Source organism: Henckelia pumila, unplaced genomic scaffold (genome assembly GCF_033568475.1).
Source record: "Henckelia pumila isolate YLH828 unplaced genomic scaffold, ASM3356847v2 CTG_461:::fragment_3, whole genome shotgun sequence".
Taxonomy (NCBI): domain Eukaryota; kingdom Viridiplantae; phylum Streptophyta; class Magnoliopsida; order Lamiales; family Gesneriaceae; genus Henckelia; species Henckelia pumila.
In genome coordinates, this window is record NW_027331831.1 from 12,819,592 (window position 1) to 12,891,680 (window position 72,089).

The window sequence follows — 72,089 nt, forward strand, 5'->3', positions numbered from 1 at the left end:
GTGACCTCGATTGGATGACGTATTGAGGGGAGACCCGGACCATGTGAATAATGGTGGGTCTTTGTTTGGGGGGGGGGGGGGGGGGGGGGGGGGGGGGGGGGGGGGGGGGGGGGGGGGGGCAAATATATTGGAAGATCAAGGGAATGATAATGAGTTAATATGTAGATGATAGGTATGACCCATTTTAGATGAATTCCAAAAGAAAATTTATGAGAATTAGACCTAAAATGGACAATATCATACTATTGTGAGATATCTGAATTCCATTACTTAACACAAACAAATCAAGACAATGCATCTTCATTAAATTGACTATATTTTGTATAAAAATAATCTATTTCTACAATAAAAGTATGAATGATGGGCAAAGTTTTTGCATTGTGTATTTAATACATTGCCCAAAAATTATGAATTATATGTATTAATTACATGTGCATTGTGTGAAAAAATGGTATAAAATTAGGGTCAAATTTGGGATATTCAATTTTTTGAGAATCAATGTGTTGTTTATTCATTAAATTGGTGCATTTATTTTTTGAATCATTCAATACAATATTTTAATTGATTTTCATCATATTCTCATAGTCATTTTAAAGAAAACATAAGAAGAAAATTATAGATATAAAATATTTCTATCATCTATTTATATATATATATATATATCATTTAATTTTTGCATTATATTTTGACTCATTGAATACAACATTTTAATTTATTTTAATCATATTCCTAAATTTATTCAAAAACAAATATGAGAAAAAAATTATAGATATAAAATATTTCTACCATCTATTTTCTTTATAAATCATTTTATTTATTTTTTGACTCATTAAATACTTCAGCATTTTAATTGATTTTCATCATATTCCTAAAGTCATTCTAAAGAAAATACGAGAGGAAAATTATTGATATAAAATATTTCTACCATATATTTTTTTATAAATCATTTAAGTTTTGTATTTATTTTTTAACTAATTAAATATTTCAGCATTTTAATTGATTTTCATCGTATTCCTAAAGTCATTCTAAAGAAAACATGAGAATAAAATTATAGATATAAAATATTTCTACCATCTATTTTTTTATAAATCATTTAATTTGTGTATTTGTTTTTTGACTCATTAAATATTGCAGCATTTTAATTGATTTTCATCATATTTCTAAAGTTATTCTAAAGAAAACACAAGAAGAAAATTATAGATATAAAATATTTCTACACCTATTTTTTAAAAAAATTAGTGTTGAATTTTCTAAGTGAATCATTCTTATTTTAATAGTTACTAGGTGATGGGAAAAATTAGCATTTCGGTCCTGTATATTGGCTTCTTTTTGGTTTTGGTCTTGTATGTTGGCTTGTTTTGGAAAAGATCCTGTAACTCGGTTTTTTTGGAGTTAGTCATATATGTTGGCTTATTTTGGTTTTGGTCTTGTAAGTTGGTTTGTTTTTTGGTTTTTGTCCTGTATGTTATTATGTTTTGAAATTTAGAAGTTGATCTCTAATTATTTTTATAATAAATATTTTTTATTCTTTCATGTTTTATCTGCTTATTGGTTTGAGATAATTACAACTAACTAATAAAAAAATATTTTTTTACGCTTAAACTTTTTTTAATCTAAATAATTTAATAAAATCTAAAATATGTTAATTTAATGTATTAAATGTAACATACTTTTGTTCTTTTAAAAATTAACAAACAAACATTCATTTATATCGTTCTCAACTGTAACTTCGATTTTTTTATTTATTTGACACTAAGTGTCGCCCACTTAGCACCTATTACTGATCATATGGAATAAATAAGTTTCAACCTAAATTAACAAAATTAGCTAAAAAACTAAAAATATATTTAAAGCATACTTTTGTTCTTTTAAAAAGTAACACACTAATATTTTTTTTATCGTTTTCAATTATGGTTGACTGTTTTTGTTCTGCTTTTCTCGAAAGCAGAGCTTTTTAGGTATGTTTCACGTTTATCACGCTTAATCGTCACTTAAGCGTGCTTTTTAGAACACTGCAAATAAGAAAAATCTTGCTGCTCCCTCCAGTTTTGGCGACGGAGGAAAAATACAAAAAAAAAAAAAAAAAAAAAAACCAAGTTATTTTACCTTTTAGAACAAAATTATTATTTTAAAAAATAATTAGAAGGTCAACATCTAAATTTTAAATCTAATTTATTTATTTATAAAATCATAAAAAAATATTTATTATAAAAGCTTAAGCGGTGAAGTTGAAAAGTCAACATCTAAATTTTAAATTTAATTTATTATTTTAAAATAAAAAACATAGACGCTTCTTCTATCTTAACCGAGCTTAATTTGCTCAAAACCGTATCTTTTTCATGACCAAAATAAAAAAAAAAAAACAAAAAAAAAAACAAGTCAACTAATAGGACCAAATCCAAAAAAAATCCAAATTAATGTACTTTTTTCCAAAACATGACTTTGTATAGGACCAAAACCAAAGAGTAAGCCAACTTATAGGACCAAAACCAAAACAATCAACATGTAGGCCTAAATCCAAAAAAAAAAACAGAGTTACGGGATCTTTTCCAAAAGAAGTCAATATACAGGACCAAAACCAAAAAAAAGCCAACATACAGGACTAAAATGCTAATTTTCCCCTAGGTGATGTGCACACAGAGTTTGTGTGCAAGATAATAAATTAATATTATGTAGTAATGTCATGAAATTACAGTATAATTAGTTAGTTATCACAATGTCGAATTTTCGATTAGAATATTTATTAGATTTCTAGCTAAAACTAAAAATTAAATTAAATTGAGCACAAAATTTTACCTCTACCATAAAAAAAATGGTGGATTTAAGAAGATGGTTGCGGTTAAAATAATGGGTTAAAAATTGCCTCGACGTGGTGTGTGCAAGATAATAAATTAATATCATGTAGTAATGTTTTGAAATTACAGTATAATTAGTTAGTTTTCACAATGTCGACATATTTTCCGTATTTTTTATTAGAATATTTGTTATATTTCCAAAACTAAAAAATAAAATAAAATTGAAGACAAAATTTTACCCTTACCATAAAAAAAGGGTGGATTGAAGAAGATGGTTGCAGTTAAAAAGAATGGGTTGAAAACTGCCTCAATAAATAAGATGAAAGAATGAGTGAAATTATAGTATAATTTGTTAATTTTCTCTCCTCTTTCATTATTTTAAAGGTTATTTCTGGAATTTCACATAGTAATACCAAAAGTATTTTTATACACTTCTCTTGCTTTATTAAATATTTTAGGCGAGTATTATCGGTGATATTTTTTTTATCTTGAAATATCTAGAAGTTTGAGGTAAATTAAGAGGCAAAAATAACTCCTGTGATTATGTTTTTGGTTTTATATACATCATATTGCATTTATAAAGTTAAACATATATAATATTGTAATATAAGTGCAATCAATGAATAAACTATTTTGATATATTTTATTTATTATTAATGAAATTATTAACGTCATTTCGCACTATCACAATAAAAATAACTCATCATTTAAATTTTTTTAACAATATTTACACTTTTACAAAATTTTTATTCAATATAATATATGGATAAAAAACATCATCATATATGTTATTAAAAATAAGTTTCATAATTAATATCCTAATAAAAACACATTTATTAGAGTGAAAATAAAAATAATATGTTATTTTTTTATCTCATTAAAGATAAAATTTTATTTGATTTCAAAACATCATATTACATCGTAAAGTTAGCCTCATATACTATTGTAACATAAGTGCAATTAATAAATAAACTATTTTGATATATTTTTTTTACTATAAAAAATATAATGTGCCAATTCACTGCCTCTTAGTTTATTACACTAATTTACTTTCAATGACTTGATGGATTTAGCGTATTTCCTATGAATTTAAGACAACAAAATAAAAAATGTGAGAAGTAAAGTAGTTAGAAGAATAATATTTGGTTACAATATACTTATAAAAAAAATTGAAAACAATGATACGTCAAAACTGAATAGATATTTGATAATAAAAATACATTAGAGCATTTTGCTGAAATATAATTCTTAGTAATCTAAAAATAATAAACAGAAAAAATGATTAGATGTTTTATAATAAAAATATATTCTCACTAATTAAAAGCGTTAAAAGAGAATATATATATATATATATATGTATGTATGTATGTATGTATGTATATTACTTCAATATATATATATATATATATATATATATATATATATAATTTATTATACCTATAAAAATGTGAATAAAATAACAAAAACTAAAAGCGAATAAAATAACAAAAATTTGTGTTGTGGATTTTGTACTTTGTCCTTAAATTATATATAGTTTTGATCAATTTCATGGACATCGTCTTTATGATTCTTAGAAAATCTTTTAAAAAATGATATATAAAAGTGAATATATGTTTGACAAGCAAAAAAGTTTTTTTCATTGAAATTATGAAGAAAAAAAATGTGTATTTAATCTATTCTATCTATAAAAATGTGGATAGAAGTAAAAAATTTCATTAGAAAATATTTAAGATTCAAGCATAAGACATTTAACAGCTATTAGAAACTTAATACATCTAATCTAAAAAAATAAAACAAATACATTATTTGAAATTTTAATTATTGCTAATTTTATTTTTATTATAAAATGTGAATAAATTTAAATTTATTTTATATTATATCTAATAAACTAATACGTTGTTCACGTGCGAGCTAGGCATGTGCTTCTTACTAATATCATATAAATGGTCTTAATTGTATTGAAAAAATAATGGTGAATGAATAAGAAACAACATAGTTATAAGTGCATAAGCAATTAGTTTATAAATTTATTTCTCCAACTAAAAACATAAGACAAACCCAATTTTTTTTAAGAGATTTCCAATAAAAACAACTAAAATATGAATTTCAAACAAACTATAAATCTAAATCCTTCAATCAATGTATAGTGAGAAAGATGCCTCACTGCACACTTTCCACTCCAGGAAGCAATGCATGACTGAATCCCACACCCCGAGAGTTCGCTTCGATCCATGTACTCTGTTCTATACACCAAAAAATTTTGCTCGTGACTTATTAAATCAAACATGAGATGAGAAATTACTTGTAAATTGTAAATATAAAATCACATACGATAGAGGCATAAATATATCGACTAGAAAGAAGCAAGAGATGGAATAATAAGAGTGCACGTGGATTAAGAAGATAGAAGAGAAAAATGTGCTTTTACAAAAAAAAAAAAACAAAAAAAAAAAACAAAAAAAGTACTTTTAAAAACCAACTTAGATAATAGAGGGGGTGCAATTTTGATATAATAATAAAATTATATCAGATAATAGATGAGGTGCAGTTTTGATATCGACAATTTGTCATTTATCAATATCAATGACTGAGTATTTTTTAAGGCTGAAATTGTAATTTGACATTGGTGTCATATTGATGGATAAAGTTGGTTAGTATAGATATTTCATGCTTTATATATAGTATGAAGTATATAGTATCTACATATTATTTTTTGGCAAGATTTATTATAACAACGTAAAATATTCGCTTATGTTTTTTGTTTTTTTGTTTTAGCAAAACAACATGTTTTTTTAAGAGAGCAAAAGAACTTGTAACATCCAAAAATATCAATTGTCTTGCTTCAAAAAAAAATCAAAATTAAAATCAATTGTCTTGAAGGAAATTGGAAGAAATCTACTCTAACTTGAACAAATAAAGAGAGAACGTGACAATAGCCGAAGAGGTGTGTTGCCGTTCTTGATTTTAGAATTAAAATGAACCATCATCATTATATTAACGTCCCTAGTTAATTTGTATTTGTGAATTTATGAACTCGAATGGGGGCACCCATTGTTCAAAATCTAGTGAAAAGGAGAGTTTACAGACAAGAAGAGGTTGAATCAAAGATTCATGAGACAAAAATAATTTACCAGATTTTGCCGTTACAAAACTTTTTGAGGTTAGTCTCACTAAATTGTCGCGTGGGTAATTTAATTGGGTTTATCAAGTTATAAAGTGCAATTTTCTGGAAAAAAATAATAAACGGAACTCCATTATTGATTACCAAATAGGCAAATGATGACATTGCCATAACCTACAAACTAATGATCATATAGGAGCTTGAGTTGAAAGAGGAGCAAACCAAGAAGGTTCAAAAACCTCCTATGCAATAACCAAAAAGTTGAAGAGAACCACAAAATCAAAATGCAGAAGCAATCCCATTCAGTCTTTCGGTTTCATTCCGCAGTCTGTTTGTTCTCTGGAAGTGCTTGCAGAGCTGGCCTCGTTGTCGCCTGTATCATCCGATGACTCAACCATGTCAAGGCAAGTTTCGATTTCAAATCTACATCACAACAAGAAATAATAATGCATAATAACACGGGGTGGGGTGGGGGGGTTGCGATCACACACCTTATTGCCATTTTCATCTTCGCTCGATTTATTTGTGATCTGTAGTCTCTCTTTCAACATCTTGGTCAGCTTTCTCATACTGAAATCATTCAAATCCATGCTCTTCTCTGCAATGTCTTTAGCTATTTTTACTCTCTCTTTTTTAAGAACCAATTTACTTCTCATACTGAAATCATTCAAATCCATGCTCTTCTCTGCAATGTCTTTAGCTATTTTTACTCTCTCTTTTTTAAGAACCAGTTTACTACCGCAACTGCCAATGTTTTCTTTGTTATCCGAAACATCAGCAATCTTTTTCTTTGTAGCAGATGGCTTGCTTGCAGATTTCTTGGTTGGTGTCAAAGACTTTAGTGGCATGGAACTGCCTAGTTCAAATTCTATGCCAGAGGTATTGATTTCTTTTAGGAAATCAGCAGCATTCAGTACAGGAGAATGAACTGTTGCAGCACCCTCTAAACCACCAAAATGTTTGATTGGGGAATTCTTTATGTCAACTGCATCTGAAGAAGGTGAGTCAGCTTTTTCACTTGCTTCAGGTAGTAGATTTTCAAATTCATGGCATAAAATTTGTCCGCATTCTGTTTCTTCAATCGGGTTCGACTCCTTTTCATCTCCTGTATCATCCTGCCTTTCCTCGACTGCAAATTTGTAAGATATGTAAAACAACTTGTGTCGCCACAAAATGCAACATTATAATACCCCGCATGTCCAATCCTAATATATAAATCACAATCTCATGTTCAAAAACAAGTAAAGTATACCGTTGATTTCATGGAAGTCAGCATTCAGACGAAGAGGAGAATCAACAGCTGCACTCTTCGAGCAATTGAGCTGACAGTTTATGCTGGCAAGTACACTCTCAGATACCTCCTCCTCAGCAGCTATTTTGTCTCTCACCAGCTCTTCTTCACTGGCTTGTTGCACTTCATTATCCACTTCACTAGTCGGGTTCGTTTCATTTTCTTTTCCTACCTCATCTTGCTTCACATCATCTGCAAATTCTTCAGACATGAAATTGTATGTAGTGACACATATGAAGTTGAACTACTCAATTGCAAAATTATAAATATATATATTTTTAGCTAGTAATATTCGAGGAATGGCATACCATCGCCATCTTCAAAGTCATTGTTCTCATTCAGTGTCGTTGCCACATTTACACCGATAGAAGGTTCTGTTTCATTGGCTCTCTCCGCATTCAGCGCTGATCCTGTCTCATATAGGGCGCTTGATTGTTCAACTCCAGCATCAATACACAGATCAATCTCAGGGTTAGGTTCATCAGTTTCAGATTGCTGGCTTAGTATCTCTTCCACATTGCTCTCGTTAAGTGTCATAGAAGGTTCTGTTTCATCGGTTCTCTCCCCATTCAGTTCCAATCCTGTCTCATACAGGACGTTCGACTGTTCAACTCCAGCATCTATACACAGATCCATCTCAGGGTTAGGTTCATCAGTTTCAGATTGCTGGCTCAGTGTCTCTTCCACATTGCTCTCATCCAGTGTCATTGCGACATTTCCACCATTAGAAGTTTCTGTTTCATCGGCTCTGTCCCCATCCAGCTCTGATCCTGTCTCACAATGGACGCTTAGTTGTTCATCTCCTGCATCAATACACTGATCCATCTCCAGGTTATGATCATCAAGTTCAGAGTTCTGGCTCAGTTTCTCTTCTACATTGCTTTCTAGTTTGCTTTCATCATTTTCATCTGGTATATCTTGTTTTCCACCTGAAGAAACTTCTGTACCATCCATTTTCTTAAAATTCTCCTCCAAGGATGTTTCTACTTCGACCCCTGCAAGATTAACACATTATTGTCAGTTGTCACTAAACTCGAGGTACTCATTAAAAAAAAGAGAGAACTTGAGAAACCAGAAAGATCCAAAAATACCAGTAATTTCTGAGACTTCATGCACACCAATTGAGACCTCTTTCACGTTCATCTCCACGTTTTTATCTTCTTCTTTAATAAACAAATCACTCCTCAAAATCTCAGGCTTTTCATTCTTCACCTCACTCGATATCTCCACATTCTTCTCTGCCAACCTTGCTGATCGACGAGTGCTGTTATAAACTCGCCTAGCCTCGCTCTCCTTATTCAATCCCCTTCTCCGACTGGTAACTTCCAATGCTACTGGAGTCAATGGAACACCCTTCTTTTCGTCCTCTTCTGCGCATTCCTTAAACTGTGACTCCATTTTCCTTAAAGCGGAGGTAACTGGAACCCTCCTTCTCGAAGGTTGGGCCGCCACTGCTGGAGTTTCGGTTGCGTCCGCTCTTGATTCCTCCTTGTTTTTGGCATGAGTTTTTCTAGCTGTTCCCCGTGTCCTAGTCATTGGTCCCAAAGTTTGGGGCTCTTCTTTTGCAATAGTTCTCTGGCGTGTAGTCCTCCCACCAGTTGGAGGAACATATGGAGATGTTACCTCTGATTTTGCAGGGGATTCAATTGATGATTGAGCTGATTCGGATTCATTGGGTTGTGACATCTCCTCAATCCCTTCAACCTTTTCAGAAAACGGATTTAATCCAAGAATAAACAGCTAGGAACATGAAATAAACTGGACCGACACTGACAAGTTTCGGTGAATCACACGTTCTCTCAATTCTCCACCACATATACATTTTATTCATTGATATGATAAATGCGAGATAACAGATTATTACTCCCAGCTGAAATGATTTTTATATCTTATTTCAACAGCAATTACTAATAATTACATGATAATAGAAACGAACACAGATGTAATCTTCGATCTTACATCCAACAACATATAGAAAGGAAAAAAAAAACAGAACAAAAGACAAGCCCTACGTGAATCTGGAGGATAATTTAAGCTGTTACATACCAAAAAATGAATGAATCAAACAACAAAACTTACAAACTTCAGAGATTTGAGAGCGTCTGCCATAGCTACATTGGTGATGTTGGCAGGAATGTTATTCCTCTTGCACAGAGATTGCAACTCCCTCCTCGTAAGACTCTGAAATTCCATTGCTTGAAAATGACGATTTCTCGCAGATCTTGAAAGCTGATGGGGTGAATTTTTTGGGGCCTTCTCTGACAAGGTGCGAGACTTAAGGATCGTATTTATAGCCTGCGCGCTGGTGAAGCAGACCTAGAAAATATGGCCGTTGAAGCTCAGATTTCAAATTTGAATTTAATGGACCGGGCCATATTGAAATGGGCCCAAATTGGGCCCAAGAAGCTACAAAATTGTTCTCGACTTCTTCTGGCGTGTTTTGCACGGTTTAATAGAATAAACTTAAATATAATAAACTTAAATAGTGAGTAATCAATCATGATTTTTTCAAGAAAGTGTCTGGTAATTATTTTGGCTCTTCATCTAATTCAATCTTAAAATATTGTTCGCAAAAATTTTCCATTGAATCTGTGTTGGCTTGCAAGAATATGTTTTTGACACCCTCGATAACAGATTCTAGTTTTTTGTACTAGTTCAATATTGCTTTTTCGAGATTGAAATAAATTAGCGTAGATTCTTCAACTTTTAGAAATTGTTGATTTCAATTCTCACTGACTTGCCACTTGCCAGTCAAATTCCAATTAAATTGCATCTAAAACTAAAAAAAAAAAAAAAAAAATTAGAATCGACGACTGAATCAAATCTCGCAACATGATCTAGTATATCATAAACATGTTATATCTCGATCATCACGAACACATACCAAACTGCCAAAGTAAATAGATGAATAATGTCTTGTAATATCCATTCACACAAACATGGACTTTGCATCAAATTTTGATTTAAGTGAGGTTTCTAATTGTTTCCATCACATATACAAAATAATCTATTGCTCTTCAAATTTTTACCATCCATTCCCATCTTGTCTGTCATATTCAACTGCGGCCTGATGGTCATAAGGAATTTTAGCAGCAGCTTTGTTATCCTGCAACTTGCAAGCCAACCAGGCCAACCCCTCATTCAACCCCTCTCCCTTCACAGCACAAGTCGCCTGTATATGCCATTTTCTGTCTTTGACTTCATAGAGACCTAACCCCTCGCAAACTTCAGTCGGCGTCATCGCTCCTTCCTGAACCCAAAAAATAAATGGGAAATTACATTTCGTCATCATTTTTGATGCCACATAGCATTCCGATGGTAAATCATGACTTACTATGTCTTGCTTGTTTGCAAAGACCAATATAACAGCATTAACCATGTATGGATGTGAGATGATGGCCTGAGAATTAAATCAATATTGAAACAAGCTAGTCATGAGAAGAGATCAGATGTTGAGAAAAGAATACAAATGCTAAATGTCAAAAAATATTTAACCTGAAACCTTTCCTTTGCCCACCCAATTCTCTCCCTATCAGCAGAGTCTACAACATATATCTGACATAAAACAACAAACAAACAACCAATCACTTCAAAAACAAATCAATGTACACACCAAATAATAAAAATATTGGCCTTATTAATTAATTTACCAGGGCCACAGTGTTGATAAAGAAGTGTCTCCAAATCGACCTTGTTCTGTCAGCTCCACCCATATCCCATATCGTGAACGTTATATCCCGATATCGTACCTCCTCCACGTTGAAACCAACTGTAGGAATGTCCGGCGGAGCCACTCCGGTGTGAAGCTTATACAGAACAGTTGTCTTGCCACCACAAGCCAGCCCATGCATCACGATCTATATATATTCCCCCAACCATTTTGAAAACATCAATCCAACAAATTAAGTTGACCAAAATGTATTCACAAAATGAATCAGTAATATATATATCCATCGATATATACAGAGTTCTTGATTCGAAACAAACACTTTCATATATATATATATAACTCAACCTGAAACAATTCAATGGGGATAGCTAGCTAGTTTTAAAAATTACCCGAATCTGAGATTCGCCAAAGAGATTATCATAGAACTTGCCAAAGGCTTGTCCCATTATAATATTCCAGCTGAATGATCAATTCATTATTTCAATAAACAAAGTTTGGAAGGAATTAAAAAGAAGCTGCAGAAGTTGATTTGGCTAGCAAATAGAAATACTTAAGCAGGAAGAAATCTGAATTAATTTTGAAATACATTTGGGTCCACTACTATCACTCACTGCGCTCTATTCCCATACAAATGGAATAATCAACATACAAAATAAATAAATAAATACAAAGGTCCAGTTTTTTATGCCTCAGGAAAAATTGATCCGATAGTATATGATCCATATGTAATAACCCAACTGTACCATCTACCTCATTAACCAGTAAAAAAGATAAAACTGAAAAAAATTAATTACCATTGATTTCTTTTACATTTATTATAGTAATATATCCACATCTCTTATTTCTTACAAAATTTGAAAAATATTAGACCGAATATGGATTCATCACTAATTATTCGTGGGCTGATTGCATCTTTCCAGACCTTGCACGTCTAAAAATCAGGTAAATGTGTCAGCGTTAGTATGCTATTGGTTTTGCTAACCGAATGAAAAATAGATATAAAAAAAACTTATCTTATAATCCAACTAGTTGATTTCGAAAGGACCTCATTCCACATGAGTCAGAAGCCCATTGTTTTATGTGGAGGTTAAATCGAGGGATGTGCGACTATAAAGTTAATGTCATCTTGATAAATTAAAAAAACATCTAATGGCTAAAAAAATAAAGATAAGGTCATATGAAATGACTAATTTGCCTAATAATTTTTTGATTTGTTGTGAATTAAGTTAGGATATAATTTTATCTCAAACTTCATCAATTAATTGAAAGTTAATTAATTAAAGGGTTTTTATTATAATAAAATAGTAATATATTATAAGGTTGAAGTTCTTAGTGGTCCGACCCGATTACACCAAATAATTTTTACAAAATACATATGTATACTTAAAATTAATAATATTTTATTTAATAAAAAAACTTAAATTTATAATTTACACATAATTATCATATATCATCTACTTTCGAAATTTCACGTATTGTTTGAACAAATTGAAAGTTAAAAAATACACATGTTATCTTTGCAAATTACATATTTAATATAATTCCATGATTGCTATCTAAATGATAATTAAAAACTATATAAAATACTCATTCTTTTTTGTTTTAATGAAACACATGCATCCAGTACTAATAAATAATTTTAGAACTTGACTAGAGAACGTGGCACCAAGAGATTGGTAAAAATGTGTTATCCCCACGTATTATTATTTATTTTAAAAAAATAACAAAAAAATAATGCATTGGCATTAACGTTTTTTTTAGGGATGGAGCTGATTGGAGCACATAGTCAACCAAGAGAGGTTTTTTACTTGCATGTATACTTTTGTTTTATAGTATATTATTCACCAGATAATTGTATCTTTCCAATTAATTCATTCATCCACTCAAAATGTTAAGTCTTGTTAATTATGATATTATTAAATAATAATTGTCGGGATCTAACACCAGCTCTTATCTCGTTTACTCTTTCTGTCTTACTCAAATGATTTGTATTTATTTTCGCACAAATTAAAAAAGCGTTTGAAAATGTAAACTTTATAAATCAATATATCTTTGGCTCTTATTCAATAAAAATTTTATAAAGGTAAAAAAAAATTGTATAATTTATTAATAATATTAATATAATTGGGATAAACTGGTAAAATAGTTTGAAAGAGAACACTGAATATAAAAATTGAACTAACAGGGTGAATGAAATGCAACCTAAAGTGACGGAATTAAGGGAATATTGTTTAAAAAAATTTTATTGATTCCAGACTTTCATTAAATGGAAAAAAAAAAAAAAGAAAAAAAAAGAACACAATAAATTAATTGATATCGCTACGTTTCTTTTATTTTTATTTTTTTTCACATTTTTTTCTTTTTCTCTGTCTTCTTCTTTCAATAGCTATTAGCAGATTCAGTGTAACCCAGTAAAGTCAAATCTTACAAACGAAGCATTTCATATTCTCATATATCTAAATAATCTAATCTAATTATATCTAATATTTTATATAAAAGTGAATAAAACTCTCAATAATATATTTATTTTTGTGTCTTTGACATTTTTAATTCATGATACTTCTCATTGATGATTGGACTTTCGCTCTTGGGTATTCTGGATAACTTCAAATTAACCAACATATTATACTCTTAGACTACGTTTACTTGGAGTGATTATCATGTGATAAGACTATTAATAATAATTCATCTCATGTTTACTTAAAAATTAACAAAAATTTCTAAACTTAAGGCCCGTTAATAATTAGATTTGAGCATGATTTGTAATCCTCAATTTCATTAAGGATTAATAATCTATGGCTTATATAAATGGAAAAAAAATTAGAAAACTCCAAATATACCCTTTTTATAATCTTTTCTATCATATTTAAAAGGCAAAATTGTGAATTTTTGTTTAATCACAATTGTAATCAATCACAGTAAATAAATTATTATTTATCCATAACACTCTATATCATATCTAATTAGTTTACTAATCATCTTATAAATTATATCTTCACAATCCTATCAACATAAGTAAACGCAACCTTAATATCCAATGTATCGTTTGGTTTGAGTAATAAGATAAATAATATATAGATAAATAATATAATATTTCAAGTACCAATCGGTACTTGAAATATAATTTAATAAATTTTTAATAAATTAATTGATAGGAAGTACATTGTCGAGAAGTATTCCAACCACTGTTCTAAAAAAGGAGCCTAGGCGCTAGACGATGGCTCATCGTCCCGATTTTTAGACAATTGATGCCTCGAGTTGATTTTTCATTAATCGGCCACTTAGACCGCCTAGTTGCTGCTTAGGCGGCTCAAAATCCGCCTAGGTGACCGCCTAGATTAATATATAATATATAATTTTTATTTTTTAAAATTTAAATTTAAAAAGAAATATTATTTGACAGATTTTTCGATGAATTTGTATCAGATGTAGATGCGGAATATGCTATCAATTTTGAGTTTGAATTCAATAAAAATGAAAAATTAGAGAAATATTAAGATAAATAAAAAGAATAGATATTTAGGCTACGAAGAAAAAACCGTCTAGAACGAATTAGATATTTAGGCTAAAAATCATCTATGCAAATTAGATATTTAGGCTAAAAATAAAAAATTGTCCCCCCTTTAGACGGTCGCCTAGGCGATGGATGACCGTCCATTTACCATCTACCACTTTTTAGAACATTGATTTTAAAATTAATTTCGATAATATCCATCCAAATATCAGTATTCAGTATATGTATTACTTTGTGACGGTTGATAATCCAACTTTTAATATCTATTAGCTAGCTAATTAACATTTATATTATAAAATTTAAGATAAGATAATTTTTTTATCATCATAAGATAAGATTTAAGATTAATATATTGGCCCAATATGTCGGCATAAATGTTTGGTTCCAAAATAAAAATTTTGAATTTTGTATCACATTCTAAGGCTACGTTTACTTATATTGATAGGATTGTGAAGATATAATTTATTAGGTGATTATTAAACTAATTAGATATGATATAAAGTGTTATGGATAAATAATAATTTGTTTACTATGAATTAATATTAATAGTCTTATCACATGATAATCACCCCAAGTAAACGCAACCTTATTGTATTGAGAAAATATAGATATCATTTGACAAATCAAATATCATACTCCACGTGCTAAGTACTATTACTTACTAGTATCTTACAAACACACACATATATGTATATATAAATTTCATGATTATTATCCAGTGTTTTAAAAACTCTCTTAAGTGACGATTAATCTCGCTTAAGCTTTAATATGCTTCAGCTCGATTAAGCGACCGTTTTTTAGAACGGAAGATTTTATTTGTTTTTAAAAATGAAAACATTTTTATAAATATGTATATTTATAGTTTAGAACTTGAATTATCTGTTAAATCATATCGGCAAGTGGAACTTAAACTTATTCTAAACTCGCTTAAGCTTGAAAAGCTTGAAACTTGATTTCCACGCTTCGACGCGCTTCATTCTTTTTAGAACCTTGTTATTATCGGCAAGTGGAAACATGTAAAATGGATGTAGCATATGATATTTTCGATAGAGTTCAACCTATCTCTAAGATATTATTTTAATTGTAAATCTAATAACTTGTGATTTATCATATCAGCATTATAACATAAATTATATTTCTATGTTGAAATATTGACCTATGAATTGAGAAATAACCCTAGAGATAAGATCTAAACAATTAAAGAATTTATTATTAATTACCTTTGAGAATGAAAAATCTCATTCGAGCATAAACTAAAATGTAAAGGCTAATTGCATTAATCTCCCTTGTGAAAAGTCTAAAATGCATAAATTCCTTAAAAAATATTAATAGGTTGATGCATCCTTGAGTTATAAAAAACGTAGCACATTTTACTCCTATATTATACAAATTTGGGTACATTTATACCCTCTGATAAGGGTTTTTATGCTAAATTTTTCAAAGCATAAGGTCTAACATGTTATTAATTTTACAAAAGATACTTTTTGCTTTTTTTTAATATTCACATTGGATGTTGATGCAAATAACCTTAAAATTTATGCTCATGTCGCTGAAAAAAAAAATATTATAGAGCTTGCGAAAGGCTTGTCCCATCAATACTCGCTCTTAATTGTTTCTATGAATAAACAAAAGTCTGAAGGAAAAAGCAGCAGAAAGTCTCCTGTTACTTTGGCTAGATAGAAATACTTTAAGGTTATGCTTGGATTAAGGTATTTGGATTTGATAGAAAATTTCAAATAAATGTATTTGAAAATCTGTTGATTTGAATCATTTTCTTATTAAATTTCTTGCTTGGATGAACATAAAATTTAAAAATGGATTCATCCTTGTGCTGATCGAACACAGCAGATACAGAAACTTCATCCAACAATCAGTCATGTCATATCCCCAACACATGTGACTCATATGTCTTCTGCACCAATAATCGGTACAAAAGAGATTTTGGGCAAAACCATCGGTACAAAAGGGATTTTGGTCATGGTTTTGCCCTCGAACATACTGTTCAACAACCCGAAAACCATGAAGAAGAAAAGGGCCACGGCCACGCCCGATTTGAACTTGAACAAGGACAAGTCGCGACTTGATTCCTTCAACGACGTCTCAACCTGATCGATTTTCTTAGTTTTGGACGACTTTTTGACGATATTGGAGGAGACCGTAGTGGCGTTGGATGTCTTCATGGTCGAGTTCTTGGAAGCTTTGTTGATCGTGGATGAGGGATTTGTAGGAGGAAGTACGGTAGATAAATAGCCACGAGATGGCTTCGCAAACGAGTACGGTGCAGGCGGAGATCCCACCACCGTGAGGCTGTCAGAGTATCTTAAGCTTGAAGAAAGCAACGCCCAGAAAATTTCAAATCACCCGTTGTGACCAAGGATTTAAATCTGTTGAAAATTAGGGTATAAATCTATGACCCAAATCCATAGATTTGAGATTTCAAATCTATTGGGTCAACCAAACAATTGGAGTGGGCCTAAGAAACATTCAGTAGATAGTTTGAAAACTTGAAATAAGTAAATATTTTTTTGAAGTATTTGGAGATGCAATGTAACCTAATCAAGTCACATACACCCGACAAGAATAATAGTATCCAGACCGACATGAAAACCTACATTTTATCACTCTGAAGTGTAACATATGACACCAAAAAAAACGCTAATAAATCGAATGAATGGCATACGTAAAATGGCTTCAACAATAGGATATCGAATAACACTTGTCGTGTGCGACATTCAAATTTTCATTTAACAAGACAATAGGCTACTAGATGTTTGTAGGAACAAAATGGAAAAATTCAAATATTCCACAAAAGGCCAATATGAAACATCACTAGAAAAAATAAACCTCCCAAATCCAAATACAGAAATTGTTCTACAAATAAACTAAAAAGGGATTTCTGCGCACACCCACCAATGTTGTATATATTAGTTCTATCCTGAAACGCCAGTAGTCTCGCCCGGGGCAAATTTGGAATTACATTGCCACAAACAGATCCTTGACAAACTGTAGTTCTACATTAGAATCTAAAAATACTCTACAACCAGAAGCATATAGTTTCTTCGGTAGCAAAGCCAGTGTGCCCTCTCATGGCTACACACCACTTCGCACGAGAAAGTAAAAAAGTTCTGATAAAATTGAGGGAAAATTACACATGGGGATTTCATCGAAAGAATAACTGTAGACTCCAGGGGATGAAAGCTAAATTTCAGAGTTCAAAATCCACAAAATTAGCGTAATAAGCGAAATCTTGCCAGCACCTTATGAGTCCACCATCTCATCTTGTATCTCGTTGGGTGCTATCAGCCCTGGAATTGATAGCATTCTTTGTCGGTCCCTTTCTTTCTGTGCAGCAGCTTCCTCCGCATAAAGATCCTTGTTGTCCTGCATTATAAAAAAGGATCGAGTACAGGGTTATATAAAACTGGATTGAGATCGAGATGGGCATTCAAGGCTAAGCATCTCACAAACGTCACTTTCAAACTTTTTACCACTAACAGTCACCTGTTTTCATCGAATGGACACTGTCGTTTTAAACATTTTAAAGTTTTAGATTTTAGATCACCGTATTTGGACAAGGGATCTGTATACACTGTAATAGTAGCTGTTGGCACCCAAGATTTCATCAAAAAGCCTAAATGGCATAGATATCTAAGTCCGTAATACGATAATCTCCAATGCCACCTCATAAAACAAACTGAAGTGCTCAGAGAAATGAACCAGAATTATTGACCTTCTCAATTTCAGACAATCTAAAAGAGCTAAGAGAAATTATAGAGAAAAATAGAAATTTGATGTAAACAGAAAATAAGACCTAAGCATACTCAAGCAAATCAAGATGTGGATATTGCATGAATCAACATGAATAACCAACACTTCACCTGAGCTGAAAATTCCTTTGACTGCACAAGGAAATCTCTTATGTGGTTCTTGAATGACGAAAGATCAGTTCTCGACTCGAAAAGACCATTTACAAATTGGGTTACCTGATAATAAGTATAAAAAAAGGTAGATTTGAAATGTGAAACAATAAATATGCTACAAACTTTGTCCACAGGTTTCTCTTCAGTACCTCAGTTGCTGTCATGTTAGGGAAGGATGAACTCAAAAGTTTAATTGTGTATTCACGAACGAACATGCCATTATTGGGATAAGGATAAGGAGCAGTAGCAACATCCCACAAAGGCTCAGTCAAGACACCAGATTCCACCTGCATTGACAAAAAAAATATTAGGGAAGCCCAAGTGATTGAAAAAATAAAGATAGAATACGAAGAAAGTCCAAGCAAACCGATCGCCAACCAACATCCAGCATCCTTAGCAAGGAAAGAGAAAATAATGAAACAAGGATAGGGAAATAAAGAAAACAGAATAAGATTACCAGGCTAAATAGGTGCTGCAGCACCAGCACATGCAATTTAAAACCAGGCTTGTGGAAGGTGTCAGTCAAAACAGCAAAGATTTCTTGCTCTATTGTAGAAAGATAAGTTCTATAGAACTGATTACAAAACTCAGAAGCCTGCCAATTAATGAAAACGAACGTAAGGCCTGGCATAGAATGAATTGTGTGTCACACACAAAAAAACAAACCAAAAAACACCTGAAAGTTTTTCAGCATTTCCAGTAATAGATTGAGTCCCGTTTCGGCGATATTTCGTTCAGTATGCCGGAAGGCCCAAATGATGGAATCCATGATAAGTTTTAGTTGCTAAACAAAAAACAAAAAACATCATATTCATTCAAAGATAGTGATAAAAGGTCCAATTTATTTAAAACATGTTACGTCCAAAGCCCCAGATATTTTAGAACATCTTCATATGTCATAGATCATCATCAACTAAGTGATTGGGAGTATTATGTATGTCAACATACCTCACTGGACAAGTGCATCAAAGCAAGAAAACAATGCGTAGCAATTGCCCGAAGTAATGAAAAAAACTTTAGTCTATGCTCAGGATAGTCTTCAAAATTCTTTGTAATCATCTGCAATGTAACCAATGAAGTCAAGCACATAAGATGATATGGTAGTTATTGTTGATCGTACACTTCCGTGAGTCATAAACAAAAACTGAAACATGGTGATTTAAATTAATTCGCAAGAAGTATTTCGTCAACCTCTAGAGTACACTGGAAAACAGCTTCAAATATGCGAGGAATATCCTCAATCATAGCCCCTTTGTACCTAAACAGTGAAAGAAACAATGAGCAAAGAGCAGCAGGCCCAGAAAATAAAACGAAAAACATCACAATTTTTCTTTTTTTAAGGCATACTTGTTTATTATTGTGGCAAAGAGAGAAAGAACTTCCGACTCTCTTGCATCAGGTAAATTCCGGGCATAGTCACCAAGTACGGGATCCATCATTGGAGGAACAAACTGTTTACCAATATGAGGTTGGTCTTCAGCTTTGTCAAGAAATGTCTCAATGAGCTTTAATGTTTCCCTCTTGACTGAGCTGTTAAAAATACAAGTGGTGAACATGAGCATCAAAATCCAACAAACATGCAAACAAAGCTTCAAATTTTGGATCTTACCGTAGAAGTTTTACAAAGGATGTCCTGGAAGCGTATGGCCCTCCTTGTTGGATACTGGTAGATATAAGCTCACTGTACATTCTGCAGCACACAAACTCTTAGTAAGATAAGAATTGCAGAGGTGAAAATCCTTGGACAAGATGTTTCAATAGAAATTCCAAAAACATTTTGCACAGACCTGTACACATTGAGCATGTCCAAAAAGATTAGCGAAATCTGTGACATGAAATATGTTCCAAGAGAACTGGCAGCACTAGTATTTGTCTGGGGAAACAATAGCACGCATTAGAGTACATAGTAACAATACATTTAGAAGAATCAAAACGAGTATTAGTATCCAGTAACAGAAATAAGTTAACGACACCATATTTATGCATGAGCTGTTCTCTCTTTTAAGAAAAATCACATATGACTAGCTCTCTACCATCTAAGAATAAACCAACATCTTCATTCACCATCAGACTTGTAGATACGAGAATGCACAGAGGATCATTTTTCAGTTAAAATACATGTACAACTCCATGCTTACTTTGAGGAAAACATACCTGCAATATGTTAAGCACTGCCCTTATCACATCTTGATCTTTCAGGAAATTCACACTCTGGCGTGCCTGCCCTATAATTTCACCCCATTTCTGAAAAAGACAATGTATAAGCCACAGGTCAAGCTCTGCAGGAGCTCCAGTTAATGCCAGTATATAGGTAATTATCACAAAGAGGAAAGGAGGAGAAGGAGGTTGAGACAAAGTAACAGGGATTTATTCTAACAGGTGAAATGAGAAGGAAATTACCTGATTAGGAAGCTCCATCAATCTCTGTAAATATTCGTCCCTCTTATGAGGATCCGATTCCGCTTGAATCATATGACCCACCTACAGTGACGAGGATACAGCACTTAAAACTTAAAACAAACATTGCCATAATTTACTTATAATACATGGTCTTAAATCAAGAATATCACAGTCGTTCCTTTCCTTGAATTAAAATGTGGCAAATAACAAGGTCTTACAGATTCATAAAAGGAATGGATCTGATGAGGCTCGAGATCTGCAATAGTTGTTGGAAGAGTGGTTAATAGTTCTGAAACAAACGGCTCATTTTCTCCAACCTGGAATAAAGAAATGACATGTATGGTTAAAAATTTCCTGGCTTCCAAAGATATTGTTTGCCTAATCCTATCATCAGGAAAATGATCGATAGAAGCCCGACCTGTACAATAACAAATTTCCGTTTGCATTTCTGCACGATTTTCAAGAACGTATCACATGCCATGTCCTGCACACAAGTAGACAGGAATACACTATTAAAACACAATTAAAAAAAAACTGAAAAGAATCAATAAACGAACGCGTCCGCATAAGTCCATGGATAAAAATGCAGGACATAGAAGGCAAACCAAAGTAGGAAAAACAGAAGAACCCCGCCCTACCAGCGGCTACCATATGTGTATTATTATTTGAAATAATAGAGCGAATATCAGATTCAACCTGAACTCCAGGATGGGTTTCGTGCATGAATTCAAACAACTTGTTCACAACAGTTTTCAAGAACTTCCAGTGAGCCCTTAAAAATCTCGGGTACTGCCCAACCACATACCTGCATCCACCAATGTGAGTCATAGAGCATATGTTTCAACCAAATTAGTCATGCAATGTCTCTTAAGTCGCCTAAATTTTACAGTCAGAAATAGTTCTCCTGCAGCACCATAACCAACAATTGTCACCGTCTAAGAAAGAGCATCTTTACATTATATTGCTGGCAATGACTGCTTTATTGTCCTTTCCTTTGGTAATTTCACAGAGGTTCAGCAAATCACGAATAACCATCACCAGAAACCTGTTTTCCTGTCAAAAGCAAAAGTTGCACAAATCCTTCAAATGTAGAACAGGGGTCGGAGACGATTCTTTCATGACAAAAAAAAGGACGCAACCATGATGATTAGAAATGGATTAACTTAATTATATATTAAGAATAGCTCTGAACAAGAGCAAATATAACTAACAAAACCTCTGTTTCAACTATTCGAAATGAAACCATAAAACTGGAATCACACTAGCACAATCATGTTCTCGGCCATGATTACACGATGAATAAAATCGAATCTAACAGGTTTTATCATAGTTGTCAAAAGCACAAGGCGCATTAAAGCGCTCAAGTGTCCTCGGGCTTTAAGCGCAAAGCGAGGCGCACGCTTTACTTTTACGGGAGTAAAGCGCAATAAAAAATCATTCTTAAAAAATATAAAAAAAATCCACCTTTTGAATATTGAAATCACCATAATCTTCATCTTTTGAATATCAAATATTAAAATGGAGAGGGCAAATGACGAGATGACACAAGGCCCAAGGGCAGAGGCGTTGGGAAGGAAAGACAATTTGATGTTGGGGTTTCTGTGCTTTTTTTAGGGTAAATAAAGGATAAATTGCACTTTAAAAGGCCATTTCACCTCTATCAAACATTTTTTTTTTTAAAAAAAGGCTGTTCTTCTCCGAAGTGCGCTTCTCACTTCTTCTATGTGAAGCGCAAAAAAGCGCACGCTTCATGGAAATTGTGCGCTTTGAAGCACACTGAAGCGCAGGCATTGCGCTTAAAGCGAGCACTTCTGCGCTTTTGACAACTATGTGTTTTATCACCTAATTCAGATGCTAAAGTGCCACCGAATGGATGGCCACAAGAATAAGGATAGATTATTTACAATTGCAGAAAGGGATACACAAAGAAGAAGAAGAAAGTTGAATGAAAATTTATGTCTGTGCAAGCTTTGACTTAACGATGACTCAAAGATATGCCTCCACTATATAGGCTCGGAATTTTCATAATTGCCAGCAAAATCATATTAAGACAATAAATGAACATACAAAGGAACTGAGATGACAAACATTATATCGTATGGAAAAACAAGAAAAACATGCATATACAATTTCCCATGCAAATTCAAAAGAGAAAAAAATTCCCTACCTGCTCCTCCACCATTGATCCAGAGATGGATCCAATTGCCCAACATAATGTATTGAGGTTGTTCCAGGTCCAATCCTCTCCACTCAGTTGTTTACTTAATTTCTTCAGCATCTGTGTTTGTGGCCAAAAATTAAATTCATAAACTGAATTGTGTCAAAGTCGAAAGCACATAAATCAAATACAAAGGCCGTCAGCATCTAGAAATACAACCAGAAGTTGGTGAATCATTCACAAACTGGCTATGTAGCATGGATACTGCAGATTTTTTTTTTGAAGTATCGGATACGGACACGATACGCAAATACGCGTGTCGGACACGGCAAAAAACGTGTCATTGACTTTTTTGACTTTGACTAGTCGGATACGGCTGCTAGGATACGGCGAGGACACGTTTCCGGATGCGTTTGGACTCAATTGCAAAAAATTTAAAATTTCTAGGGTTAAATTGAAAAGCAATAAGACTTCTGAGGACTATTTAATAAATTTATAATTGGGCCTAAAAAGCCCTAATCAGTAGTCTTTCTTCTCTGATTATTTCTCTGCCCAGTGCGTCTTTCTATCATCATCGTCCATCTATCATCAGTCGTCCCAAATTCCCAACACCAGTAGGCAGTCGCTGTCCCTCGCCGCGGCCCGCCGCTCCCCTCTGCTCGCCATCGCAGAAAGCTGCACTCCAGTTTCTGTTACATTTTCTTCTTATTTTCCTTCTGAAATCAGTGTCCACTGCCCAGATTATTTTTTGCTTTAGGGATGTATCTTCTTAATTGTTGTTTCTAGCAGAAAAGTATATTTTACAGCACAGTAGGCACTAGGTTGTACAATAGGCACTAAGCAGTATGGATGTTTGATTTGTTTACTTGTTTAAGATGGATTTGGTGTTTTATTATATTTTGTTATGTCTTATGTTTGTAATGGATATTATGATTGATGAAATATGGTTTTCTAATTTAGGATTTTTAATTTCTAATACTAAATTTATATATATTAAATAGTTTTATATTATTTAATATTCGACGTATCCTAGCCGTATAGTGTCGTGTCCGATACGATACTCGTACCCGTATCCATGCAACATAGCAAACTGGGTGTAGGAACTGAAGTGCTTCAGAGAGAACGAAACTAACTACTTAATTCTACTAAAAATAAATATTATTAATCGTGCTCAAATACAAAATAACAACAAATTAGAACACCAAATCAATCTTCAGCCACCACTGACACTAACAACAGTACCAGAGTCCAAACAGATAGTCATGACAATCTAAATGCTAGGGTTTCCCACTATAAAAAGTAGCTGCACGCATTGGAATCAACACATCTGAAAGAAACGACAGGTGTAAATTGACAAAGTCGCTAGCGTGCATTTATTCCTTTATTAGGGATTTCAACATCTTTCTTTTCAGACATGAATATGATATAAGCTTTATATTATTCGTGTGACTCGGAGGTAGCAATAAGAATTCAGTAATTAAGCGTAATGCTTAAATAATAGAAAAATATATCAAATAACAAAAATGAAAATCACACTTAGAATTCACTACAGCTGTCATGGGACATTCAGAAAAATATGATAAGCATTAGTTCTGGACTCTGGTCCCTGAATTACTTTAGTTTGTTCCAAAACATAATTGGGGAGAAGGAAACAAGTCATGTCTAAACTTGAAGGGCGTCTCATACACAGTGATAAAACGATATGTCAACTGTAATTGGTTTCACCCACTGATTGAATTTTACTGCAGCACAAACATCTGACCAAAGTAAATAGGACACACAAATCCTTTCCACAAGCTCACATAGGTGCAGAAATGAATACCTGCTTTTCCGTGTCTTCATGATCAAGATGAGCCAAGTAGATCAGAGTTTCCCTCATAATCTGCAAATTTTTTTATTATTATGCGTGTCAACATGAGGTAATATACGACGCACGAGATTCAAATTGAAAAACAAGGAAACATTAAGTGTTTTAGGAATTTAAGTTTTTAAGATCAAGGACCTTATACTGCACAAGCACATCATTGTCTTTCATGGTTTCACGAACAATATTTCCATTTTCATCCTCCACGATAAGCACCTCTTCTGGCTTTGCCATTCGGCAGATCATCAGCAGTCTCAACTTTGACATTGGTCCAGCATACAGCTGGCGTCGCTGCATGAGTTGTGAACCAAGTCCATCGACCATACCGGGAAGTGGATGCATTGGAGGCTAGTTATTCAATACAAAAATCAGGCAGCTATTGTATAAATAGATATTTATATAGAAGTAAAAGTGGTATAAAGAAAAAGTCTCTTTATTTAATAAAGATACAGAAAATGCTAAAAAAATCTATCGATTATTTAATCATTTAACTGTCTATTCATCTAAAGATAAGTAAAGATTTAGAATGTTTATCCATTAATCATCATACATCCATTCTCAGGGCCATTAAGTTCTCATTTTCAAAATAATAACACAAGTTGCAAACAACATGACCAACAATAGACCAGAAACATTTAACCTCCGAATGTTTAAATGGATAGGATATGTTAGCACATTTCAACTGATGCAAAAGGATCAAGTCGGACTACGTCGCTATGATACATCGATTCTTTTTTAAACAAAACTGATGCTGGAGTGGAAAGGCAATTGTATCAAAGATAATAGCGCTGCTGACTTCACTGTATATAATATACAGTAAACTTACGTCTAAGGCTAACCAGAAACAACATTAAATTGGATAAGTCATCTATTTTCTGATTTCTCAAAGATGAGGATCCATTTAACGCAGTCAACACAAAGAATCAACAATACTCAAGTCTACCCAGCTCACAAACATAATTCCAACTCGGAATGTTATCCACAATGTACCATGAAACTCAGACTTTAAATCAAAACGGATTTCACCATCCATTAAATGCATGCAACAAAAACGGACATATATTGTTGAACGTATCAAACACGTCCCAGAAAATTAAGAAGGAAAAAACAAAAGGGTGTTGCCCTTTTACCAACTGCAAGAGAAAGCAACATAAAAATAATCAGCCTTAACAAGGCATAACAATACACAGATTTCCATATCTTCTAGGTTCGAATCTGATATGATCATACGAGAAACATATATTCTATATCTCAACTCTATCAAGCGAACATAATTACATAAATATTGCCAAGATGCAAACAAATCAGCTAGATTATATAGTTTAAACTAACAGAAGACAGAGCAGAAGTAAAACATCATTACACCTGCAGTCCCATCATGTTTGCAATCACTGCGGGATTATCCAGATTATGGTGAGCTTCAAACAGCTCCAAAACTAAGGAATTCCAATAGTCCAAACAAACCTGCAAGCCAATAGACCTCAAAAATTAACTTGGTGGCTGCTAGTGTAGTGACAGCTTTACCGCCATGTATCATATCCTATTGATGCCAGACAGATCAAGACAAAAACTAGGAGCCCCCGGTAGTGTTGGAGCATAAAATAATATGATAATGTTATAAAGAAATTGAGGATGAAAAACTTCTACCTTAAAAACTTCAGTATCATCCACATATGAGATATTGATGAGATACTCAAGGCCAATTAGCAGCGCATTTATGTTCTCTTGCAATGATTCTAAAACTCGAATATGAGACTGCATCAGAGAACAAAAGGAAAGCCAGAGGATAGTTATTTCAGTGAAAGACGCAAATGGCCACAATCAATGTTCTAGCACTACTGGCCACAGAATAATTCAAGTGGGGTTTATATTTCAGAACGCTGCACAAGCATAGGAGGTCTTCCCTGGAAAATAAAAGAACTAAAGATGAAAAAACCAACTGTCCATGTAGTCATACGCATGGTATCCAGTAACATACTCTAGGGTAAAATCTCAACAACAAGAACTTTATATACCAACACATCAACTCGATGATATGCCAATCACTAATAAGTCCAACTGATGCAACATCCATTTTAAAACAACCTCATACATGATAATTGCAACTTGTTCACAAGCAACTTCCACATCATGTCACCCAGAAAACAAAAAATCGTTGGGTGGTCTTTTATCGCCTCTGTTCTAGTTCCTTGGAACAGATGACAAAGGGAGTTTACCTTGTAAAACGATGTGAAAAACAAAGCCAAATTCTGAATGAAGGCCTGGGGGCAAAACAAGTAGCGGAATATCAGCATTGACAAACAACGAACAAACTACAAACGTTGATGTTTGATATCATTCAAAAAATACCTGTTCTTCAGTGTTTCCATTCGCGTATGCCTCTAAAAAATTTGTGGTCGGCGGGAGGATGTTCTACAAGGCAACAAATGTTTTGGAGAATCATCCAAGAATCCCACTTTGTCCCTAACATGTAGTGAAATGAACATCGCAATATTGCATAAATATCAGAAATACCTGCAGTTGCACCAAGAATATTGTATACATTTTGACGTACTGCATGTTATAAAAATCCCCAAAACTAAGAGCAGCAACCTGCAAAACCCGGTTCATGCACAGCCATAATTATTTCTAGGAAAGAACGCAATTAGCATTCCAAAGATGACAGTGCAATATACCTCCGTCAAACACTGAAGCGTCAGATTGCGATATGCGGGCACAGGAAAAAACTTAAGAAGTGTTTCAAGCTGCCAAGAAAGGCCCAGGGGCAACAAATAAAATTTAGCATAGCACTAACAAATCTAACAAATAAAAGATTTGACAAATCAGAAGGTCGCAGATCCTCCCAGTTTAAGAAGAAATAACATGAAAGGAAGGAATGCACACCAGTGGAGACTCAAATATGTAACCCAGAGGGATCCACGAAAGAAATGCATGCAATGTAGCTAGGGTAGCCCTGATAAGTTCGGCCCTTTGAGATGCTGATAATACGTATAAGCACAATTCGTGAATGAGCTGGAACTCACTGTAAACAAACATAACCCCTCAACATTAGGAGAAAAGAAACAGCCTGATTGGAGGAAAAAAAAGTCAAAGCAGTTGCACATCAAGTTCATAGCAAAAAAAAATAATTCACATCAGAACAGTAGAACTAAAATGCAAGATTGAATATAAGCGTGGAAGGATGAATACAATATGAGTAAGTGAATTGCTTGTGGCAGGCATCCACGCAATTACAAATATAAAAAATTGAGTTAACCTGCAATGAAAATCTAAGTGACAACAATATAACTACTGAAGTAATCCATAACTAGACCAAGAATCAAATTGCTACCTGTTTAATGATTGTTTTAACTCTTTAATCTTTTGCTGAGTCATTTCACCCCTTGAGAAGTCAAAGACCTCTTCACTTAGAAGCTGACAAACATCATCTTTTCGTCAACTAAATTTAATTCATTATTAATAACCACAATAGAGGTATAAATGACTGACTTTTAGAATGGCCATGCAATTCTCGCAGATGGTTTCACTAGTTTTCGCAGCTGCGACCAAGTCAGGAATAAAACTGCGCCAACGGGCTGGCCACTCATGCTTCAAAATCTGAAAACCATACCAGAATCATTATCAAGTTTGAGAATTCTAATCAGAAGATTCCCTAGTTGAATGAGGAAATCCAAAGATAGAAACTATGAATATTCAAGAGGCAATCATATTAAGAATAGAACATAAATACCTGCACCAATATAATGTTGAGTTTGTTAACATATAACCTCTCTCGCCGAAAGGAGATCTCATCGCTTGAAAGCTACAAAGAACATTGAGTGAAACTCTTAAGCATATATAACCTCATAACTTAAACATAACATGAAAGATAATCACAACACTCGTCCCAGAAAGAATTGGTCATAGTCACCTTGACAATAACTTCGGAAATATAGTTTTTCATGCCGTCTCGTTGTTCGGCAGGCAAAGCATTCCATCTATACTTGATAACACCTTCTAGAACCTGTTCAGGAAGCAGTTCACTTAACAGCATCAAATAGCAACGTATAAATACAAACGAAGAGAATTACCAATAAGCAGAGAGCAGTTGATGGTAAAAACAAACATGGAAATCTTACTAAGATAAATATTAAACTTCATAACTACCATGAAATAGTTAATCACAGACCTGTAGGGCAAAAAACTTGGTGTTCAAGTTCTGAGTACTGGATAAAATGTGAACAACTTGCAGCCACATATCTGGATTATTTTGCAAGTCCCGCAAAATATGATCTGCTGCAGTCCTCTGCATCATGAAAGGGAAAACCAATTGGTTTTAATTCACATAATAAGCAAAAAAGGAAATTTCCAATTGCCATTCTGTGCACTTTATCATTCAATTTAAATATCTCCACTGTATTCTCAATAAAGCAGCTATAATATGCAGGAATTGGGAATCAAATAACTAGCAATGCCAACTAATAGAAACGACGACAAAAAACTAAAACTAATAACCAAAATTACAATGAAGATCCGCGAACAATGTTTGAAATTAAATAAAAAGAATTTTTACATGAGTAAATATATCCAGCATGAGATATGCATGGAGAGGTGTGAATAATCAAGTGAAAACCCACTCTTTCAACGTATGAGACTTAATCAATATTCATCCTCAAGAACATTGAGACAAGTTCCTTCCTCATCATTCACACTCTCGTAACATATTATTTGTAAACTTTAAATCATGAATTTTGAAAAAGATTTACCAAAATAATATCTACATGTTCGTCTGCCAGATCCATTAGCCATTCCTGCGATATTAAATATTATTTATGATACTTTTCTAGTTTTTATCCAATCAAACTGACAATATGGTTTCAATTTGTCCGTTCTGATATGGTCGCACAAAATGGGCATTAAATTTATTATTTTACAGTTAAATAAATGATGCTGGTAGAAATTGCGTATAAGTTATTGAACATTCCTCACTGGTTTAGTAATAGAGGTAGAAATTGCGCATAAGTTATTGAACATTCCTCACTGGTTTAGTAATAGAGGTATATTATGTAATACTTTTGAATCTGTGTGATAACAAATTGAAGGTCAAGGCTTTAAGCTGAGTTCAATTGAAGCCAAGTGAAAAGAATAAAAATATTTACTGATTACTCAGATTAGATTGTCCATATATATTATATTCACGAGATTGGATGTTAAAATTATTATATGCTTTAAGTAATTAATAGGAGTGTTTTATTGTGAACCGTAACAGTGTTCTATTGGAACCGAGATTTTGTTAGGTCGAAGTAAAGTGAAATCTGCTCGAATCACGCTATGCCTTAGGGAGTTTCGATATAACCAAGGTGGCTACAAGAGACACCGTATGAAATAACAAAGCAGATTACAAAAGACAAAATACACGTGTTGTTGCAAGAAATTAGATGATGCACTGTTCCAAACAAGGAATATTTTCCCTGTAAGTTACGACAAACCATTAACGACAATCGATTGCATAACTCCACACTGAATGCAAAGCAGCAAAATTAACAGTATCCATGTTAAAAAGTTAAAATTTAAGGAAGAGTATCCATAACATGCGCAAAAAGCACCAAAGATAACGTAATCTCCAACGACCACACAGAGTTCACGTGAATGGTAGGAGAGCCATAATTTGGAGTTATGAGAAGGTTCAGTAGTCCATAAGTTAAGAATGCAATCACTGCCGCCCTAGGAAAATAAAATGAAAGATAATAGCCTAGGGATAGGTGATCGTTGCAAATGTTGCAACTGTCTCTATATCGCCAGTGTTGAAAAGGTCGTAATAAATTAAACAAATGTTGAAAGAGCCTCATAAGTATATAATCGCTCTCAAAACAGAGCAGACAAGTCACATTGTTCCAGACCTCGCATTTTACTTTCATTCTAAAGGACATAGGGAATAAATAAACAAAACCAGCCAGAATCCTTGATAGATGCTAAGAACAATAATATTATGGACCTGAATAAATGCAATAAACATTTGTGGCCATATCATATACATGGAATGAGAAAGCTTGCGGTTTATTCACAATGTTAAATACACTTTCTAGGCTATTAACTTGAATCATGGGCAAATATTCACCGAGAAAATTCGTTGTAAATCACAAACAGTACTGAACTATTCACTCAACACTCTTGGGAAAATTTAATTCAAAAGTTTAAAAGGAAATGAAATGACACCTCCCCCACGGTTAATGGAATTCATCTACAGTCAAATTCAACGATGTTCAAAAAAAATTCTAGGCAGTGTCCATGGTAGATAATGCTGCTTACGATGCCACAAACATTTGTTCGAAAATCAAGAACAAATACGTCGGCTTTCTCCCATTCACCGTTAGCAATCACAAAACATAAGCCGTCAAACGACAACCGGAGAAACTCCCAAAAGACAAAAAAAAAAAGATTAAAAGAGTGCTTCAGACCTCCTCTTTAGATCCGGTTCCGTAGAAAGCAGCGACAGTGGCATCGAGCAGAGCAACATCCACCGGCTGGCTCAAATCCCGTAACTTCTCTGCCGCCATGGAGAAGATCACTGCTCCCCTACTGTGAATAAAAAAGCCCTAGCAGGGAAAACAACAGCCAGCTATCCGAAAACCCTAAGAACCAAACCCTAGTTCCGATGCTTGAATGGAAAGTAAAAGGGAATTGGGTAATTTAAAAAGACAGCTTCAAAATGAAGCAGAAGAAGTGAGGGATTTAGAGAGGGGCTTTGAAATTAGTTTGAGCCCTTCCCTCCGTTTATATAGTGAGAGAGATTTTGCTTATTTTCTGAATCTATGGTGTTTCTATTCTACTGTTTTCTTCTACCATATCATTACAAATTAAAATACTCGTCGACTATATGGGCTCGGCCCACTTTCAGAATTCTGGCCCATTTATACTTCTCAACGTCCAATTACTCCGATCAATAAGCTCGTCGAAATCAAGTCATTTCATCCAAACATACTCTACTTTGTTGTTTACTATTACTTTTCCGCAAATCACGTGTTTCTTCAAAAAATTACTTGGGCTTGTCTTGGATTTTGAAGATCGGCTGAGGATGACAATGTGGCGGCGAGTTTGGCCTGTCTCAAAATTCAATAGGTTCAAATTTCAATACGAGTTAGATTCGCTCAAATTATTTTTTTAGAAAATATTATTCATTACGCAATTAAAAAAACGTTTGATAAAAGAGAGCCGAGTTTGAACTTGTTTATTTCCATACCTACTCAATGCTGAATTACCTCGTGCACGACTCATGTACGCTAAATTAGTAATGGAGTACTGATGGTGCACTTTGCACTTCACATCGTCGATTCGTCATTGGGAGCATTGAGAAACCTTTCATCATATGAAAATAAAATGTGGTTCGATGATGTGTCGGTTGGTCCGATCAACGTACATATGACAAGGTTTTGCTGATGAGGTGGATGATTGGGGTCTTGGGGATGCATGAGATTCTGAAGATTGAGAGTCATTGGATAGTGGTTGGACACACTAGATTGAAGGGGTGTGATGGTTCCCAATCTGAACCTTTAGATTGCAGATGGAGAGATTGGATCGATCCAGAGAGGATGCATACAAATGGTTGTGCATCATCACGAGACATGTGATCTGGATTGCTAGAATGGCTTGAGTGGTTGCGATCATCTAGTGGAGCGTGATCTAAATTGTATATTGAGAGATTAAATCATTTGAATAAATCTCATGAAAAGTATACTCTACGATAGTTGTAACTCGTCGAATGAGAAGTGTCTACACCATTCAGGGGTGCTTACGATCAGTCCTATCTAGGTCAGTTCGTTCGCACTCGGGTACGTTTTGAAATTCGAAAACCCTTGAAACAATTTGTGTGTGTTGGGGTTGAAGATGGGGAGGGTGTCATCATTATCCTTACCTATGAGCGTCTACCGGACTTTTGTTATCGATGTGGTATTCTTGGTCATTCGTTACGAACTTGTGGTGAGCCGATCGAGGAGAACTGTGAGATGAGGTTTGACGTTTGGATGAGGGCTCAAACTCTAGGTAGAAAGGGTAGGAGTTGTTCACCTCTTGCAAAAACACCAAACCCTAGCTCTGATAAGTTGGTTGTGGTGATCCGAGAACCGCAGATGACTAGGATGAAGGGTAAAGAACGACAATTAGGTAATCTTGATCGAGTTGTCTCTCAAGCACCAATAGAAGGTCTTGGTTTGACAGTTGTTGGCAAAATTAGAGGTGCTGCAGTTGATTCGAGAGTGCATGGAGTTGGCAAGGGGGTAAATCACGGTATGGTGGATACAGAGGTGAGAATGAAAATCATATTATGGTAGATGCAGTAGTTCTCAAGTCCAAGCCGAGTCCGATGAAATGGAAACGCCTAGCTCAAGCCAAACCTGGTAAGAAGTGTGTTACTTTGCCAGAAAAGGTAATTCCCTCGGGCTTAAAATGAGCAGTTGTTGAGATCGTGGTTGACGAGTCCCGCGATAGTATCAGATTGGGAAAACGAAAGTTGGTGGATGACTCGATGGTTAATACTACAAGCCCATTAACGGTGGTGGTTGCTCAGTAGAGTTGACTGGCTAGCTATGTGGGATAAAAATACCAAATTATTTCACAGGAAGACGATTCTCACGAAGGCACATAATCATATCAGCGGTCTGATCTCCACGCACGGCGACTTTGTGCATGACCAGGGAGGTATGACAACCATTATTCTGAATTATTTTGACGTTCTATTTGCTTCCGCTGCTCCCTCACCTGATTTAATGCTCCCATACTTGATTGTGTTAAGCCATCAGTGACAAGCTCTATGAACACTATTCTATGTGCACCCTTCACGAGACTGGAGATTAAATCTGAATTATTTGATATGAGCCCAGATGGGATGTCAACTCAGCTCTACCAGAAATATTGCATATTAATGGAGAGGATGTTTCTTCTGTAATACTTGTCGTTCTTAATGATGGTGCCCCGATGGAAGACTATAACAAAACTATTATTACCCTTATTCCTTACGTACCAAATGAGATGCTAATGAAGGAGTTTCAACCTATAAGTCTTTGCAATGTATGCTATAAAATCATTGCTCGGGTGATGACTAATCGATTAAGACCGATGATGGCACATATAATTGATGATGATACTAAGAATGTGTTTGTTCTTGGCCGCATGATCTCGGATAACATTATTCTCAGTTTTGAGACGATGCACTGGTTTCAAAATCGTAAGAAAGACAAATTTTGGTATGCGGATCTGAAATTAGATATGAGTAGTGCTTATGATAGGATGGAATGGAAACTTCTTGAATCTATCGTGCTTAAGATGGGATTTTGCACATAATGGATTGGCAAGGTTATGGGATGTATTTGGAGTGTCAAATATTCCTTTTCATTGAATAATCAGGTGGTTGGTAACCTGAAACCGAGTAGGAGAATTCGCCAAGGAGACTTTCTGTCCCCTTATCTCTTTACTTTGTGTGCCCAAGGCTTATCTTCTATGTCAACAATGTTCGAGGCAAGGGGCGACTTCACGGGGTGCGTATTGCTTCTCATGGACTAGTATTAATGCACCTCGTCTTTGCAGAAGACATCCTCGTATTCTTAAAAGCTACGAAAGATGATTGTTCTAGTGTGGCTAATTGTCGGGGCACTTATGAAACAGCTTCAGGCCAAATGATAAATTTTGAGAAATCGGCACTATCATTTACTCCAAATATTGAACTTGCCATGGTCGACAAGACTAAATTTGTGTTCACAATCCTGGTTGTTCAAGGGCATGAAGTTTATCTTGGGCTCCCTAACTTCTCGTTACGGAGCAAGAAGATTCAGTTTGGTTACCTAGTCGAGAGAGTTTTTCACAGAATCAAGGGGTGGGGCAGCAAAATTTTTCTGTTGGCGGCAATGACATCCTGATTAAATCAGTGTTACAGGTAATACCAACTTATGCTATGTCCTGCTTCCGTCTTCCAGAGTTGACGTGTGCTTCCATTGAAAAAGAATGTGCAAATTTTTGGTGGGGAATAGAGAATGACAAACGGAAGATGCACTAGAAAACTTGGAACCTCCTATGCAAACCGAAATGTCTAAAGGGGACTGGGGCTCTAAAAATTAGAGATGTTTATTAAGGCTTTACTGGCAAAACAGATGTGGTGTATCATTCAGAATTCGACATCCTTAGTGGCAAGAGTTCTCAAAGCTCGCTACTTTAAGCACTTGGATCTCATGCACGTGTTTGCATATCGGTAACTCATGCCCAAAAACGCAGCGGAAGTTTAAAATTATATGTAAATCGAACACTTGTGTAGCATTATAAAAACATAAAAATCCATAGGGTGTTGAAGAAGTTTTTACCTATCAATCTTAAAAAATTGATTATGACTCCAACCAGATTGTAACAACTTGGCTCTTGAAAAGATATAGCTTCTCTACAAGCTTCGAAGATCACACATTCACACTTTGCTCAAATGAACTCAATCTTCCAAGAGCACACCTTACTCAAAATGGTCTCTCCTTCAAATTAGGTCCATGACTATTTAAACTAGATCCACCCTATATATGCAATAGAATATAGAGAATTTTTCATTGAGAATTCTTTGCTTCAACTACACAAGATGAAGGCAAAAATGAGGAGAATAGATGAAGGGAGTGGATGGCCATATGCATGAGAGAGAGGAGGGAGAATTTCTTCTTGGTTCTTGGTTCTTGGAAAAGTGTGTTACGACAAAAGTAAAAACATGTATTGCATATTGTGCATCTTGTCATGTAACTCTTTATCTCCTCTCTTACATGTATTGTATATGTTTTTGGTCAAACACATACATACAAGGCCCATGAACTTAATATTTAATTCATTGACAAACCTAAACCCATTTAAGTCCAATCAATAAATTAAATCATACTTGAACTCATTCAAGCCCACTACTAGAATAATTATTCAACACTACTTTTATTTGGACTCTACAAGACCCAATAGTGTTTAATTAAGGGTAAATTATAAATTCATACCCAAACCTATTTTCATCTTACATTTTAATACCTAACCCATTAAAAATTATTTTCTACTCCCTGGAGAGAGAAAATTTTGTTTAAAAATACCAATTCTACCCTTATCTATTAAAAATCCTAATAAATCACTAAAAAAAAGGTGAGAGAATGGATACTAAAAACAAAACAAATCCAAATAGTATTTATATAAAAATTCAAATTAAAATCAAAGAACATAAACCATATCATATACATGCTTATGTTGATACAGGAGCAAGTATGTGTCTAGCAAGTAAACACATACTCCCAACTCATTATTGGAAGAAATACGACAAATGATTAAAAGTTCGAATAGGAGATTGATCAATAATCATGCTTAATACAGTAGCAGAAAAATTAAAAATAGAAATAGAAGAAACAAAATTTGTAATACCCATTATATATCAAATAGAATCAGGAATGGACATTATAATAGGAAATAACTTTTTAAGAGAATATCTTCCCTTTACAAAATTTGAAAATCACATAACTTTAAACAAAGGATCATCAATGATTTATATTCCTAAAATACGAACAGCATTTCGTGTAGGAAATGAAGGATTTACAAAAAAATTTCATAAACGAAATGCAAATTCAATAGAACTAAAAATAGAAAATATTTTAACAATTAATCATGAAAAAGAAATCATGAAAAAATTTCATGATATTTGTTCTGAAAATCCTCAGGACAAAATTAAGAAAAGAAAACAATTCATTGCTTCAATAAAACTTAAAGACCCTAATATCACAATTCGTGAAGCACCAAGAAGATGCAGCATGGATGATGTAAAAATATTCGAAAAAGAGGTTCAAGAATTACTAAAACTTAAGATAATCATCCCAAGCAAGAGTCCACACTCTTCACCAGCCTTTTATGTCAGTAAGAAAGACACTGATAAGAAAAGAATGGTAATTGATTATCAAAAAATGAATAATGCAACAATTATGGATGGATATTACATCCCAAACAAGAATGATTTACTATCTTATATAGGAGGAATGAAATATTTCTCCAGTTTAGATTGTAAATCAGGATTCTGGCAAATTCAGCTAGAAACACAAACACAATTACTTACATCATTCAGTTGTCTAAAAGGACAGTATCAATGGACTGTATTACCTTTCGGACTTAAACAAGCACTAGGTATCTTTCAAAGATATATGGATGAATCTTTTAAATCATATGTAGATTTTTGTTGTGTTTATATAGATGACATATTAATTTATTCGAAAACACTAGATCAACATTATAAAGACCTCATGAAAGTATTAGATATTTGTCATAAAGATGGAATTATACTTTCTGAAAAGAAAGTACAATTGTTTAAAACAAAAATAAATTATTTAGGATTACAAATAGAAGATGAAAAACATTGTTTACAACAGCATATACTTGAGAAAATTCACGATTTTCCTAGTGAAATCAAGGATAAAGATCAATTAAGAAGATTTTTAGGATTATTAACTTATTCTGGAAATTACATTAAGAAACTTGCAGAAATCATAAAACCTCTTCAAGTAAAACTTAAACAAGACTACAAGTGGAAATGGTCTAAAGAAGATACTAATTATATAGACACTATTAAAAAGAAAATAATTAGTAATCTTCCTGAGTTATATTTTCCTTCCAATAAAGATATAATAATAATTGAAACAGACGCTTCAGATGAATACTGGGGAGCATGTTTAAAAGCTTATACTGGATAAATAAATTTAGAAGAACTTACTAAAACATCTACTAGAAATAATGAAGAATTATGCAATTATACATCAGGAATTTTTCAAGGTGCACAATTAAATTATCATTCAAATGAAAAAGAATTATTAGCTTTAATATTCACAATTAGAACTTATGAAATTTATCTTATTCCTAAACCATTTTTAGTAAGAACAGATAATATGAATTTAACATATTTCAAGACAATGAAAATATCAAGAAATGCAGGGAGAAATGCAGCAAGGATAATTAGATGGCAATTGGAATTGAACCATTATCAGTTCGAGATCCAACATGTCAAAGGAACGGATAATTCATTACCCGACGCATTAACCAGAGAACTTCATTCAAATTATACTATCCGTAGTAACGGAATAACAAAAGAGATCCTAAGTGATCCAGAAAATGACCACGAGTCATCCGAACATGCCTTAGAAAGCATGAGGAATATAAATTGATGAAATGAGATTTATATTCAGAGACATGAATTATTTTATAACTTTCAGTCATCCGGCCATGCCTCAGAAAACATGAGGAATATAAATTGATGAAAATGAGATTTATATTCAGAAACATGAATTACTCTATGAGTAAAGACAATCTAAAACAGAACGGAAGGATGCAGAGCATTATTTATGAACAAGATCTTGAACAATTGGACAAGTTACTTGACTTGTATAGAACATACTTCATAGAAAATGCAAAAATTAGACAAATAACTGGGAGCACACCGATTATGGCTTCTTCACAATACCAAATGGTGCTTAGTAGAAGTACCTACATCAAGATTTCAGGCCAACATGAGCAGATCCCAATTAATGACATTTACCAAGTTACACCTTTTGGACAACTCTCTGAATTTGCAGATGTCACAAGCAAACAGATCAGCTAAGTTTTCATTTATATTTTTTTTTGTTTCTGTTTACTTTTATTACGACAAATCTTGATAATTTAATTTTTATAAATTTGCTGTTTCCAGACTTAATTTGTGCTGTAATACACGTGTTCCCACCACGCTTCGTGTAAAGAACCAGAAGAAATTTGAAGGATTTCGTTGTTGTAAATGAAGAGTAAAACATTCTACCTTAAGAAAAATAATTAATTAATGTTGTTATAAGTTTCTTACGGTTTTATTGTATTTAAATTTTCATATTTACCAAATATGCAGGAGCAACTTATATTGCTTACTTTATGGGAAGAATTTATGCAAAATGAAGGACCTTACTTATCTGAAAATGTACACAAAATACCTGTCATTTTGGGGATGCGACTTTCGGTCAACAATTTTTATGGTAAAACAATTTCTTACTGTTTTCACATATGAAAGAAAATAATATTTACCACAAGATATTATACTTACTAAACAACTTTTACTCATTAAATTGTATTAACATAGGATTATCCGTTGGAACAGTACCAAACAGTACAGTTCTTTTTGACCCACCAATTCTACAGACCGAACACTTAAAACTATGGTAAGTCAAATCCTGTATTTAATGTTATTTCAAAGCTATTTGACATATCTTTGTTCTCTTCGAAATATTGTCTTATATGCATGGCTTAAAATTCAGTGCCTTCATTTACATTGTTAACAATGACTATTTTTATATACTTGCTGTTCAATTACACTTGATTTTTACTTTTATAATGTCACGTAACTAGAATAATATAACGTTGTTATTGTCTCATAATATAATTTTTTTTTCATAAACTATGGTACTTGTTTAGTACATTACTCACTATCAAAATATATCTACGAGGAACTAAATTATGTCATACTATTATCAAATGTAAATAGATTATACCAACTGATTTTATCAAACTTTAATTACATTTTACTTCAAATCATATTTTCTTCCCTTTTTAACTCTTCTTCTAATATTTTTCTACCCAAATTCAAATGTCAACTGAAAACATAAGATCTTTCAAATTCTAGCCGTAATAGATTAAACATTCATATATTTTCGTAGTATTAAAATTTTTTACGTTTGTTCATAATTCTTTTTCTTAGAAAAATTAATCTTCGCATCCTCTTAAATCTATTACATCTACATTTTCTAAAAATGCTTATGTGTCACACATGTATTCTTGTTTCTGTTTGTGTACATCCCAATATGGTAGATCTTGAATTAACTAATATGTAAACATATATCTAGGATCAAGGCCAACAAAGATTACATCGAATCTGTTGTGTCCGAAAAGTTGTATGAAAAATCACACCAAAACATAGACAACCCACGAAACATTCGAAAGATCAGTTAAATTCTCAGGTTGACTGAAACGGTAAAATTCATTGATAATATTGTTTCTGCTTATTTAAATCTCGATAACACATATTAACATAACTATTTCTACTTACAGGTTAAATCTTTTTGGATAAAAGCTACACTAAAAATTTCAGAGGCACAACAACATCTACACTTTTTAGCCTGTCCAGATTTTTTAAGAGCATGTGGAGCTCTATATGGATGTGAATTTACATGTCTTTATTGTGGTAATGACTTCCCAAGCCCAAAACCACTGTAAGTGATTTTAATAACTTGGAATGAATACTTTGTTCAAATATTCTTTATAAATCCTTGTAAGATTGAACTACTATTTAACATATGTACACAGGTTACGTTTTCAGGTAGATTTACTTGATGGAACAGGAAATATATTTGCCTATGTAGAAAACGAAGAAGCAGAGATGTTATTGGGTGCATCAGCTGAAAAAATAATTGAAGCAAAACATGAGGTATATTAGCTGAAAAATAAGTATTCATACCACAAAAATTTCCATAACTTCTAAATTTCATTTACCTTGTCTTCTCAAGAACAAGATTTGAACCCTCATACTATCAACGAGAAACTCAAAGATTTGCAGTTCCTCTTTCAAATCAGAACATCTAAGAGTGAAACCAAAGGAAAAACTTTTGTAAGAAATACAATCGTAACATGTATGCAACAACATGAATCGTCATCATCAACACATAGCTCTAAAGAACTAATTTCTCCTATACAACTTGGTAAAGATTTGGCGACAGACGTGCCGATGATTGAATCCCAGGAAAGTACTTCAAAGGTAGAAGAGGAGCACACCACCATAAATCCAACAACGGGAAAAAGAAGCTTGGACTCAAAAGAAATGATAGCACAAAAAAGCTTAAAACATCATAAAGAAGACTGATAGACATACTAGCACTTCAACTACTGTTTTAGTAAGTAATTTTTTTTAAAAAAAATTGGGTTTTAAATACAGCATAAATTCATAATTCAAATTCAAACTAACAAAAATATAAGAAACTTATAAAACTATATTGTGTCATTTTGCTTGAATAAAAGTACAAATATAGAAATAAGTTCGTTTACACTTGCACATAGTTTAGTTTATTCTTGCTAAAATTTCACTTCTTCAATTTTCTGAGTTACAAGTTTCTGTCTGTCCAAAGGTATGACATCAACAACTATATCATCCAAGAGTAAGTATTATCTCTATCAGTTTCAAAGAACTCCATGAGTATAGTAACTAAATAATATCAAGGTTTAACCAACTCTTCTGAACTTAGTTCCAACCTATGATATTTTAGTTTATGTTATTTGTTTTCTTCAGTTTAATGTTTTGTTGTTCTTTGCTATGAAGTTCTTAAACAAATGTTGAATAGGTAAAATAAAAATCTCCAATGCAATGTACGACCAACATCTGTAACTATCTCTCTCTCTTACTTGCTTATACATTTTGCATAAAAATTCAGTTTCCTGTTTTCCTATTCAATTTTGAAAAAAAACTTTACTTGCTGCTTTCCCTTATATCTGCTTTATGCTTCTTTTGTCATATATGATAGTACTGTTTTAACTACCATATTTCAAAATACACAACACATATCTTCTGTCATGGATGTTTTTGAGAAATTAATTTTATCATACAAATCAAAATATTAGACTTCACTATGAACAAATACCATTGACAATGGCAAATTTATTGGAATTTTAAGTCAAATTAAATAAAGAGCACAATCCTGAGTTTTATACATATGTTTTACGAATTGCTGTTTTGCTTTTATTATTTTCATTCGTAACAGATCACCAAAAAAGTTTAGGATCTGAATGATTGGCTTAATTTTGTTTTCAAAATCGTTTTCAAATAAAAGTTTGCTATTGTCATATGCACCCTCTTGACTTTCGACTAATTTTGAAAGTGACCAAGAATGATAGAAAAAATTAGGCAAATATTCAATTTCACTAATCCTAATAGGCCCATTTTCTTAGTGCTGATTCAATAGAAACCTCAATAATGTTTGTCTGTGTGTTTTCCTACTGATTGAAGCATATAATTTCATATCAACTTCATCATCAAAAAAGCTTGTATCAAGAAAACAAAAAACACGCAGGTATAAAAACTACACATTATAAACCATTTTACCTTTGACATCTCATTATTCATCAATACAATTTCCATCACCTCACCTATGCTTTAATTTTTATATACCAAATTTTTTTAAATATGGAAGCTCTCATTTCGACTATTATTCAACATAGAAGCCGAGTTTCACTTTTATAAATTTTTCATCTTAACTACTTCAATACTTGTTGTAACAAATGATACATGACCTATATCCATTGTTTGGATTTTTCCTATCAAATTAAGTATTTGATCTATCCTGATAAAGAACGGAGAAAAATACCCCGAACCATTTTTCTTTTTCCAATACAACGTTCGGTTGTCAGTGATGCATGCATTCCTATCTCCTACAGAAATACAAAGCTTACCGACTTGCTCTTCCACGGGCCCGACACCAAACAAAACAACAGCTAATATACTATACTGAAATTTTAATGTTTTTTGAACTTATGTTTTTTCAAGAATTCTCCTTTTCTAATTCGCTGAACTAAAATGATTTGGGATGAGATTAACTCTTTTTCCAAACCAAAATTTAAAAAATTTATTTGTATGAAAGATGATATCGTTCACCCTCAAAACAATAAAATTTTTACAATAGTTGAAACAATTTATATATTATAAACCCAAATTACGTATATTTATATGTTTTTTTAGTTAAAATATTATTAATGTTTTGCAAAGACAAATAATATGATAAACACATTTTTATTTTAAATTTAAAATAAAATAACAAACCAATGTTTGTCATATTGATGATGACTCATTCATTGATATGGAAACAAAAAAGATAAGTATGACATTTGTCACAAACAATATGATAAACCCAATTTTTATTTCAAATTTAAAATAAAATAACAACAATTGTCATATTGATGATGACTCATCCATTAATATGGAAACAGAAAAGATAGATATGACATTTGTCACAACTACTCGTTCACTAAGCTCATCTTCAGTATTATATAAACACACATATCAAATATACCTTTAATTTAAACATACTCAGTTTGCAAAGCATATCAAATGGAAAACGATCTTTACTGCACTTGTATAGACTGTACGCAATGTTATTATAATCACATATTTCAGAAAGAAGTGGATGAAATGTTTAAAAGATTTCATTCCAATCCAGTATGTACTATGATCTTACAAAAGTGTTGCAGATAGAACCAAAGCTTTCAGTTCTATTGGAAATTGATGCTATGCAAGGAGTCTGATGCTACATAAGCAACGAAGGGAGAAGACATGTGAGAATAATATAAACGATATATGAATAATTTTCCTACAAAATAAAAAATTCTATATTATAATATATATGTATATATATATATGTGTGTGTATATTTGTATGTTTGTTTCTATGTATATATCTACTCATCTTACATGTGGTGTATAAAATATGTAAGCTCTTCTGTTGTACAATTTGACTACCATTTATTATTTGTCTTTTTACAGTCCAAGAAACCACACAAATACACATAAATACAATATGATCCAAATAAAACCAATGAAAAAGGATATATGTAAACTGATGTGAACAATAAATTATTATTTAAAACATAATGTATTCTCCTTACCTTTTTTACCAACCTGGGTAGACACCTCAATATTTGAGGTGCCTTTACCTAGTATATAGAAAAACGATTAGTCTTTGATTATACAATTAACAAAAATAACTTGCCTTTTAAAATATATTAAATATTACTATCTTTATTTTATAACTTTTGATCTTGAATTTATGTCATTCACACACACACACACATATATATACTAGTATTTTCTCCGTGCGATGCACGAAAAATTAGTATTTAAAAAATCATACAAAACTATTGATATGATAAAATAAATATATTTAAAATTTAAATATTATTGTAAAAAATATTTTGGAGTGTAATAATTGTTCTTGCTGGTAGATCGATTGAACCATGATGCTTGGACAGGGGTGGAGCCACCCTTGGGTTTGGGTGGGCTCCAGCCCCACTTAATTTTTCAAAAAAAAATTTTTTTAGTAGTTTTAAATTAAAAATAAATAAATTCAGCCCCATGTAAAAAAATTAAAAATAGAACAATTCATTACATTTTTTGGTTGATTTATTGTCGTAGGTTTTTAAATTATGTGATTTGAGATAAATTCGACAACTCTAAATTTTTTCGAATATTTAGTTGTGATAATTTTGATTTATGATACATATGAATTTTCAAGTTTGGATTTTTACCCTAAAAACTATTGTTTTGAAATTTAGGAAAAATAATGTATTGGTTGAAAATTGAAATATTTGAGATCTTATTGACTTTACAATTATTATTGAGCTTGTATTGCGATTTTTATAGTTAAAAAAAAACTAAAAATTCAATAATTATGAGATTTTGAAAATGTCCGTTTGTTGTAAATTTTTGAAATGATTGAAATTTTCTAGTTAGATATTTCAGAAAATGAAGAAAAAAATTTTAAAAGTTATTTTTAAACCAAAAGAGCATATATATATCGACATATCAGGGGCAAACATCAATTATAGTCTAGATGAGCAGAAAATATCAATTTCAATCAGAATAACCTAACGAGTTGAGTTAATCTGAAAAATAGGTTCAGTTTATTCAGAATTTTGGTTTTATATTTTAAAAATATTAGTTAGGTCTCTTTGGTTTTGGCTTTAACGTGATAGTTTTGTTTACTGAACAAACCTAATATTTATATAAAAAATTAATCATGTTAAATTTTCTAATAAAATTTTATTGGGCAATAGAACTAGATTTGAAAATATATATTTTAATAAATAATTTAAATTTATATAATTCAATTTTTAACTATAATTTTTGAAGTAGAACTTGATTTTTTTTAAAAAAATTTTAAAAGATCAAGATCGTTTAATTTGATTACTAATCAAAGTAATAGATTTTTTAAATTTTTTTGGTGTTCATAGTAAAGTTCGATCAATTTGTTTTACTGAAAAAAATGTTAATTAATTTTATTTTAGAAAGTTCGGTTCGATTTTAAATGACTTTTCATAAATATATATATATATATATATAAATATTGTCTAACACGGGACGGAGCCAGTTAGCTAGCCCCAGGTACTTTACAATCCTGGCTCCGCCCCTGCGCTTGGGCTGCTGTGCAGTTTAAAAAAATTGAGTTGTTCTATACCACCAGCTATAACTTTTGATAAAGCGGCAAACGTTCGTCCTACAATTGGTATCAGAGTCAAGGTCATAGGTTCTATTATCATTGATTGCAAGGATTGCAATTATTGAGAGAGAGATTGTTGGAGTGCAATAATCGTCTCTTCTCGTAGAACGATCGAACTATGGTGCGCGTATATAAAAATTGTTTTATGTCAATTGAGATAATCTTGTAAAAATCTTTATATAAAAAAGGATAACATTCGATCAAATTTCAAATTTTAAACTGAAAATTTATGAATCATCATATATAGATATATAAATTGTTCACATTGATATGAAATCAAAAAAATAACTAAAATTAAAAATTAGTGATAACACCCTATCAAATTTCAAAGTTAAACCAAACATATGCAAATCATCATATATACCATTTATGCAAATTTACACACACACACATATACAAAAAAATTTAACTAAGATTAAAAGATAGTCAAACCAGATGACCAAGGGAATCAAGGAAAACCAGATGACCAAGACAATCAACCACAAAATACTAGAGATGCTACAAATCAACCACCAGAAGAGCCTAACCCGCTTCTTATGATCGAAATGATGAAAAAATTCTTTCACTACTGCCAGCAATCACCTAGGAACCCTGATGTGGGTGACCGGACCTTTGAACGTTTTCTTCGTTACAACCCCCCAAAATTCCTAGGAACTCCGGATGCTACACAAGCAGAATCATGGATGACAAAAATCTGGAAAATATTCTCTGTTCACAATTACTCAGATGAACAGAAGATAAATCTAGCAACTTATCAATTCGAAGATGCTGCTTATGATTGGTGGAGAGTCATAGATCACCAATGGAGTAGAAATAAGACACCAAGAACTTGGGATAACTTCACACAAGAATTTAAGGATAAATATATCCCTCAAGTAGTTCAAAACACTCGAGAGAGGGAGTTTATGGATCTAGTGCAAGGGTCAATGACAGTAGCCCAGTACGAGGCTGAGTTCCATCGTTTGATCCACTATGCCCCACACTTCATGGAAGATGAACTAAGGAAGACAAGGAAATTCGTTCAAGGACTGAACTTAGAAATTTGCTGGTCAACTCTGTCTACGGAGGCTACTAACTATAATATCACGGTCAATCAAGCCCTACGAGTGGAAGCTGAAATGAAAACGCTCCTCAAAAGAGAAGAAACGGAAAAGAAAGCCAAAACTTCCAATTTCACTGAAAACAACCAGAAGAAAAGAAAATTTGAAAGAGAATTTCAACCTGACACAAAAGGGGGACCTAGAAAACAAATTTTCAAGAAGATCACAACAAACAAAAATGTGGATACTGTAGGCTACCTAATCACAATGAAGACAAGTGCTGGAGGAAAAATGGGAAATGTTTGGTCTGTGGAAGTGAGCAACACCGTATTCAAGAATGCCCGAAAAGATCCCAACAAACATCATCATCTCCAAAAACTAAGATTCCAGCAAGGGCATATGCACTCACGGGAATAGATGAAGAAGTTGACCCCACTGCTGTGGTAGAAGTTAAGTTTTTCCTACTATCAAAAGTTGGGAAAACTCTATTTGATCCAGGAGCACTTCACTCTTTTGTTTCCAGTATTTTTTTGCGCAATCTAAATCTCGTATCTAGTAAACTACCATACTTCTTGGAAGTGAGTTCACCAATGGGAAAAAAGATTTCCAGTGATGTCCTTTACAAGGATTGCCCCCTGGAAATTAATAAAAAAATATTTTTTACTGATTTAGTTGAGCTCCCTATACAAGGATATGATATCATTTTAGGGATGGACTAGTTGTTTAGACACCAAGCTCAGTTGAACTATTTTACAAAGGAGATCAAACTTACAGATTCAGGAGAAGCCTTGTTTGGGAATCATAATAACAAGTTTTATAACGACGCCTTTATATCTGCTTTAGAAGCACGTTCTATTATTAAAAAAGGAGGACAAGGGTTTCTGGCATACCTTTTCAACAAGCCAAAAGATCAACTAAGGGTATCTGAAATTCCCATTGTGCAAAACTTTTCTGAAGTTTTTCCAGAAGAGATTAACTCTCTACCCCCTCACAGAGAAATCGAGTTTACCATCGATCTAACCCCCGAAGCAATGCCCAAGTCTAAGGCTCCATATCGAATGGCACCTGCAGAACTAAGGGAATTAAAAATTCAATTGCAAGAGCTTATTGAGAAAGGATATATTTGACCGAGCTCTTCGCCCTGGGGAGCCCCAGTATTGTTCGTAAAAAAGAAAGATGACACTCTCAGGATGTGCATCGATTATCGAGAGCTAAACCATGTCACCATAAAGAATAAGTATCCGCTACCCGAATTGATGAACTATTTGATGTACTACAAGGATCCCAAATTTATTCAAAAATGGACCTGAAACAAGGATACTACCAGCTACGGATTCGAGAAGAATATGTAACCAAAACTGCTTTCAATACCAGGTATGGTCACTATGAATTTGTAGTAATGCCATTTGGATCGACAAATGCACCCGCTGCATTTATGGATCTGATGCATCGAGTCTTCCGACCTTATTTAGACAAGTTTGTGGTAATTTTCATTGACGATATCCTTGTTTACTCCAAGAGCAAGGAATATCATGAATGTCATTTAAGAATGGTCCTCCAAACACTGAAGGAAAATAAACTATATGCAAAATTCAGCAAGTGTGAGTTTTGGCTAGAGAAAGTGACATTTTTGGGTCACATAATCTCTAGAAATGGGCTTGAGGTAGATCCTACCAAGATAGAATCAGTAATGCAATGGAAACAGCCAAGCAACGTGACCGAAGTCCGGAGCTTTCTAGGCCTAGCAGGGTACTACCGTAGATTCATTCAGGACTTTGCAAAAATTGCGGTTCCTTTAACTCAACTCACCCACAAAGATTACCCCTTCCAATGGAAGCAAGAATGCGAAGCAAGCTTCCAAAAACTAAAAAATATGTTAACCTCTGCTCCAGTATTAGCACTACCAGAAGGAACTAAAGGATTTATAGTCTACACTGATGCTTCCAAGGAAGGCTTAGGTTGTGTATTAATGCAAAATGGGAAGGTCATTGCTTATGCCTCAAGGAAATTGAAGGGGCATGAACTTAACTATCCAACTCATGACTTGGAGTTGGGTGCGATAATTTTTGCACTAGCTAAGTGGCGGCATTATCTTCACGGAGCAACTTTTGACATTTTTACCGACCATAAAAGCTTTAAATAATTATTTACTCAAAAAGACTTGAATATGAGGCAACGTCGGTGGATGGAGTTTTTAGAAGATTATGATTGCTCAATTTTATACCAGCCCGGTAAGGCTAATGTTGTAGCAGATGCATTAAGCAGGAAGACCAGTTTGGCCCACTTAGAAGGAAGGGAAGCTAAAACTCCATACAAACCGCGGAAGGGAATACATATTTGTTCTCATGGTCATCTGGCAAGTCTGAGACTTGAACCAGAACTCCATATCAGGATCAAGAGAGATCAAGACTTAGATCCTGATTTAAAAAGGCTCAAGGAGGATAAAGAGGGTCAAGATTATGATTTCAACACCAATTCACAAGGTATGTTATTATTTCGTAACCGAATCTGTGTACCTTGCTCAATGAAAAAGGAAATTCTGGAAGAAGCTCATAGATCTCGATTCTCTAATCATCCCGGTGGGGCCAAAATGTACAAGGATTTGAAGCAGTACTTTTGGTGGAGAGGCATGAAACGAGATGTTGCGAATTTTGTAAGTCAATGTGCTACTTGTCAAATGGTAAAAGCAGAACATCAAAGACCATCAGGTCTTTTGCAACCTCTACCTATTCCCGAGTGGAAATGGGATAAAATAACTATGGACTTTGTGATAGGATTACCTATTCTAAAAGGGGGACTTGATAGTATCTGGGTAATCGTAGATCGTTTGACTAAATCAGCACATTTCATTCCTGTTAGTAGTAGGTATGGAGTAGAAAAACTCGCGGAACTATACCAGAAAGAAATCATTCGACTGCATGGGATAACTTCAACAATTGTGTCTGACAGAGACCCAAAATTTACATCCAGACTGTGGAAAAAGCTTCAAGAATGTCTTGGGACAAAGTTAAATTTCAGTACAACTTCTCATCCTCAGACAGACGGACAATCCAAACGCACCATTCAAACCTTGGAAGATATGCTCCGAACCTGTGTTCTAGATTTTGGTAACAATTGGGGAAGAAGTTTACCACTCATAGAATTTGCTTACAATAACAGCTACCAGGCCACGATTCAAATGGCTCCTTACGAGGCATTATATGGACGAAAATGTCGCTCACCTTTAAATTGGGACCTTGAAGAATGGCGTCACACCCAAGATGAGAAAACTAGTATCTTAAAGCCGGATATTATTCAAGAAGCAATTGATACTGTACAAGTCATAAAGCAAAGGATGCTAACAGCACAGAGCCGACAAAAGAGCTATGCTGATAAAAGGAAAAAAAATTTGGAATTTGCAGCTGGAGACCAAGTTCTCCTCAAGATATCTCCTAGAAAAGGAATTCGAAGAGTTGGAAAAAGAGGAAAACTACAACCCAGATTCATAGGCCCCTTTGAAATCCTGGAAAGAATAGGATATGTAGCCTACCGACTACAGCTTCCTGAATCACTCTCCAAGTTACATAATGTGTTCCATGTATCTCAATTAAGAAAATTCTACACTGATTCTACACCCTTGTTAGATGCTACGCATGTAGAACTAGAACAAGATTTGTCCTACGAAGAAAAACCCGTTCGAATACTTGATCAGAAAGTAAAATAACTTCGTAACAAACAAATCCAGCTGGTCAAAGTACTTTGGAGGAACCAAAATTTTGAAGAGGCTACTTGGGAAAAAGAGGAGGAGATCAAAAAAATTTACCCCGAGTTGTTCTTACAATCTTGATAGAATCTGGGGACCAGATTCTCCAAAGAAGGGAAGATTGTAATGCCCTTTTTTTTAGGGTAAATAATTTGATATATATATGTATATATGTAAATAAATAAATTTCTTTATAAATATATTATTATAGTATTTTTAATTTTATAAATATATTAATATAATATCTTTATGCAAACATATATATATATATATATATATATATATATATATATATTGCTTTTTATTGGATTTCTTGGCCACTACTCCACCTCCCCTTTCGCCCAACCAGTGATCGGAAAATGTATTCCATGGATAGGATAACATGCTTGGTTCTTTCCTATATATAGAGACCCTTCACATGCCTCATTTGATCAGTTTTTCTTCAGATTTTCTTGATGATTAGTGGTCTAGAGTGTCAAGATGAAGAGGTGTGAGAATTTTGTGCTAAACGGTTGAAAAAGAGGGAAATTACTCACTTATACCCCAAGAACACGTTCCAAAATTCTCAAAAAATTATACAAGATACTTAGGCTGTCCAGTAAAATAGTTGTGAAGGAGGTGTCATAAAAATATCAACCGATTCTCTGTTAAAATTCATAAACTACCGCTGTTCGGGAAGGAAAAACAGTGCTCAAAAACCATTTGCAGATACTGTTTTCACCCTCATTTTTCATACCGTTACTCACAGTATTTGAACCTAGTCTAAACATGAAAGTTGCTCCAAATTTACCCAAGTTTGCAAAAGTACCGACGGTTTTCCGGGAATGACGTCTGAACAGTATTTTTTTCTTCAGTCTATTAGAGTAAAAGTCACAGTAAGTTATTCCAATTCTGGTACTGTTCGGTTAGGAATTTGAGATAACTCATTAAATAGAAAATGTAGAAAATCATGAAACACATCTTCGGTAAAAGTTTGGGCCGCGTGTGGCGGCCGAAAACAGGCCACGCGCCGACGGAAGTGGCGCGTGAAGTACACGCACCGGCAGAAAGCATTTTTCTAGTGGCCGTAGTTTTCTGCACTTTTTTTAGGCTTATATTTCGAGTTTCGTAATTTTTAGACAAGTACATGAATTGTTATGAATTTTCATAGGAATCCTTAAATCTATGAAACTTGATTTTTGATAGTGGCTGGACGCAAGGTTGAGGCTCGATTTTCTCATAGATGGAATCTGTTTCTAGTCTAGAGTTTAAAATCAAAGTTGTTCCCTGTACTGTCTAGTATACTATATTGGTGGCCTATGACCGGAATAGTTGCCGGAAGCAGCCTTTTTCTGGTGGTCAATATACCTAGAAAATCAGTTCTGAAAAAGTTGATTTGGTCAAATATCAACTTGGAGTTTTGACATACTTTGAATACAAAAATTGTAGATATTTTTGAGTTATACCTACTGTAAAAATTTCAGAATTTTTGGATCTACTTTCAGATTATTATAAATTTTCTTATGAATTATCAAAATGTTCCTCCCTTGTTTGAGTAGCAAATTTTTGATTATAAACTAGTCTAGCATCCGGTAGTATTACTAACATATGAAATATCCTAAAATTATAGGAATTTGAAGTTATCTAATGATTCGGATTGTAAGTATTGAGGTGAGGTTTTCATTACTTAAGGAATTATTATCTTTATACAGCCCTTTGGCATTCGGCCTGGAAATTATAATATGATATTATCCTAACTATTGTTCATCTTATTTTGTTGATTTGATATTCTTATACCCGATTTTCATAATTATTTAAATATCGTCTTGGTTTATCATCAAACGAATGATGGAATGATCGAAAGATCAAATGATTGAATGAATGAACGAATGAATGTTATCCAAAGAGAGAACCCTGGACAACGGACTTCGGTCTGGATATTGAGTCCAATGAACAACGGGTATACTTGTTCACTTTGACTCACCCTCATTATCATTACTGGAATGATTGCCACTAAACTATTGATTTCGTATCCGTCTATTTAAGTTTATTATCCTGATTTTACTATTATTACAAAGAAATATATTATCCAATAAATAATCATTTATTCTCACTAAGTCCTTAAAGACTTAACCTCCTTATTTTTTTTTATCTATTGTAATTTTCAGAGCCAGGGTTTCCAGATATGGATAATGAAAAAAATGGCAGTGAATGAACCATCTTTGCCTCGAATAATGTTCTCGATTTATGTAGTCTCTATCATGCTCATTAGAGTCTGTATGCCTAGTAAAATAAAGAAATGTCTTTATTTTTCATGTACTGCTACTTGTCTAAAAATCAGTCTTATTGTATTAAAAGAACCTTATTGATATCTTATTATTAAATCTTTATTTCACTTCCGCACACATTATTTGTTTAAATGATCTGGTAATACCTACGACACTTTAATTAGGGACTTTTAATTTCCACATAGAGTGTTGTTAGGGAATGTGGTATCTAACAAAGGTTAGACTTCAAGTCAGGTGCCACAGTAGTGATAACATAATCAAATTTCAAATTTTTTTACAGAAAATTTACATCGTCAAATATAGCATTTAAAAAAATTTCACACGGATATATATGAACACAAAAAAATAACTAAAGTTAAAAATTAGTGAAAATATCTGATCAAATCTTAAATTTTTAACTAAAGATTGGTAAATCATAGTATATAGTATTTATAAAAAAAATTCAAATATATATGTACAAAAAATAACTGAAATTAAAATTTAAAATTAATAATAAAATCCGATAAAATTTAATTTTGAACGAAAATTTGTATATCATCTGTTGAAGATCTTATTAATAATATAGGAGATATTCTTTATATTTTATATTGTACAGTTTCCTTATAAAGTAATTAAAATAGAAAATAATTACTAGACTAATCTATTAGTGATTTATTTACCTTTGTTATTAACTTTGTATCGTGTATATAAGCTGTATCAATTTCAGATTTAATGTAAGCAAGATATTTCTTTTCTCCAATTATTCTTGTTTCATGGTATCAAAGCTAGAAATGACTGACATGCGCTATGTTTGGTGACTTGACACAACTATAACCCTCTGCCCCTGAAAGATAATAAAGTCAATCTCTCTTCTCAGCAATTCCAATCATCTTCCCCGAAGAACGGTCCTGAAATTTGCAATGAGAAAAAAAAAAGTCACAATACAGTTCATGTCCTCAATGAGCTTACTTACCGACACAAAATTGTATGTCAATTTGGACACAAACAACACTGATTTCAGTTTCATATTTGATACATGAACTGTGCCCAATCCTACAGCAGGGTCTTTGAATGTGGATTTTCAGCCCTTGTTGATGGCTTATTTTGGTTGAGTATTTGGCGCAACATATTCATCTCTTCATTTGAGAATTCAAAACTAGTGGCTGACTGGCTGTACTTGAATTGAGTCAGCCACATGCGCTGATTTATATTGCCTTATTTGCTTCATTGGTTTCCAATTGGGAGGCTTGCCATGTAATTCCCAACAATGTTCACGGGTAAGATTTTGTCGGTGGCAGTAGTCACATCATGTTTGCTCATTTTTCTGTGACCTGCGAATTCCATCCTTTTTGCTCACTACCAAGGCTGAGCCACGAGAATCTAATGATAGAACATCTTGTCGAGATGGATTCATCATGACTCTTATTTTACTTTTCGCTCGTCTCACCTCCGTAAAAGATTCCCTTAGAGATGGGAAAGGCTTTGTCCCAAGTAGTCTTCAACGCACCTCATCCAAATCAGGGTTCAATCTCTGTAAAAAAAAATCAAAAGTGCGCTTTTTTTCAAGCACCTTCTTATATTTTTCAGCATCTATGGAACATTCCCAGCCCATCTCGTAAAATAGATCAATATCCTGCCATAATTCCAACAAGGATTTGAAATATTCAGTCACATTGCAGCTTCTTTGTCTGGTGTTTCAGATCTTAGAACGAATCTCAAAACACTGAGATGTATTTTCTAAATTCGAGTAGATTTCTTGGATTGCTTCCCAACTCTCCTTTGTTGTCTTATAGAACAGACATGTTCGACCAATATTTGGCTCCATAGAATTGACCTATTGTGGGGATCCAATACTCACATCCACTTATTTGATTAATAGTCTACCCTCCAAAACACTACAGTTTAAAACCCCATTGATTGTCCTCGGTAATTGCTTTCCAGATGTCAATCTCTTCATCTCTTTATCTCCAAATATCTTTGGGTGCACCGTATTTGTTCACAACAAAAAACCAAATCGAAGTAAACTTGATACCAAGGCCTTTAAATGTGTATTTGTGGGATATTCTCCTATTCAAAAGGGATACAAATGTTACTCTCATTTATTAAAGAAGTTTTTCTGTCTATAGATGTGACTTTTTTTGAAAATGTATTCTTCTATTTTGACACTAGTTCGCATGGGGGAAATATTAATCAAGAAAGTACTTGGGATATTACCGTGTCTCTCCCTATATCACTAGAGGGCTGTCATCAAATGAATTCAGCTTACATTGATTCATCCTCACCTAAAAATTCAGTTCCTACACATGTTTCTAATCACACTCAGGTTTATGAATGAAGTAAAGAAGTACAAGAGGAGATGATTGCTAAGAAACCCCTTCAAACTTACTCTCGAAGGCCAAAAACTTCTCAGCAAGACCAATCGTCGACCCAAGAATTGGAACCTGGTATGAGTCGTGATCTGGAACTACCAATTGCACTAATGAAAGGGGGTAAGAACTTGTACTCAACATCCCATTCTTCTAACATGTACAAAGTTGTCTCCTAGCTTCAAAGCATTTACAGCAAAGATTGATCATGTGCATATTCACAAGAATATCAATGATGCTTTGAAGGATGAAAAATGGACAGAATCACAAAAGCTGTATAGGAAAAAATGAAAGCTTTGTACGAAAATGGGACTTAGGAGATTGTGGATCTACCAAAAGATAAGAAAATGGTTGGAAGTAAATGGATTTTCACCGTTAAGTACAAAGCTAATGGAGAGGTTGAAAGATATAAAGCTCGTTTGGTGGCACAAGGGTTTACACAGACATGTGGCATTGACTATGAAAATATATTTGCACCTATGGCAAAGTTCAATTCGATACGTGCTCTCTTGTTTCTTGATGCAAATATGGGAATTGCACCAACTTGATGTAAAAAAATGTCTTTTTGAATGGTAACCTTGATGAAGAAGTGTGTATGAAACTTCCTCCTGGATTTGAGTCCGAGAGTGAGCAAGGAAAAGTTTGCAAACTGAAGAAATCACTATATGGGCTAAACAATCTCCTCGTGCTTGGTTTACTAGATTTAGCTCTACTTTCATTCGGTTAGGATACGCTCAAGGAAAGGCTGATCATACCGTCTTTGTTAAAGAAGGAGAAGTTGGAAGAAAAGCCATCCTTATTGTGTATGTGGATGATATACTGATTACAGACAATAATTCTGTTGAGATTAATAGACTCAAGAAACATTTAAAAGATGAATATGAGGTTAAAGATTTGGGACCCTTGAAATATTTTCTCGGTATGAATATAGCTAGAAGTAAAAAGGGTACTTTTATTTCTCAAAGAAAATACACTTTTGACTTGCTAAGCGAAATTAGGAAATTGGGTTGTAAGCCTGCAGGAACTACTCTAGAATAAAATTGGAAGAGCAGGACTAAGGATGACAAACCCTACACAGACATTGGAAGATATCAACGTTTGGTTGGTAAATTGATCTATGTATCCCTCACACGACTTGATATTGCATATGCCGTGAGTGTGGTGAGTCGATACATGCATTCACCTGCTCAGAGACATCTAGAGGCAGTAGACCACATTTTGGGATATCTAAAAGGAACTCCAGACAGAGGATTAATGCTCTCAAAAGGCAACAATAGAAGTATATATTGAAGGATATGTCGATGTGGATAGGGCTGGGAGCGAAGATTGTAAATCAACTTCTGGGTTCTGCTCCAAATTGTGGGGAAATTTGATTACATGGAGAAGCAAAAAACAAACCGTTGTAGCCGAAAGTAGTGCAGAAGCTGAATATTGAGCTATTACACAGGATATGTGTGAAGTTATTTGGTTATAAAATTTGGTGCAAGATTTGAAGATTATTGTTGACACACTATCAAGTTGTATAGTGATAGTAAATTTGCTATTAGCATTGTGAATAATCCAGTACAACATGATCGAATGAAACATGTGAGGATAGACCAAAGTTTTATCAAGAAAGAATTAGAAGAAGGGGGAATCAAGTTGTGTTATATCTCCAGTCATGCACAAGAAGCTGACATATTAACAAGAGTCTAGCCAAGTCAAGTCGTGAAAGTCTTCTTAGCAAGCTTGGAATGCGAAACATTTATTCCTAGGGGTGGGTTTTCGGTATACCGTACCAAAAAATACCGATATGAAAAAATTCTTACCGGTACCGATAACGTAATTCTAAAATTTTGGTATGGAAAAATTCATACTGATACCGTAAAGATACCAAAAAAAATTCGGTATATCGAAAAAATGTTTGTATATCGAAAAAATTTCGGTACGAAATCCCGATAATTCGATATTTTGTTATGGTATCTCAGCCCTCTCTATTCCTAAGCTTGAGAGAAATGTTAAAGATCTTATTAATAATATAGGAGACATTATTTATATTTTATATTGCACGGTTTCTTTATAAAGTAATTAGAATAGGAAATAATTACTAGACTAATCAATTAGTGATTTATTTACCTTTGTTATTAACTTTGTATCGTGTATATAGGTTGTATCAATTTCAGAAATAATGCAAGCAAGATATTTCTTTTCTCCAATTATTTTTGTTTCATCATCATTTATGAATATATATATATATATATATATGTATATGTATATATATATGGATAGAAAAAAATATCTGAAATTAAAGAGTAATTAACAACCGATCAAATTTAAAATTTTCAACCAAAATTTGGCATATTATTATAAATATAATTATGGAAATGAATTATATATATATGGACAAAAAATATCTAAAATTGAAAAATAATGATAACGTTTTATCAAATTTTGAATCAAAATTTGATATATTAGTCTGTCAAATTTTAAATTTTGAACCGAATATTAAAAATTATAGAGATATACATTTTATGGAAATGATCATAGTGTATGCAAACAAAATATTAGCTGAAACTAAAAAATAATGATAAAATCTGGCAAAATTTTGAACCGAAAAAAATGTTACATTATCATATATAGCATTTTTCGAAATGTTAACACATATATGAACACAAAAATTAATTGAAATTTAAAAAGTGATAACACAATATCAAGTTTCAATTTTAGACCGAAAATTGATACATTATCATATAAAACGTTTATAGAAAATTCATATGGATATGGACACAAAAAACTGAAATTTAAAAATAGTGATGACATCCAATCAATTTTCAAATTTGAAACTAAAGTTGGAACGTTATCTAAATATATTATCAATCACCATCATTTCTTTTTTTTAGTAACTTGATTTTGGCGAAAATTTACTAAAAATAGCAGACAACTCTGCTTTTTATATATAGATATGATGATAATTAGATGAAATAAACATACAAATTAATTAAGAGAGTGTTTGTCTAATATTATTAAAAAAAGTTTATAAGCTCCTAGAGCTTAAAAGCTGTTTTACGAGCTTATAAGCTGTAAGAACTTATTTTTAAAATAATTTGTTAAAGTGTTTGGGTAACTTATTTTAATTTTAAACAACTTAAAGATGTTGATATGTTTGGTATTATAAAATTTTTTTATTGTCAAAATTATCAAAAAAAGTATAATTATATGAAAATAATGTTTCGAGTTATACATATACGAAAATAGTTTTAGAATAAACTTATATTAAAAAATAAAATTGTTTTAATATTTTACTTTAGAAAAATTTATGTGATTTGTAATTTTTTTAAAAAACAATATTTAATATTTAATGGGTGGAGGATATGATGGAGATTTATGAAAATATTTAAAGATATTTTAGAGAGATAGAATATTAAAATAAGATCTTTTTGAAAAAAGTACCTCCCCTTATTTTTTTAAAAACAAATTATAAGCTGTCAAACAACTTATTTTGACAGCTTATAAGTTGTTTTTAAAAAAATTTACCAAACACAATTTCAGAGCTTAAAAGCTCTAAAACAGATTATAAGCTATTTGAAAGAGCTTTTAAGCTCTGCCTAACACCGTCTAAGAGAGTGTTTGGTTAAGCTTATTAAAAAGAGCTTATAAGCTCCTAGTGCTTAAAAACTGTTTTACGAGCTTATAAGCTATTAAAACTTATTTTAAAAATAAGCTGTTAAAGTGTTTGGGTAAACTTATTTTAAACAATTTAAAGATATTGATATGTTTGGAATTATAAGATCTTTTTATTTTCAAAATTACCAAAAAAGTATAATTTTATGAAAATAAAATTTTGAGTTATACACGTACGAAAATAGTTTTAAAATAAACATATATTAAAAAATAAAATTGTTTTAATATTTTACTTTAGAAAAATTCATGTAATTTGTAATTTTTTTAAAAAATAATATTTAATATTTAATGGGTGGATGATATGATGGAGATTTATGAAAATATTCAAGGATATTTTAGAGAGATAAAATATTAAAATAAAATCTTTTTAAAAAAATTACCTTCCCCCTTACTTTTAAAAACAGCTTATAAGCTGTCAAACAACTTATTTTGACAGCTTATACTTATTTTGACAGCTTATAAGCTGTTTTTAAAAATTTTTGCCAAACAAAATTTGAGAGCTTAAAAGCTCTAAAATAGCTTATAAGCTGTTTGCAAAGCTTTTATGCTCTCACAAACACCTTCTAAATATATTTTACTGTACTTATTTTAAATTTTTACTATAACTAGTTTATTTTTTCATCAGAAATTTTGAAATCTGTGAAAAAGTTTATAAATATATATATAAATTTTTTTAAAAATAAATCAACGAAAATATATGAAAATATGTTACAAATCTATATCTATCAAATTCACGTAAATCTATTATTTTAAAAAGTCAATAAATTTCTGCAATGTATACACACTTATAAGATTTGATTGATTGACTTATGTTATATACCAAACCGCCCAGATTGGCTCATTGCCTCTCCATTCTCCAATAATCTGATTTTATTGATGCTGACATAGGTAGTGCTCATATGCTTTGTCAACGGACAATTTTTTTCTCCATGTGGTTTTCTTTATTTTAAACCGTCTGGATTTGGCTCATTGTCTCTTCAATAATCTGATTTTGTCAATGCTGACATATAGTTATAGGCAATTCAAATGCCAGAATTAACAACCATTTTTTCTATGTAAGATATTCACGTGAACATCTAATATGCAAAAAACTGAATGTTACATTTATTTTCGGGCATTATTCGAGTGCTCGAATGATAGGATCGATCAAACCCATAATCTTTGAAATTTTGATATACATCATTGTAGCTTTACATTGGCTCATTTCCTCTCTCGCCCCTTGTAGGAACGAGGATCCGCATGCGAGGAAGTGTTGGGCCCCGTGCAAAAACCCTTCGCACGGTGAAGCCCACCGAGCAAATTTTTTTTAAAAAAAATTAAAAAGAAGGGTTGAGATGATCAAATGGTTAAAATCAATGGTCAAATCATCTCAACAACCATTATTTTAATTTTCAAAATGAATTTTTTTATTTTAAAATTAAATAAATTGTAAAAATAATTTAAAAATTAATAATAAATAATATAAAATTATGTGAGTTTTATGTTTTTTTTCTGTTTATTTTTTTATATAACATAAAATGATTTTTATGTGTTTTTTTTATTTATGTGTGTTTTTTTGTTGATTTGGTCGTTGTAGATCAACTGTCAATATAATTTTAGCCTTCAAATTTTTCTAAAAAATAGAAAAATCATTTTAATTTTTTTTTAAAAAAATTGCATAAAAATCTCCAACGGCTAAGAAAAACATTTTAATTTTTTTTAATTATGTTTTTAAAGTTATATGTAAGCTTTTAAAATTTAATTATGTGTAATATTAAAAATTTTCAATATGTAATTTTATTTTGTGTTTAATTAACCATATATTTAATGAAATAAAATTAATATTTCAACATCCTCTCTACAACACCATCTCACCCTCGCAAAACCAATAAATGAAGTTATCATCGCTGACATCATCATGCAACAAAGTTACCAACTTTATCACTTCAATGTCCTTACACCATTTGAACATGCTCTAAACAACCTAGTGTTCTTGAGCTTTTCGAGTCAACAAGAAATATATTTGATATATATTAGAAATTGTTGAATTTAAGCCAAGCTCGAACATTTTCGAACATTTTTTAGCCAAATTCAAGCTCACGTTATCTTATTCGATAATTCAAATATTTCAAGCATTATGTCCGATAATAGTTCGAATAATTTGCAACCATGCTCTATTATTTCGAACCTAGCTGGCTAGCTCAAACTAAGACTCGAGCTGACACAGCGAAAAAACTATTCAAGTCTAGCTTGAACATACTTAGAGAAGCCTTTAAACTATTTGCAAACATGTTCCACATTGGCCGACCACATGAATCCTTCCATTTTATCGCCATTTTTACTGAAAGTTGCACAAAAAGAGAACAAAATCAAAATAGAGATAAGAGATTGGCTCCTGGTCGCCTCTACTAGTATACAAGAGAATTAAGTGAGGTCACGAATACAGATTCATCGTTAATGGAACGCATCACTTGGCCCTGAATGTCTAGTTGGTGAGCATGAAAATGCAGAGATTACATCAGATTCAAGAAAAATTATTTGAAAAAGGAAAATGGGCAGCAGTTCGACATTCCCCAGTAGACTACAGAACAAAAGCTATGCATCCCGTTGGAAACTCGAAGAACCTGATCAATTCCACAGCAAAGGATGAAAAAGAACTGAAATTGCTTATGCCAAGAGACCTGATACAAATGCACTCCTAAAACAATTTGGTATGTATCATGTTTGCAGGTTTTACAAAGGTTGTTTTCTAGGGGTACAAAATTATATTGGATAGTGAGAGATTGGTACACAGTAATGGTACTTGGAAGTCCTGTCGATTTTCAAGGCATCCAATTATACAAATCCCGGATCATTATATTGTCGTCTCTGTATCTGCACACAACTTACCCTCCTTATAAAATATGTATGTGAGCAAGGTGTATTAGGCTGTACATACTTGATTCCCAGTCTCACTTGAGTCGACAACAGACGAAGATGGTGATGATACTGACTTCCCCTTGACATCAGATGAGCCCTGATCCATTGTTTTATCACCATTTGACGCCTGTAGGTGCTGGAGCTGCTGTTGAAGAAACTGCCAAGAGAAAAAGGATGTAAAATAAACAATAACATGGCGACAATTCTGCAAAAATTATGTATTATTAAATCACGATGCAGCATTATGTAAGAAAATATTGTTTATGGTCAAGTTGTCTCGAGCCGGTAGCACAATAAGCAATCGATATCGAGATAGTATAATCTTTACAGGAATAAAGAGAAAAAAGGTAGCATAATTTTAACAAGTACACTCTATTTTTTATTCAACTCATCTTCCAGTCCAACAATAAAAAAAACACATGCATACAGACTAAAAAAGACCACCGATTTACAACATTGATTTGCTGCACCTTTGTAGCATGAAGAGACTGGATATTTTTAAATTTTGCTCATGAAAATAAAAGATACCTCAATCTGATTCTCAATCATTTTCATTTGTAAATCTACTGGTGCCTCTGTTGCGCTTCCTGTCCCAACTTGCCCCTTAAAACCAAGAAACTGCGAAGGGACAAAAGTGCATTGTGGTGACTGAGCAAAGGTTGTGTTTAAAAACTGATACTGTTGAGGCAGTCCACTTGTAGAAGCTCCAGAAGCATCAGTTGCCATTACCGTGCTGCTAGAATGTTCAAACGTTTGAGGAAGTAAAGCATATCCAGGCGACCTGCAAGAAGTCAACATTTAATGCAGTGTTCTAGATACTCCCTCTTTTAGCATTAGAAAAACAATGACAAAAAAGCAAGCTTGAGATCAGCCATGAATATCAAAGGAAAGATGATCTCCAGATTATGCGTCATAACAACACCACAGCTCCAGAACAGATTTTTCACAACAACTTAACCAATAGAACTAACACTTGGGTGTGATTATCCTCTCTAGAGTTATCAATATAAAGTAAGGATGATTGATGATTCGAAGCAAATTGTCATAAATTATATGGCAATAATTGCAATAGAATAGCCAGACCAGAAGAACGAAAGAATTTCTGAAACCCATCGTGCCTTCCAAGTTGTCATCACATATAATGATTTTAAGAAGAAATAAGCATAATCCAAGAAAATTAAGTCGAAAAACATAAATGATAAAACACTTGAAAAAGGTGCGTACCACATTAATGTATTTGGAGAAGGATAAACAAAAGATTTCTCATATATTGCTGCGGCAGCAGCAGCAGCTTGAAGTCTAGCCTGATGTTGGCTGACATTATCATTTGCCACACCATCACCAGCAGGAGATGTTTGAGAGGAAGAACCAGATGCACTGACACCTGGGTCCCACAAACTGTGTTAGCCCGAATCTTGGCAAAATCAGGACAACATATGAAGGAAATTTGGCAATGCTTTCAAGATAAGAAAGATTAACTTACTTTTCCATGAAAATACCAAGCAAAATCACAAAATTCAACCACGACGACTTAATTCATGACACGTGCTCAAAGGTAATAAAGCTATCGAGACTAACATTAACGGTAGGAATATCATACCTTGCTGATGGCCATCTGCCCTTGATCCAGAGGTAGATGTCCCATTCTCGGAAGGTACAACTAGAGCTCTGCAAGTAGGGCACGTGTTTTGTCTTTCTAACCACGATCTCAGGCAGTGTACGTGGAAAAGATGCCCACAAAGAAGTTTCTTGGCTGTAGTCATCTCCTCACGACATATGATGCAGGTAGCATCGCTTCTGCATACATATGCCCAGTAGAAAGAAATGTGAAAATATCAAGAGAGCCAAATAGAAGTTTGAATTGAATAAAAATGTGTACGCGCTGAGTTCTTCAGAGGTTGCATCTGGAAATCGATCGTTCATATTAGAAGTGATCTTTCGGTAGCGTATGTAATCAGCTACACGGATTTTAAAGTTTCGGAAGGTCTCATAAAGTTCTCGGATCAAGTGAAGAGGCACGCCATAGTTCCTAGGGTTTAGAAAGTGAACAAAAACTTAAAGACAAATCAGAACATTTTTCGAATTGCAGAAGCACCTAGATCAAATCAAGCTCAAGATGATCATTTGGACAAGTGGAATAAAAGAATCCTCAATGTTCATGACAATAAATAATCCATTTCAAGAAAGTAGATTAATAGGAAAGTGTTTAATTATCGAGGATTATGATGAAAACAATGTTAAAATATACTAACAGCACTTTGGAACCAATAACATGGCATGCATAAACTACTGCGACTCAGTAGCAAAAATAACAGCTCGTATTTGGACGGAGCCTCGATTTACCAATTATTTTTCAAAAGCATAAAATCACGCAATGCAGAAAATAATAGGATGTGCGAGGCTGCAAGCAGGAACAAAAATGAAATTCAGCACATCAGAAAATGCTAAATGTACCCTAATCAACCCAGGAGAAAGATTTAGCTGGAAGGTTACTCACACAAAAATGACAAGGAAGAAACACATGTACATAGTCAAGTGGAGCAAGTCACGGACAAGCTCCAAGTAAAAGGTGTAGACAGCCTTCTTTTCCCATTGTCCTTCCATTAGCATGTCACTGACGTAGAATACATATTTGATGAAGGTTGATACAGTTGTTGTGGCCAATATCATGTATCTGAGATGAAACAATGATTTTCAAATAACAACATTAAGAGTAAAAAAAATCAGTGAGACAACAAAAAACACAAAACTTACTCGAACGAAAAAAAGAGTGAAACTGAGGCCTGTCTTGTTTCCAACAAATATTTTACCGAATTGTAAAGAAAGATACTGTCAATGATGAGGAGGAATCCCAAAAACGATACGATGCGAATATGAGATCTCAGTGGTACAGATGGAGTAGTTTCAATGTATTCAACCCTCTTTTGGGCCAACCAATGCAAAGATTTGATCAGAAGTAAAGCTGTCACCATCCCAAGAAAGGTAACTGAAAAATCTTGTCTGAAAATAGTAATTGCAAAAAGTATTTCCATGATTTCCCGCCAAGACTGCTCATTCAGCCTTTCAATTTCAGCTTCTCGGAGTGAACCCAGGAAGATTTTCTTGGTCAATTGCCACAAAATACACATAATCACCAGACCCATATTCAAAAGAAGCACCAAACTGATCTTCGAGGTTGACAAGTAAACCATTGCAGGATAAAAATGACCTCTGCTGTTGAAGGAATGGTAAATAACAGCCAATGTAGCTATTAAGCTAAGCCCCGCATAGGTTCTCAACTTCATCATCTTGATTTGTTCCCTGTCGACCACAATCCATCAATTAAATCCAACTAGTATCTGACAAAAGTTTCTAATTTTTTTACCATGTACATTAAAGTCTCATTAGATTCACAGTTTTATAAAACTACTGAAATGATATCGATCAAATATAATGTTACAACTTTTTGAGAATTGATTTCAGTTTTTGACAATCTAAATTGGAGGCCCCAGCAATTTCTCTTATCAAGGATCAAAACAATAAATTCAATTTTCAAGCAGCTAGCACCATAATAAATTGGAAATCAGATAGTAATAAAGTGAAAAAAATGCGAATCACAAAACAAATACTGCCAATATGAAGGAGACAAACAGAAAATGCAACAAATTCACACATCTGATTAAACGCATATAACAAAAAAAGCCCACTACCTCCAACAAAACCCTAAACGTCTTTGAAATGCACACGCGCGCACACACACGACCTCAGCAAATATGCAAGAGAACCCTAAAAATCAAGTCAAAACTATTATAGGGGAAAATCACAATGCTGACGACCAATTCAAGGACTTGAATCACATATATGCATCAAAACTCAGACAAACAAGCAGACGCCCGAGCCAATATCCCGATCAAAAGAAACGGACATCAATTTTAACGAAAAAATGTCTAGCAAAACAATAACAACGCCGCCGCATAATACACCTTCAAATTCAGGAAAAGATGCAGATTCTAACGGTGAAATTTACCCGGTAGCGGGAGCAATTCGGATCAATCAAGTGGCGAGAATTGTTTCCTGTTTTCGTGGCTCGGTTCGAATTTATGACGCTGGTTGAACTTTCAGCTGAGTTGCTTGTTTTGGAGTCGCTGATTGGTTGGTACACGTCAATCTTCAACGGAACAAAGCCCATTCACTTCCTTAATCATACGTGGGCCTCAGTTTCAGCCCAATTCAAAACAGGCTAGTAAGCCGGGCCGATATATCATTTCGGAATCGGAAAATTGTCCAGCTAATTATGTGGCTGGACGAGTGTTTGGGAGATTGGGAACACTCACTTAAATTGTATGGGTTGGGCTAGACTGGGCTGGGCTGTGAAGTTGTCGTCTCAACCCAATTGTTTTATGTTGGTGATGTATCTAATTTATTTTTGGCAGCTTTACTTTATGTGTTGTATGTTTAACTCGGTTACTTATCGAAAATAATGGAATAAATTAAATTTATTCCAAGCAAGCCAAATTGACTAATTTTTAATCGAAATCAAATAACAGAAACCGAATTAAAATCATTTGTTTCGATAAATAAATAGATCGTTCAAAATTGGAAAGAAATCGAAATATTATACAATTTGAATTACGAAGGATGATTGAGGAAATTGGAACTTTGCATCGGTAATGTTGCGTTTGGATTGATTATATAATTTTAAATGTATATAAATGTATTTTTATTTTTTAGGACATTAAGACTGTAAACTTCAAATCCACCACTGGTGTGTTTATATGATATTTCATGTTTATTACTAATATATATATATATATATATATATATATATATATAGATTAATATGATATTAGTTCGGATAGCTCAGTTTTTGAAAAAAATATATTAATTGATGGCTTGAATTTCTAGCCCGTGTAGACTGATAATCTTGGCTCCGCCATTGAATTCACCCAATAATGATATCATTTGAATTCATTTTACTTTATATTACTAATGTGTAAATTAGTAAATTGAATTTAAGATTTGCTATATTGTTTCATTGTAAACAATAAAACCATAAGCGGAGTGCACCTTAATGAAAATATAAGGTAATAGTGGATATAATGTGAAATTCATTCATATGATCATATATTTATTGTTCACAGTGAAACAATATATCAGATTTTAAACCCACGTCTTATTTATTTATACATCAAGGCTACGTTTGGTACCTCATATTAGGTAGGATAGTGGGTTATAAAATAAGTTATATCGCGTTTGGTATATTTTTTGGTAAACCAACCTAATAAAACCTACAATGGATTGAGCTAGATAAATAAAAGGTTAACTAAACCCTTGCAACACCCATGTATTAAGAATCCCTCTTTCAATCTTATTCTCACTTTTCATGAATACCCCCAATCTAGTCGCCTCTTATTTCGGACAATTGCTCACGATAAGATCCAAGCTTGATAGATAAATTTCTGACGTTTTATTTTACGATTGCGTTTTAGAAAAAATCCAGAAATTGGAGGAAGCTTGGTGTGTCGGTAATCTTGCTTATCTTTGTCCGCATCTTTATTTTGAATCTTTTATTGAGGAAATCGAATTTCTTACCTTTTTTTAATTAGAAATCAGTTGCAAAAAGTCGTGCTTCCATTATTCGTAGATATAACATTTGTTCTTCTTTTAGTTTTTGGTGATTTCTTTTAACTACTTTTCACCATTATGAGCGAGAGTGGTGTACAAAACATTTGCTAACCCCAAACGTGCAACAAATTTGTTGCATGAGCATTAAAAACGTTTACCACGTACAAGCAACAACAATATCAATAATGTCTTGTAAGATGTCCGTTTAATAGTTTGGCCAGGACACTAATGTCTTTGTATTTGTTTTTTATCTGTTATATATGTACATATATTTCATCAAAGCGTTAATTATATCATGATGTTCTTGAAGGCTGGGAATGAAGTTTGTGAAGGAATGAGATTGACAGAGTTATTTTTGGTTGTGTACTATCCTTAAAACTTTTCATCATAATAAAGTACAATACTTGTTCACTTTTAAATACCATTTCATGTTGTTTCAATTGCAAAAATCACTTGATGCCTTTAGGAAACAGCTGCACCAAATTTGTAGAATTTTGTAACCATGTTCAAAGATGTTGCAAATAATGATATTTGTTTCTTGCTTGTGTTGACATAGTTATTTCAAACGTCTCTTGGTTTTTGGAAATGTATAAGATAAAAAGTTCATTTCAGAATTAAATATTAACCAAATTTGGTGTTTACGCCCGCTTTGTTGACCAAGTTTTGAAATGTTTTAGTGTCATGTATCTTGGAAGATGATCATTAAACATAGGCATGTTGTACTTCTTGTGATGCTGCACCAAATCATGTGTCAGTCATTCTTGATTTTGTTACTTTTAAGACAACGTCGGCAAAAAAAAAAACGTGCAAAAATACTGCATGGGATGCATAAAACGGCTGCCTCGTACAACATGACAGAAAGAATTCATATGCAAATGACTCATTTGCACATGATTATAAACATAGGAGATGTTCATTGCGTGGTGAACTTAAAAATGAATAGGAATGCATTTGCACGATGTGTTACTTGCTAACTCATGTTGGAGGTCTAGTTGAGTTTAGATATCAGTGTATCAAAGAGAAGGTCACAATGTTTTTGTCTATATTGGCTCATCACAAGAAAAATCGAGTGGTTAGTCACAACTATGTACGTAGTGTACATACAATCAGCACTCATTTCCATGAAGTACTCCGATCAATTCTCATGTTACATCTTATACTATTGGTTAAACCATATCCTGTTAATGCCACCTGCACTAACGAGTGTTGGAAATGGTTCAAGGTAACCGTCGAATTTGTTGAACTACTTGTAAAAAAAAGGTCCAATGCAATTACTAATTTTTACAAATTGTGATTGTACAGGAATGTCTTGGTATGCTGGACTGAACGTATGTCAGTGTACATGTAACAACAATCGAACATGCATGATATATAACAAGAAAAAGTACAATTTAAGTGAACATTCTTGGGGTTTGTGACCGTGACATGAAGTTCATATATGCACTTACGGGGTGGGAGGGATCTGCAGCAGATGCTAGAGTTATTCGGAATGCCTTGACCGGTGACGACATATTTAAAGTTCCAAGAGGTTGTTCACAATCTGACTTACTGCTTCTTATATTAATTATTTAATGGTGACATAATAAGTTTCTGCTTATCTTTAGGTTGTTATTATCTATGTGACAATGGATATGCCAACGTCGAGGGATTTTTGACTCCTTACAGGCAAGTACGTTATCATAGGAATTCTTGGGGAAACCGTGCAATTGGTCCACAAAATTATAAGGAGTTATTCAATTGGAGACACTCTCAAGCTCGAAATGCGATCGAAAGAGCCTGCGGATTGCTGAAAAAACAATGGGTCATACTACGAAGTCCTTCTTTCTATCCATTGAAAACACAAAGCAGAATCACATTGACTTGTATGTTGTTGCATAACTTCATCAGGACTGAAATGCCCGATGATCTCATTGAAGAACTGAACGACGAGGTTGTCAGTCCGAGCCATGAGTTATAAGACGACTTCATCAACAGCTTTGAATCATCAGATGTTTGGGATATATGGAGGGAGAACCTTGCTATGTCGATGTGGAATAATTTCAATTAAAAAACTCAAGTTGTTGTACTTATTTCGTATTAATTTTTGAGTGAATGTACTAATTGCATTTCATGATTTTAAATTTCCAAATTTTTCAATGTAATTGCATTGTATGGTATTTCGGTGTTGATTAATTCCACTGGATTGTTGAATGTATATTAATTTTTTTTATATTTAAAATGTGTTTGTTAGTAAAATTTTTAGGATATGAATTCACCTTTGGATTTTATTTCAGGCAGTAATAGGACAACAACATCGACAAGTTCATAATAATAGAAAGCGGAGCAACTGCTGGGAGCTGTGTAGGCAAGGACAAGACTGATAAGACTAGACGCACTTGGAGTGAACGTTAAAAAAAAGAGGTTTTGATACAAGAACTGAAATAGGCTTCCATAGAAGGTTGGAAGAGTGGCAACGAATTTCGCTCGTGATACTTGGGTTTTTTCAAAAATTGTTTGAAAGCAGCATTCCCCGAAGCAAATTTGCGTGGAAATCCCTATATTAACTCTAAAGTTCACGTGTGGAAGAAACTGTATGGTGCTCTGGTGGCCATATTAAGTAAAAGTGGAGTCGGTTTAAATGACACCGAAAAGACAATTGAAGCTTCAACCGACATATGTAAAGCACTTATTAAGATAGTTATTTGAAATTAATGTCATTTCTTGTAACAAATGGCAATTCATTTTGTTGTTTTATTTTTTGTTCGTAGGCAGACCACAACGTACGTACACTTAGACACAAGCGGTGGATCTATTACCATGATTGGGCAAAAATATTTGGAAACGATCGGGAAAACGGCGATAAACATGATCACTTCGTCTCTACAGTTCAAGAAGTCCTTGCGATGACACCTGATGTACCAAACAATACAGGGATGAGCCTGGAGGATTAGTTTGATGTTGATGGGAGAGCTGTTGAGTTGACGTCTATATCTGTTACACCCTCATCCATACCAACATTTGTTGGAAAAAAAGGGTAAGAAACGTAAGCAAATAGACGATGATGATGATTCGATTGTAGAAGCCATGACTAATTTTGTTGTCATTACCAATGATACAATGAAGGACCTTATCAAAGAATTGGCAACAGAGAAACAGGCGAATGAGGAAAAGATGTCTATTCTGCAAGACAATGTGTAACGCCTAAAATCCAATCTACTAAATCGCATGCATAAAATTAAATAAATATTATGATTATTATTTTTAAGTTTAATTGATTTAAATTATTTATTTGATTTATGTTTTATAAAATGTTAATTATATATCTAAATGATTTTATTGTACAACTTATTTATTTTAATGATTTTAAAGGTTTGACCTTGCTTACTTAAATGATTTTAATTATCCAACTTATTTATTTAAAATGACTTAAGTTTATCGCTTAGTTATTTAAATTATTTTAAATGTCTAGCTTATTTATTTAGATGCTTTTAATTTTCCAACTGGTTTTAAAGAGTTTTAATTTTCTTGTGTATTTATTTACATGACTTTTATATGTTCATCTACTTTATTTAAATTAATTTGATCGCTCCGTTTAGTATTTAAATTATTTAATTTTCTATGTGACATCAAGATGTTTAAGTATTGATTTTAAAATAATTCTTGAGTTTCATTATTTCAAGGTCGACGAGGGGAGCCGAGAATGTTGAGGTATATTTTATTTAAAGATTTTAAATCCTTAAATTTGAGTAAAGTAGATAAAACTTCATTTTAAGGATTTTTGAGTAGCCATAATTATTTTAACAAGACTTGCAAGGTTTATTTAATTACCTTCAAAATTAGTATTTTAAAACCAGATAGATATTATTTAATTCATTTCAACTTGCAATTTTCAAAGAAAATGATTTTAAAATAAATGTTGTGGTGTTGTGTAGTAGTTGTTATTTTCAAAGTAACACTTTTATTATTTTAAAGGTAGAAACTCCTATACACACACACTTATACCCATTAATTAAACCATCATCACTTAACCCTAGGATTTAATTTATGTTTTTTCCCTTCTCTCCCCAACTCCCCATTCACATCTCTCCCCTTCCCCCAAACACTAGCGCCGCCCCTTGCTTTCTCTTCCATTGACCGCCGCCCTCCTCCTCCCCTAACCGGCCGGAGCTCCGAGCTACTCAAGGAAATCACCTCCCTCTTCTCTCCTCTTGGTTGTGGCTTGGGTGTAGGTATTTTATTCAAAAATTAAGGCAAGTATACTCCTCCTTTTTCTCATCAAGCAAGCCTATTATGTTGTGTTCTTATTATTATAGCTAGGATTCGAATTCCACCTTGATTGAGCTAGGGTTTCAAATTTATTTTTACATTTTCAGTAAATTCTCATGTGATTTTAAAAATATGATGGTGTTTTATGCTGATTTTTTAGTTATGTCGAAGGTGTTTAAATGATTTATGCATATATGATGTTATTTCAAAATTTTGGTGCCATTTTTTTGAGGATTTATGCCGATTTTCAAATATGTGCTTATATGATGGTGAAGGGGTTGTTTTAGTTAGGTTGTTGTGCTTGCATTGAGGTAGTTTGAATGTGGTTGGAGTGTTTTAAGTGTTGAGGGAAGAGGCTGAAATAATTTGGGGCTAAGGGTGTGGGGCCTCGGGTTGCTAATCTCATTATTGGGAAAATTAGTAATTAAACATCATTAATTAAACAAGTTAGATGAAAGATCAAACAATTTTTTTATTTTTTTTTATAACAAGGGGTGCGCTCGAGCGGCACTTTTTGGCTGCGCAAGTCTCCAACCTTCGGGTTAGGGAGATTAGGGTTGCGCACGAGCTGCCATAAAGTGCAGCTCGGGCCTTCCCTGAGCAGATTCATAATCTGTTTTTAGCAGCTCATGGTTTGATCTTGCAACCTCTTCACTTCATGCTCTTTTGGTTCTAAAACATGTTAATTAAAATCTGAAACATGCATTGACATAAAACTCAAGTTGACAAACATATTTACAAGCTTTAGTTACATCAAACTAGAAGTCTAAAATACATCAAAACCAACTACACATAAGTTCAACATGTATTCTCCCAACTATAATAAGTTCATGACTTCTAACAAAACATAACAAAGAGCTCAATTCATAACTTCGACTACAACCCAAAACACCACATGCTAAGTCTCTCGATCATCATCTCTTACGGTTGTCTTTGACCCGTTCCAGCCCCTCCTATTGTCATGCACACATACAAAACAAGACAATAGCCGGAGAGACTCCGGTGAGAATATAATTCCCAGTATAAAAGACATATACATGCAATATCAACATATATCAACTTCAGGATATAAAGAATAAATTGCATAAATCGTAAACAAACTTTGTTCTTGAGATTTAAAGACGCTCCAGGCCTCAAGATTTTAATAAAATCTTGGTGTTGAGATTTAAAGCCGCTCCAGGCCTCAAGACTCGTATCTAATCTTGGATTGAGTTTTAAAGCTACTCCAGGCCTCAAGATTCATATCTGAACCATGGATGGATCCATTTTCGATA

The 72,089-nt window shown here is 33.2% G+C and overlaps 5 protein-coding genes and 1 pseudogene across 8 annotated transcripts; 1 reads left to right on the plus strand and 5 right to left on the minus strand.

Annotated features, from left to right (window-relative positions):
• Positions 1–6,232: 6,232 nt before the first annotated feature.
• Positions 6,233–9,447, minus strand: LOC140872027 (uncharacterized). Its single transcript, XM_073274764.1, has 6 exons — positions 9,287–9,447; positions 8,299–8,911; positions 7,516–8,202; positions 7,169–7,399; positions 6,408–7,045; positions 6,233–6,289 (listed from the first exon to the last, which is right to left on the minus strand). The coding sequence occupies exons 1-6, from the start codon at positions 9,398–9,400 to the stop codon at positions 6,233–6,235; spliced, it is 2,340 nt and encodes a 779-aa protein (XP_073130865.1). The 5' UTR covers positions 9,401–9,447.
• A 592-nt stretch (positions 9,448–10,039) lies between these two features.
• On the minus strand, positions 10,040–11,598 carry LOC140872209 (ADP-ribosylation factor). The gene is made up of 5 exons (XM_073275005.1): positions 11,267–11,598; positions 10,858–11,064; positions 10,703–10,762; positions 10,542–10,607; positions 10,040–10,457 (listed from the first exon to the last, which is right to left on the minus strand). Exons 1-5 carry the CDS (start codon positions 11,321–11,323, stop codon positions 10,233–10,235), a joined length of 615 nt encoding a protein of 204 aa, XP_073131106.1. The 5' UTR covers positions 11,324–11,598; the 3' UTR covers positions 10,040–10,232.
• A 4,560-nt stretch (positions 11,599–16,158) lies between these two features.
• On the minus strand, positions 16,159–16,739 carry LOC140872028 (uncharacterized; annotated as a pseudogene).
• Positions 16,740–17,210: 471 nt separating this feature from the next.
• Positions 17,211–31,527, minus strand: LOC140871249 (protein EXPORTIN 1A). Its single transcript, XM_073273670.1, has 32 exons — positions 31,171–31,527; positions 28,902–29,018; positions 28,644–28,736; positions 28,464–28,535; positions 28,223–28,330; positions 28,065–28,147; positions 27,617–27,755; positions 27,409–27,477; positions 27,248–27,325; positions 27,083–27,145; positions 26,950–26,994; positions 26,381–26,488; positions 26,099–26,197; positions 24,872–25,081; positions 24,692–24,751; positions 22,879–22,989; positions 21,667–21,764; positions 21,408–21,516; positions 21,130–21,195; positions 20,930–21,028; positions 20,712–20,792; positions 20,466–20,555; positions 20,099–20,184; positions 19,921–20,001; positions 19,659–19,841; positions 19,503–19,569; positions 19,260–19,370; positions 18,988–19,095; positions 18,769–18,906; positions 18,461–18,598; positions 18,270–18,374; positions 17,211–17,772 (listed from the first exon to the last, which is right to left on the minus strand). The coding sequence occupies exons 1-32, from the start codon at positions 31,267–31,269 to the stop codon at positions 17,650–17,652; spliced, it is 3,237 nt and encodes a 1,078-aa protein (XP_073129771.1). The 5' UTR covers positions 31,270–31,527; the 3' UTR covers positions 17,211–17,649.
• Positions 31,528–45,559: 14,032 nt separating this feature from the next.
• Positions 45,560–47,181, plus strand: LOC140872029 (uncharacterized). Its single transcript, XM_073274765.1, has 2 exons — positions 45,560–46,369; positions 46,813–47,181. Exons 1-2 carry the CDS (start codon positions 45,560–45,562, stop codon positions 47,179–47,181), a joined length of 1,179 nt encoding a protein of 392 aa, XP_073130866.1.
• A 13,241-nt stretch (positions 47,182–60,422) lies between these two features.
• LOC140871586 (ERAD-associated E3 ubiquitin-protein ligase HRD1B-like) lies at positions 60,423–65,103 on the minus strand. Of its 4 annotated transcripts, none has more exons than XM_073274159.1 (8): positions 64,973–65,103; positions 63,721–64,266; positions 63,464–63,640; positions 62,846–62,995; positions 62,567–62,763; positions 62,191–62,350; positions 61,495–61,747; positions 60,423–61,123 (listed from the first exon to the last, which is right to left on the minus strand). In XM_073274159.1, exons 2-8 carry the CDS (start codon positions 64,251–64,253, stop codon positions 60,971–60,973), a joined length of 1,623 nt encoding a protein of 540 aa, XP_073130260.1. In that variant the 5' UTR covers positions 64,254–64,266; positions 64,973–65,103; the 3' UTR covers positions 60,423–60,970. The 4 variants fall into 4 exon arrangements, with proteins under 4 accessions (XP_073130260.1, XP_073130262.1, XP_073130261.1 ...); XM_073274161.1 differs by having other exon boundaries at positions 64,929–65,000; XM_073274160.1 differs by lacking the exon at positions 64,973–65,103 and adding an exon at positions 64,656–64,778.
• Between the last annotated feature and the right edge of the window lie 6,986 nt (positions 65,104–72,089).

Coding starts and splice junctions, on each gene's coding strand:
- LOC140872027 (XM_073274764.1), bottom strand. CDS start 9,400: ATGGAATTTCAGAGTCTTACGAGGAGGGAGTTGCAATCTCTGTGCAAG. Junction 7,046..7,168: donor TGACTTCCATGAAATCAACG/GTATACTTTACT, acceptor ACAAATTTGCAG/TCGAGGAAAGGCAGGATGAT. Junction 6,290..6,407: donor AAGATGAAAATGGCAATAAG/GTGTGTGATCGC, acceptor CGGATGATACAG/GCGACAACGAGGCCAGCTCT.
- LOC140872209 (XM_073275005.1), bottom strand. CDS start 11,323: ATGGGACAAGCCTTTGGCAAGTTCTATGATAATCTCTTTGGCGAATCT. Junction 10,763..10,857: donor TTATCAACACTGTGGCCCTG/GTAAATTAATTA, acceptor GTTTTATGTCAG/ATATATGTTGTAGACTCTGC. Junction 10,458..10,541: donor TTGCAAACAAGCAAGACATA/GTAAGTCATGAT, acceptor TTTTGGGTTCAG/GAAGGAGCGATGACGCCGAC.
- LOC140871249 (XM_073273670.1), bottom strand. CDS start 31,269: ATGGCGGCAGAGAAGTTACGGGATTTGAGCCAGCCGGTGGATGTTGCT. Junction 28,331..28,463: donor TCAACATTATATTGGTGCAG/GTATTTATGTTC, acceptor TATGGTTTTCAG/ATTTTGAAGCATGAGTGGCC. Junction 20,556..20,711: donor TGATGGAGCTTCCTAATCAG/GTAATTTCCTTC, acceptor TGTCTTTTTCAG/AAATGGGGTGAAATTATAGG.
- LOC140872029 (XM_073274765.1), top strand. CDS start 45,560: ATGATGAAAAAATTCTTTCACTACTGCCAGCAATCACCTAGGAACCCT. Junction 46,370..46,812: donor GAAATGTTTGGTCTGTGGAA/GTGAGCAACACC, acceptor TATTTTACAAAG/GAGATCAAACTTACAGATTC.
- LOC140871586 (XM_073274159.1), bottom strand. CDS start 64,253: ATGATGAAGTTGAGAACCTATGCGGGGCTTAGCTTAATAGCTACATTG. Junction 62,764..62,845: donor ACCTCTGAAGAACTCAGCGC/GTACACATTTTT, acceptor ATATGTATGCAG/AAGCGATGCTACCTGCATCA. Junction 61,124..61,494: donor TGATTGAGAATCAGATTGAG/GTATCTTTTATT, acceptor TTCTCTTGGCAG/TTTCTTCAACAGCAGCTCCA.